At 35.9% G+C, this 67,833-nt stretch overlaps 14 protein-coding genes, 1 long non-coding RNA gene and 2 other non-coding genes across 17 annotated transcripts in view; 7 read left to right on the plus strand and 10 right to left on the minus strand.

The window, feature by feature from the left end:
- Positions 1 to 2,229: 2,229 nt before the first annotated feature.
- On the plus strand, positions 2,230 to 3,650 carry LOC103860039 (trihelix transcription factor ASIL2). The gene has a single exon (XM_018658076.2). It carries the CDS (start codon positions 2,443 to 2,445, stop codon positions 3,460 to 3,462), a length of 1,020 nt encoding a protein of 339 aa, XP_018513592.1. The 5' UTR covers positions 2,230 to 2,442; the 3' UTR covers positions 3,463 to 3,650.
- Positions 3,651 to 4,345: 695 nt separating this feature from the next.
- On the minus strand, positions 4,346 to 8,673 carry LOC103860041 (aldehyde dehydrogenase family 2 member C4). Its single transcript, XM_009137653.3, has 9 exons — positions 8,423 to 8,673; positions 7,196 to 7,338; positions 6,262 to 6,648; positions 5,755 to 5,844; positions 5,475 to 5,648; positions 5,262 to 5,399; positions 5,041 to 5,178; positions 4,864 to 4,925; positions 4,346 to 4,770 (listed from the first exon to the last, which is right to left on the minus strand). The coding sequence occupies exons 1-9, from the start codon at positions 8,520 to 8,522 to the stop codon at positions 4,497 to 4,499; spliced, it is 1,506 nt and encodes a 501-aa protein (XP_009135901.2). The 5' UTR covers positions 8,523 to 8,673; the 3' UTR covers positions 4,346 to 4,496.
- A 10,703-nt stretch (positions 8,674 to 19,376) lies between these two features.
- Positions 19,377 to 24,393, plus strand: LOC117132614. The gene is made up of 4 exons (XM_033287365.1): positions 19,377 to 21,237; positions 21,490 to 22,074; positions 22,242 to 22,645; positions 23,202 to 24,393. The coding sequence occupies exons 1-4, from the start codon at positions 20,392 to 20,394 to the stop codon at positions 23,923 to 23,925; spliced, it is 2,559 nt and encodes an 852-aa protein (XP_033143256.1). The 5' UTR covers positions 19,377 to 20,391; the 3' UTR covers positions 23,926 to 24,393.
- Positions 24,394 to 24,649: 256 nt separating this feature from the next.
- On the minus strand, positions 24,650 to 27,001 carry LOC103847935. The gene is made up of 2 exons (XM_033287366.1): positions 26,654 to 27,001; positions 24,650 to 26,560 (listed from the first exon to the last, which is right to left on the minus strand). The coding sequence occupies exons 1-2, from the start codon at positions 26,999 to 27,001 to the stop codon at positions 24,650 to 24,652; spliced, it is 2,259 nt and encodes a 752-aa protein (XP_033143257.1).
- Positions 27,002 to 28,515: 1,514 nt separating this feature from the next.
- On the plus strand, positions 28,516 to 30,592 carry LOC103860237 (putative defensin-like protein 257). Its single transcript, XM_018657133.2, has 2 exons — positions 28,516 to 30,163; positions 30,283 to 30,592. Exons 1-2 carry the CDS (start codon positions 30,046 to 30,048, stop codon positions 30,465 to 30,467), a joined length of 303 nt encoding a protein of 100 aa, XP_018512649.1. The 5' UTR covers positions 28,516 to 30,045; the 3' UTR covers positions 30,468 to 30,592.
- On the minus strand, positions 30,479 to 31,225 carry LOC103861087 (probable ubiquitin-conjugating enzyme E2 37). The gene has a single exon (XM_009138796.3). It carries the CDS (start codon positions 31,223 to 31,225, stop codon positions 30,635 to 30,637), a length of 591 nt encoding a protein of 196 aa, XP_009137044.1. The 3' UTR covers positions 30,479 to 30,634.
- LOC117132883 (putative defensin-like protein 257) lies at positions 31,220 to 32,206 on the plus strand. The gene is made up of 2 exons (XM_033288364.1): positions 31,220 to 31,553; positions 31,665 to 32,206. Exons 1-2 carry the CDS (start codon positions 31,436 to 31,438, stop codon positions 31,847 to 31,849), a joined length of 303 nt encoding a protein of 100 aa, XP_033144255.1. The 5' UTR covers positions 31,220 to 31,435; the 3' UTR covers positions 31,850 to 32,206.
- Positions 31,908 to 33,968, minus strand: LOC103860238 (probable ubiquitin-conjugating enzyme E2 37). The gene is made up of 6 exons (XM_009137826.3): positions 33,597 to 33,968; positions 33,435 to 33,504; positions 33,248 to 33,353; positions 33,048 to 33,146; positions 32,806 to 32,949; positions 31,908 to 32,738 (listed from the first exon to the last, which is right to left on the minus strand). The coding sequence occupies exons 1-6, from the start codon at positions 33,742 to 33,744 to the stop codon at positions 32,010 to 32,012; spliced, it is 1,296 nt and encodes a 431-aa protein (XP_009136074.1). The 5' UTR covers positions 33,745 to 33,968; the 3' UTR covers positions 31,908 to 32,009.
- Positions 33,969 to 34,013: 45 nt separating this feature from the next.
- On the minus strand, positions 34,014 to 42,720 carry LOC103860241 (structural maintenance of chromosomes protein 1). Its single transcript, XM_033288291.1, has 17 exons — positions 41,779 to 42,720; positions 41,471 to 41,704; positions 41,145 to 41,386; positions 40,564 to 40,830; positions 40,068 to 40,338; positions 39,583 to 39,707; positions 39,271 to 39,380; positions 39,076 to 39,183; positions 38,870 to 39,009; positions 38,709 to 38,798; positions 38,416 to 38,627; positions 37,831 to 38,000; positions 37,090 to 37,199; positions 36,661 to 37,004; positions 36,184 to 36,435; positions 35,801 to 36,028; positions 34,014 to 35,689 (listed from the first exon to the last, which is right to left on the minus strand). Exons 1-17 carry the CDS (start codon positions 42,466 to 42,468, stop codon positions 35,641 to 35,643), a joined length of 3,642 nt encoding a protein of 1,213 aa, XP_033144182.1. The 5' UTR covers positions 42,469 to 42,720; the 3' UTR covers positions 34,014 to 35,640.
- Positions 34,616 to 35,107, plus strand: LOC103861088. Its single transcript, XM_009138797.1, has one exon. The coding sequence runs from the start codon at positions 34,616 to 34,618 to the stop codon at positions 35,105 to 35,107; it is 492 nt and encodes a 163-aa protein (XP_009137045.1).
- A 1,959-nt stretch (positions 42,721 to 44,679) lies between the features above and the next one.
- On the plus strand, positions 44,680 to 46,279 carry LOC103860242 (heat stress transcription factor C-1). Its single transcript, XM_009137828.3, has one exon. The coding sequence runs from the start codon at positions 45,051 to 45,053 to the stop codon at positions 45,972 to 45,974; it is 924 nt and encodes a 307-aa protein (XP_009136076.1). The 5' UTR covers positions 44,680 to 45,050; the 3' UTR covers positions 45,975 to 46,279.
- A 9,256-nt stretch (positions 46,280 to 55,535) lies between these two features.
- LOC103860243 (PXMP2/4 family protein 2) lies at positions 55,536 to 57,376 on the minus strand. Its single transcript, XM_009137829.3, has 3 exons — positions 57,075 to 57,376; positions 56,175 to 56,284; positions 55,536 to 56,090 (listed from the first exon to the last, which is right to left on the minus strand). Exons 1-3 carry the CDS (start codon positions 57,225 to 57,227, stop codon positions 55,676 to 55,678), a joined length of 678 nt encoding a protein of 225 aa, XP_009136077.2. The 5' UTR covers positions 57,228 to 57,376; the 3' UTR covers positions 55,536 to 55,675.
- On the plus strand, positions 56,649 to 62,478 carry LOC117132889. The gene is made up of 3 exons (XR_004456617.1): positions 56,649 to 57,007; positions 61,970 to 61,976; positions 62,468 to 62,478. It is a non-coding gene; the product is annotated as an uncharacterized LOC117132889 (long non-coding RNA).
- LOC117133205 lies at positions 59,104 to 59,197 on the minus strand. Its single transcript, XR_004457040.1, has one exon. It is a non-coding gene; the product is annotated as a small nucleolar RNA snR60/Z15/Z230/Z193/J17 (small nucleolar RNA).
- LOC117133207 lies at positions 59,391 to 59,492 on the minus strand. The gene has a single exon (XR_004457042.1). It is a non-coding gene; the product is annotated as a small nucleolar RNA Z43 (small nucleolar RNA).
- Positions 62,479 to 63,909: 1,431 nt separating the features above from the next.
- LOC103860245 (protein CONTINUOUS VASCULAR RING 1) lies at positions 63,910 to 65,754 on the minus strand. Its single transcript, XM_009137832.3, has 7 exons — positions 65,448 to 65,754; positions 65,178 to 65,230; positions 64,996 to 65,105; positions 64,714 to 64,881; positions 64,548 to 64,645; positions 64,352 to 64,478; positions 63,910 to 64,260 (listed from the first exon to the last, which is right to left on the minus strand). Exons 1-7 carry the CDS (start codon positions 65,592 to 65,594, stop codon positions 64,157 to 64,159), a joined length of 807 nt encoding a protein of 268 aa, XP_009136080.1. The 5' UTR covers positions 65,595 to 65,754; the 3' UTR covers positions 63,910 to 64,156.
- A 243-nt stretch (positions 65,755 to 65,997) lies between these two features.
- Positions 65,998 to 67,833, minus strand: part of LOC103860246 (rho guanine nucleotide exchange factor 8) — a 6,590-nt gene continuing 4,754 nt past the window's right edge. The window contains exon 7 of the mRNA XM_009137833.3: positions 65,998 to 67,756. Within this exon, the coding sequence (XP_009136081.1) occupies positions 67,394 to 67,756 (363 nt within the window). The 3' untranslated portion in view covers positions 65,998 to 67,393. The remainder of the gene's footprint in view (positions 67,757 to 67,833) is intronic.

The raw sequence follows: 67,833 nt of genomic DNA on the forward strand, positions 1-67,833 counted from the left end.
TAACTAGGAAACAAACTGTGATTCTACATGTTAATGAGATTCAAAGGAAGTTATATAGTCCACAATGCCAATTCAAACATCAATTCTACTTATGGCATCCTGAAAGCAGGGATACGAACTCTTTTATCAAATCATTTTTTTCCTTGGGTAACTTATGTAATCTGGCATTGACAGAGCTAGTAAGAGTTAAGACTAATACTAATTCTTGTTATACAAAAAAAAAATACTAATCTTGTTTCTTATGGATTCATGTAATTAGAAATAAGTTAATTCCTAAAAGTGGTGTAACATATTTTTTAGATCTTTTTTTTGTTTTTAACTTTCGTTATTACAATATATATATATACACGTATATATATATATATATATATATATATATATATATCTTTCAACTAACTGGAAAGTTTCACTAACAATAAATTTATATATATACTGCGAGGGTATGAAACTAAATAAAAAAAATGAAACTACATTTTTTAGGTTTACAATCATTGAAATATTTTCTTTTTTAAGTTTACAATCATTGAGATATTTTCTTACATTCAAGCACGAAGCATCTAGTAGCTCAATAAACAAGTACTAAGGATAATCATGTCTAACTAGGAAACAAACTGTAATTCTACATGTTAATGAGATTCAAAGGAAGTTATATAGTCCACAATGCCAATTCAAACATCAATTCTACTTATGGCATCCTGAAAGCAGGGATACGAACTCATGTATCATATCTTTCTTTCCTTGGGTAACTTATGTAGTAGGGCATTGACAGAACTAGGAAGAGTTAGGTCATACTAATTCTTGTTTCTTATGGATTCATTATTCTTTTTTTTTGTAACACAAACTTTCGTTAATACTTAAACTCCAATGTCCAAGAAACCAATACAAAAGATTCATTCATCAAGGCTTGCTTAGCCGAAGGATCCGCCTTCTTATTGTTGCCACGCTGATTCATTATTCATATAATTAGAAACAAGCTGATTCCTAGCAGTGGGGGTAACTCTTTATCTTTAAGATCTTTTGTATTGGTCACGGCTCAAATTATGGCACTATAGATTTTTGATTCGTTATAATGTTATGCACAGGATCGCTTCAAATCAAGAGTTATTCAAGATCACAAATGAACCCCGAGTCAAATTGTACGAAAGTATGTATTATTTATTCAGTATGATGCAATAATCGTTGATAATAATACTTTGTCATTATTGTGATACTTAGTACTATCATCATTTCTACTAAGATTATACGAAGAGAAAATTAAAAACAGGACAAAGTAATAAGTGTACTTCCTTTTTTGATGCATAATAATTACACACCAGCATTGGAGCGTGGTCGACATTTTCATTGGCAATAAGCACAACTTTCATCTACTTATACTAAACCACAGAAACAAACATATATTTAATGAATAGTTATGGCATTTCTCTATTAGTGTATTTAATTAGTACTACTATCTTTGTTTTCTTCAAATTTGTTAGACCATTATTATAACTTGTGCAACTACAGAAATCATTACACTTCTTTACATTGAATTCGACACAATTAAACTAGTACTACTACATTTTCTTTGAATAAAATATCTCTGAAAATTAAACCCAACTAAAACAATATTGCACATCGCTTGATACAGAAGTTGATGAAGGGCTGAAAATTTAAACCGAACCAGTTCCCAAACCAAATTAAATCAAACCGAGTTTTTTTGGTTTTTGCGTCTAGTTCAGTTACTTAGGTTAGGTTGAACCCAAATTTTTTTTTTCTTATAAACCCAATATATACCAAATTATATCAAATTTAGCTAAAATATATAAAAATTCATGAACCAAATTAACCTAGATTCATAACAATTTAAAAAGATTTTAACTGAAGTTGAACCAGAAAAAAAAACCATCCATTAGTTTTGATAGCAATAAATACAAACTGACCCGAATGAACCGAAGTTAGAACATGATTAATGGGAGATTCTTAGGATGTGGGTTCTTCGTGGAATATAAGAAACCGTTTCTTAACTTTTAACTAGAAAAGCTAAGAACCGGTTTCTTCCCATTAAACATGCACTTAGCTCTAGACGCTAGTTAAGGCTCTTAATTTCTTCTTTTATAGTTATACAATTTGTTTAGTTAAAGAGTCTTTGTGCTGCTAAATATAAACTTAAACAATAGATAAGCCTTATTGGGCCTATTGAGTCTATCCAAAACATATGGCCCAATTAGACAAAACGCCACGACAAAACTCCGTCACTGGCTTCAACTCATCGGTGGTGTTTAGCTTCCCCCTCCGACGCGGCTGAATATGCAGATCTCTTTCCCCCCCTTAGACGGCCTTTAACAACCTCAAATTCCACCGATCCTCACTCCTCCCTCGAAGATCTTTCTCTTCCGGTGACTAAATCAGGTACCTTTCTTCCAAATTCGAAACCCTAGATCTCTCTCTCTATCGTCTTCTCAGATGGGTGACAGTGAAGACGAAACCGGATACCCAAAGAAGTTCTACCCTCTGAATCGTCAAACCCATCCCATGTACACCCGACCCATTCCCAAGCGCCACGCGTATTACCACGAAGAAGAAGACGAGGAGGAGGACCAAGAAGACGACGTAGGAGTAGGAGGAGTAGGAGGAGGAGGAGGATACAGTCATCGCGAGAGGTTTCAGAAGAGGCTTAAACCGACTAAACCGGTTCCCGGTTACGACTTCGGCTCCGGTCCGAGCGAGACGAAAGCCGAGCAAGAGGCGTTCGTGGTGCTGGAAGTGTGGGGAGACAGGTTCTTGCAGTTGGGTCGGAGGAGCTTGAGGAACGAGGACTGGAACGAGGTCGCGGAGAAAGTCAGCGAGGAGCTTCGGTCGGAGAGGTCGGAGACGCAGTGTCGGAGAATGGTCGATAACTTGAAGAGGAAGTATAAGAAGGAGAGGGTCAAGGTGGACAAGTTAGGGTTGGGTTCGAGCAAGTGGTCGTTTTTCAACAAGATGGATATGTTGCTCGGCGGTGGTGGTTCTTCTGCTAAACCGGAGTTCGGTTTAGCCTGTGGGGTTGATTCGGGGGAGTTTGTGTTTATGAACACGAAGGTTTATTTGGAGAAGAGTAATGGTTTTGATGAGATGATGGATAGTCCTGGTGATTCGGAGGAGGATGATGATGAGGAGGAGGAGGTTGAGTATGAGAGGAGGAGGAAGAAGGGGGACGATGCGGCGTCGTATAAGCTCTTGGCGGAGTCGGTTGAGAGGTTTGGCAAGGTTTATGAGAAGATGGAGAGGAGTAAGAAGGAGCAGATGAAGGAGTTGGAGAAGATGAGAGGTGAGTTTCAGAGGGATTTGGAGTTGCAGAAGAAACAGATTGTCGAGAGAGCTCAGTCTGAGATCGCTAGGCTACGTGAAGAAGAGGAGGAGAACGAGACTCATCATGATGATGATGGTGGTGAGAGTGAAGATGAGGGGATGGAGAATGATTCTGATGTCAATCTCAGTGATTGAATCATTTAATAACACTAGGTTTGTGTGTTTGTTTTATTAGATTCAAGAAAGATTTTGCATTTTGGGGAATTCAGAACTGGTAAGTGCTTTTGTAACTTGTGTTTGATGGTTACAAGTTTTATTGATATGGATTAGTAAGGATTATTGTAATAGCCATGACAAGTCTCTCAAATCCATGCATTGTTTTATTTCCTCGTCAAGACCATTTTTGGTCCGAGGATGAATGCTGCTTCAAGCCTCACCAAGGAGTAAGTCATTTGGAACAGGCAATTGATCATCATCATCTGCAACTGCAAGTGGATTCTAAAAGTATTGGGCCATTTGTTTCCTGATTTTGATTTGTATTTTTTATTCAATAAAAGTAACGGCCTGGGCATGCTTCTAGGAGAGAAATTTAAAGCAATTTCAAAAGATCTCAGGACATCGAGGCAGCTATGATGTGAATTCAGGCTGTTTAGTGGCTATTTCAGTAAGTATTGTTCGAGCTTCAGTATTCTCCACTCATATCTTGGTTATGGTACAAGATTAATAATTTAAAGTTAGGTACATGTCAAACCATATACCAAACCAAATTCGTATAGTTATCATTTACACATTTAATAGAATCTAACGGGAACGGGAGGTGCGGATGCTGGTGGAGTGAGGTACATAGACATTAGAAATGTAGATTTCCGAAATAGCTATAAGACTACTTGACATGCAATTGGACACTATAATCATTGTTAAACGGAGATCCAGCTACACGTACTGATAAAATTTGTTGCAAAAAAAAGAAAGAAGAAGCAATTGTTGACATCCTAATCCGAAGATCCTTACTGCTCGAATAAGATTTGATAAAGAGGAGTGTACACGTTTCAAGGAAAAATCACTTGTACGAGACAAATAATAAACCTCTTTTGTTAACTAGTGTTTCAAAAAATAACAAAACTCTTATTGATTTACTAAATGGACAAAAGAGAAAACGTACTGTAAAAAAAAGATCACACATGCTTTTATTAATGATTACGTTTGTATTTTAACTATGGACAATTTTGCTACATCCAAGGGGAGTTGTGAAGAGGCATAGCAATGGATTTGACTTGAAGATAGCTATCGAGAGCGTCCATGCCACTTTCACGACAATTACCACTCATCTTGTAGCCACCGTAAGGCGAGTCGAGGTCAAATGCGAAGTAGCAGTTAACCCAAATGACTCCAGCTTTGATTGATCTCGAAACCGTGTTGATCACGTCAACGTTTTGGCTCACTATTCCAGCTGCTAGACCGTATTTCGTGTTGTTTGCGCATTTGATTCCTTCCTCCATAGTCCTGTGGAAGCAAATATATATAGAGACGTTTAGTGTTCTATGGAATGTGATCAAGAATGAGAAGAGAAAATGGGGGAGTTTTCGTTTGCTTTACTTGAATTTCATCAAAGACATAACTGGTCCAAAGATTTCTTCTTTGTATATCTTCATATCGTCCTGTAACCAACAAAAATAAAAACCCATTATTTAAAACAAACTTGTTACTAGGGACTTACGCGACATTTCTGGTCCCGGTCCTAGTCCGAAGGATTCAAGAAATGTGTAATATTACCGTGACATCTGCGAATATAGTTGGTTCGATGTAGTATCCTTTGTCTCCAATAGCGTTCCCTCCAGTTAATAACGTAGCTCCTTCGTTTTTGCCATGCTCAATGTAAGAGAGAACCTTCTCATATTGTTTTTTATCCACCTGAAGACACCAAAAAATAATCAACTAATATAATCTACTTAAATTTACTCATAATCAAAGATCAATGAACTAGTCTATTTTACTTGAGGTCCTTGTCGAGAAGTGGAATCAAAAGGGTCACCAACGGGCCAGTCTTTAACCTTCTCCACCATTTTCGCTACGACCTTATCGTATATACCTTCTTGGACAAACACACGAGAGCTCGCCACGCAGATCTCACCCTGCACAATCCACCAAATATGTTTTACATAACAATATCACAATATTGGTTGATACTTGGCCTCTATGATATATACCTTGTTGTAGAAGCAACCTAGTAGCGCAAGTTCGGCGGCTTTGTTAACATCTGCATCATCGAAAATGAGAAGAGGCGATTTTCCGCCTAATTCAAGGGACACTTTTTTTAGATTGCTTGTGGCTGCGGCTTGCATTATCTTCCTCCCAACATCAGTTGATCCCGTGAAACTAACCTGAGCACAAAAAAACAAAAGACATGAATTCACATACAACTAACAAAAGCCCCATTACTTGATGAATCCACAAACTAATTATCTCATAAGACGATAGTTATTTTACTTTGTCAATGTCCATATGGGAGGCAATGGCAGCTCCAGCAGTTGATCCAAATCCAGTCACCACGTTGATCACGCCATCAGGAAATCCCGCCTGTGAATTTTCAACGAAATAAATACAATGTTTAGATAGTTAAGCTTTAATTTCTTCGATTGCCTACACGTTTGGCATTACTATGAACAAGCTATAGTTGTGTGTTTACTTTTAAAATGATACCAAAGCTTTTAGTGTTTTATGTGTATGGATTGTTTCTTTGTTTATGTTATATAGTATTAAGAGTAAACGTATACGTAACCACAATATACAAATTACAAACAAACAAACAAACAAAGCGATATTTTATATGATTTTAGAAAATGTTTGTTTTAAAAAATTATGTATAGAACAACCACGATATACAAACAAACAAAGAGATATTTCATATGATACTATTATTTAGAAAAAGTTTGTTTTTAAAAAATTATGTATAGAACATACTTAATAAATAAAAAATGAGATAGATAAACTTACTTCTTTCGAGAGATGAGCATAGAACAAAGCAGAGAGTGGTGTCTGCTCTGCTGGCTTGACCACCATGGTGCAACCAGCAGCTAAAGCCGGAGCCACTTTCATGGCAAACATAATGCTTGGAAAATTCCAAGGGATGATGTGGCCGACCACTCCAATAGGTTCTTTAAGTGTGTATCCGAACAAAGACGGACGTGTCATTCGAAGTGTCTCGCCGTGGATTTTATCCGCCGCACCCGCATAGTACCGGAAATGTCCGGCTGCAGCCGGAATGTCATTCATTTTTCCCACTTGGAACAATTTTCCGCCGTCAACCGCATCAAGAGCAGCCAATTCTTCAATATTCTGCTGTATTAAGTCTGTATATTTGTTGATAATCCTTGCCCTCTCCTGATCCGATTAAAATCACCGAAGCATACAATTATAAACGACCTTATCAAAATTAGTTTATTACACATAAAACTAAATTTGTATATATACATGGAAAATTAAAATATGATCATAATTAATATGAATCAATCTATTTATCATCATTTAGTTTTAGGTTGAAAATTCATCTAATTTAATAATACAAACAACCTTATCAAAACAAGATTGTTATAAAATATAAGTAAACTTAGATAGAGTTTTCTGAATATGGGTAAACGTTTTTCTTAATAACATGAAAATGACTTCGTGACACTAACAGCAAAAATAAGTCAAATCTGGACTCGTTCCCTATACTGAAAAAAATACACGAATCAGTATGGATATATACTAAGATACAACCCTAATAAATACATATTTATTAGTGACCCACTACGTATGGGACCACATCAATCAATAAATATATATCAATTATTTTTTATTTTATATATTATTTATCAATAATTTGCTAACCAAATTAAAAACGGGTAGGTACAATAAAAAACATGAGGTGAGAAAGATAGGAACGTACGAAGCCAGTCATTCGAGGCCAAGGACCATGATCGAAGGCGTGACGTGCAGCGTTAACGGCCAAGTCAACGTCTTCTTTGTCTCCTGCTGCTATTTTCGCGATCACTTCACCGTTCCTTGGGTCTATGGTTTCAAAGGTTTTACCTTTAAAATTTAAACACATTAAAACAAAAACTGAATGATCAAATATTATGTTTCAGAAAAAAATCAAATATTATGCCAAATTAAATCAACCAGCCGGTTCAATATTCAATCACGAGTTTTTACATCTTCGTTTTCATTGTTAAGAACAATACTTTAGCAATAATATCAGTAAAACAAAACTTCTAGAAAAGGTTGCACCAAAAAAACTTCTAGAAAAGGAAGAAAAATATCAGAGAAGAAAATTATAAATTTGTGGCTGAGAAGAGAAATAGTCAGGTGGGCCCATCAAGCACTGGTGTTTGATAGTATAACATGTTTCCAGTCAGGATAGCTTTTGATATAGGTTGTCAGAAGAAAAAATGTTTCTTCCAACAATTTAATAGTCATCCAAATTAGCCACTGGAAAACTTTTAGTTGTACATATTTTAGGGATTGGTCTAGGCTCATGATTCGCATCCAATGAAACCAAATCTTAAGGCCATGCGCATTAGAGGTTTAAAGGAGAGTATCATACGTTTTACGAGAAAAAATATATTAAAAAAAGCAAAAGCGATGAACTCGGTTCGTCTCGCCTCTTTTGCGTGATACCCTCTCTCCTAAAGTTCATCACTGTAGCGCGGGCTTCACGACACGTGGCGATCCGCGATTGGTCAAATTTTTTTTCTTTTTAAAAAAAAAAAATCAAAAAGAAAAAAGGAAAAAATTTAATAATAAAAAATTAAGAAGATGATGCTCTTGCTCTAAGGATACTGAAACAAGACATTGGTGTCATCCCAGAAATTGAAGTATTCAACATGCATATATTACCTGTTTCTCAAAATATCAAAAATATCTGTGTGTGGACTATACGTATCCTAAATCATAATTGTTTCAAGTTTCATATATTTAAGAACGATCAAAACATTTTCAATCTTTTTGGGGAGACATTATATTGTTAAATGCACAGAGAAGAATCTGAGGCAGGAATTTAGATAGTCAAAGCCAAAATCAGAAAATAGGAAGGATCTTGATACATATTTTATTCTGTTAATGTCAACGTTTTGGAGTTGTGAGATTAAGTAGATAAGTAGTGAAATTTAAAAACCTGAAGCAGCATCAAGGAACTGGCCGTTAATGAAAAGCTTGGTGAATTTGATCTCCGGTAACTTCGCCGTCGCGCCTCCGTTGCATTTACCGTTCTCCATCTTTCTCCTTTTTTTCTCTCTCTCTCTCTGTTCAGAGGACAATAGAAGGACAGAGAGGTTATGTACGTATTTATATCCAAGCCTCCCGATTCACACGTCAGCAAGGCAAGTGGTGTCTTTGATAGGTAGCTAGGAGCGTGCATGCACGTGAAGTAATTTTAGAACAGGGGATTTTAGTCTACTGGGGGGGGAGGGGGTACTAAATTTTTACTGAGCTATCGTCTTGTTGATGCAGGTAAATATTTGGGCATTATCTAGTGTTTTTTTTCAGCTGACATTATCTACTTACATTATTATTAAGAATACCAATGTAATTCTAATTAAGACTTATTTATTATTACAATCAATGTTTTTAAACTCGACCCGAACACTGAACCGGATAATTTTATGGGTCACCAGGTTATTAGATCGATCGCCGGTAAACCGAGATATACAGTAGTTACAAAGTTTAAAAAATACTTAACTTCAATTTCTTTATTTTAATTTTATTTGATATACAAAATATCAGAAAATAATTTAGATTAATTAACCATTTTGTAACAAATTAAGAGTTATGGCATTTAATAAAATATCAAGACTTAAAATTCATAAGTATTTAAAACGTAAATAATAAAATTATACTTTAAATCTAAAATAAACCAAAAGTAAAACATTAAATTGTAATAGATTGTTGATAACAAAAATAAACTACTATCAAATCACATGAACTATTTTATTTCTCTCTCTATCATTGTTAACTTCATTTTCTTCAAGTGACATAGTTAAATGTTCATTAAAATCTAAAAATCACAAATAAATAGTTTAATTAGTATTATATATGATAAAACTAAAAACTTAAATTCTTAATTAGAATACAAAACAGATTCTAATAACATAAATTAAAAAAAATATAAGAAAAAAAAGTAAAAGTTACCTACTAATTCAACCAATGGTTAAACCGATAGTCGGGTTCCGGATTTTAATGGTTTTATTGGTTTTTTTTAAAAATATTTTTTTCCTAAAATCGAAACCAAATTATATATCGGATCATCGGATTTACCGGTTAGATCGCCGATCTGGATCGGGTTTCAAAACACTTTTTACAACCATTAATGATTTTAGGGTTTTACCTCTCATTTGCGTTTAGCTGTTTAAAAAAATACTAGAACTATTTTAATTTTTTTAAGTTTCTTCCAATCATTTTTAAGACTCGTATACATAAACATATGTGGTATGAACAAAAAAAAAACTTAGGTGTTTCCATGGGAGTGTCTCCAGTCTACCCATAAGAATATAAAATAATTAATTTCCATAGATGCGTTAAAAAATTATGAATCTTTTTTTATTTTTTCAATCAAAATTGTCATTGACTTTGAATATACTATATACTGAGACTCACTACAGTTTTGTATATATTGGTGTAAATGTGAAAGAAATAAAAAGAAAATTCAAAAGTGACAGAAGAATAAAAGTAACCTACAATACAATAAAAAGACACTACAAAAAAAAACCATAACCGAACCAGAAAAAATAAATGCACCGTGCACGGATGAAACAACCATTCTCTAGTTTCATATATTATTTGGAAATGTATAACAGACAATGAAAGTAATAGTATAAACTATTGTGTGTCGATGGGTTTCTAAAACTGAATTGATAACAATACATATTATATGCCAACTATCAAGTGTATAGTTATTCAACATTAACCACGCGTTTATGATCTGATGGTCAAAACGTTCCGTGGATCTCCAAGGAACTCGAATTTGAATCCGCACCATACCAGATTTCCACAGTACGTGGCTATCAGGACTTTCACATTTTTTCTCCGTGAAATGGGTTATCATTTTTCTTTTTTTTTTAGTTATTTTCCTGCTTTCCTTAAGTTAAAATGAACTAAAATGCGCATCATTTTCCTGCTTTCCTTAAGTTAAAATGCTCATATAATTAACTCGCCAACATTTGAATGTCAAATGTCATGAATCATGATATATATAAAATTCGGAATTCAATATTATAGACGTGATGTTTGGTTGCACGTCTACATCGACGTAAATAGACATCAACTAATTTTTATAACTATTTTGAAAAGTTCAAGAAACGAGTTACATACTTACATTGTCTTTTCTTTGTCAAACTGTTATATTGTCGTTTCTTATGAACATTAAGAAGAAACAGGTGCTGGCTCGTCGACTTTGGGTGGTTGGAGCAAAAGAAACAGATGTATATATATATATATATATATGTATGTGACCTCAATAATTTTCAAACCAATCTTTAATTCATGTGTATGAAGTAGAAACAAAACAAATAGCTAATGTTATACACAACAGAGTTTGAGTTGGTGAGGGTTTAGCTCCGGTTGGCTCAGCTCTGGACTGGTTTAATAGTGTCATGGATCTTGGGGCAAAAAAAAAATTAATTTCTAAACTATTATTTTTTTAAAGAAAATCTGATAGATATATGTTTTTTTCAAAATACCAAAAGTATTTTTAAAAGTAAATCTATGGAAAAAAAAATACTTTCATATAAAAAAATACATGCATTTTTTAAAAAATCGGACCCTTATCTATTAAGAAATAGGAAGACAACAAATTGGACCCGGGACGGTTGCACCGCTCACCCCCCTATCTAAGCCGGCTCAGCTTTGTCTTAGTTATGGATTTACCTCACCCTTCAGATCGAAATGATGTCGGAGGTTGTGGCCTGCCTGTTTCCGGCTCTGCTTAAATAATCTCAGCAGCACAACGTTTGTTGCTAGAGTATGGTTAACGGCTCATGTTGGTTTGTGGTTTGTTAGTTAGGCCTCGGGTTCAGAGTGTGGCTTCGGATTTGTCTCCTCTGGAGGGGTTGTCTATATTTCGATCTTGTCCTCTCGTATGAGGATACAGTTAGATGGGTGTATACGGTCCCAGTGGGCTGCAAAATCTCTGGCGCAAAACACTGAACGACGGCATCATTGAATTACGGCTTCTCCTCGTACCGCCAGTGGTCTCTATTTTTGGCTTACTTTGGGCTCGAGCTCGGATTCTTCTCTCGGGTAAGCTCTGAGTTCTCTTTGGAAGCTGTAAGAGCCGTTGCAATCGCGGCAACCATCGTGTTTCTCATCTAGTACTTGCGGTTGGTAGGTCCGGCATCATCTCGTTTTTAAACCGCTTACTCGCTTGTGTTTGTGTTGTTCTCGATTTGTTTCTTTGTTGCTGCGTAGTTGTTACGGTGTTGTTTTTTTTTTTCCGCTACTTGTTCTCTATGTATATTCTGTCAAAATTCAAAATTGGTAATAAAATTTAACATTTTATCAAAAAAAATTTTTTTAAGTCGTAAAATACCGGTTTGGAAATCTACCGTTAAACTCAATATGTCCTCTCTCTCCTCCCTCTGGTTTCTCCGCCTTCTCTCCTTCTATTTGCAGTCGAGTTTCTCTGATGACCGGTGCATGGTGGTTTCGTTAACGCCAGTGCCTGTCCCAATCTGCTTAGTTTTCCTTCTAGTTTAGCATATGTTCGGCGTGTAGCGAGTAGAATCTATTTTGATGGAGATTTTGGTTGGAAAAACTTAGCTTTCTTTCTCAGATATGTGTTAGATTTCTGAAGTGAAAATATCGGATCGGTAGATCAACGGTTTGTTTCTCCATTCCTTTCTCTATCTTGTTATTGGTGGGATTTTGGGTGGGCTTGTTCACTTTTTTGGAAGCTGCTGTGGATTCTTTCCAGTTATGTAGTGAGCCAGTCATGTGGGATTGGTTTCTCTCAGTTCGGTTAGGCTTGGCTCCTTGTTTCTCTGTCAGATTTTGTTTTCAGTTGTCTTTATCTTTCTTTACTGTCATGTGTTTGTGTTTGTTGGGATCCCTTGTATGAGCTTAGTTTCTAGGGTTGGTTCTGTGTGATTGCTGGCTTGTGTACCGGATGTAATTTTTTCGGTGTAAAAACACTATCTTGTAATCCTTCGTGTTTTTTCTTAATAAAATCAGGTGAAAAAAAGAGTTGTAAAATATAAAGTATTAATATTACAGTTCTCTTAAGTTGATTATAAATTTATAACTATTGATCACTAATTTCGCGTGTCGGATTACAAAGGTGTTCGTTTATCAATAAAATAAGACTTCGTCAAAAGTAACTCATAAAGGAGCTAGTTAAACAAAAGACAAATCAGCAAAAAGAATAGGGTGGCTGTGGGGAGTCAACTATAGGCCTACAGTTTTTTTTCTCTATTAACACTATTATTGGTAGATATCTCATTATTTTAATTTAAAACTAAAAAACTAAAAATATGAAAGAGAAAGAATAAATGTCCATGATATATTCATATAGTTCAGAAATTATTTAGAAAATTTGTACTCCCTACACACCAAACCTCCCCTATTTGTACTTCATATTCTATTTTTCCTTAATTTTTTTTTCCCATCATTACCATTTTCCCTCCATTCTATGGTATCCCACATTTTTCAGTATATTGAGTTAATTTGCTCAATTATTTAACCATTTTAAAACTTATAAATGTTACTTTACTAACGAAATTTGAGTTATTGAAGAAATTGATACAAAAATTTCTAGATATATATTATGGAAGATTTTATAATCTTTTGGAAGGTGTTATACAAATTCATGAAAACTTTCTTAAATATAGATAACATAAATTTAGGATATTTAATTACACATTTAGAAAAGTTTTCTTGAGTTAATTTCTTAAAATTTTATTTTTATAAAGACATTACGCTTAATAGATTCCAAATGTTTGATATTTATTTATTTTATTTATTAGTAAATATCAATTGAAATAAAATTATAAATAAGAATATAAACTCTTTAATGAATGCTGTTTACCGATTTTTATCTTCAAGAGCTAGTTTTGGGACAAAATATTTTTGATGCTAGTTAATAGAATTACCCAAAGTTAATTATTTTGTTTGAAAACGTTTCTAAAAGATATTAATAAATTCTAAGACTATTTGTTCATTGTTAGTGCTTCTGTTTTTTAGTAACTAATCAAATATATAAATAGTATTATTATATTCTACGGATAGTAAACCCCTCCAGTTTAGACAAAAGACCAATTGTTTGTTTCTTTACTCTCTTTTTTCTTACAAAGCAAACGTGCAATTTGGATTATTGCTATATGTATTGTTTTAATTGTCTGCAACTCACATATGCACACATTTACCAAAATTTGTTGAAATTATGATAGTCACGTCACTAATAGAAAACATCAGAATAATATTTCAATCTATAATATTCCAGGTAAAGACTACAAGTCCAGGTAAACGGCGGTCATCTAATTCTGTTCGGTGTTGTAAGCTTACCTAGTTGGCAATGAAAATTCTAAATTAGCAGATTAAAAAGTTTAGTGTTCATTCGTCATGGGTGAATGCACTAAGCTAGAAGGGCAGTACCGGTCTAAAGTTTTCTACTGCCCCAAGCCAAATAAAAGCTATGCATTTATACACATCTGATCAAGATCACAAAATAATACAAAAATAACCTCAAATTTTCACTTAAGAAACGAATTAAAAAAATTGTATAAAAACAGTGATATTTAGAACACTTATTGTTGAAAATAACTCTTCTTGCTTTTTTTAAACAAAATTATCCATTTAATTGATACAATCAGGTTTTTCAACCGTATTTGTCTCCATCGATAACATAACCAGGCCATTTAACCTTTTTATGAAATGGTAGACCACAAATTTTTTTTTACCAGCTTCAATTTTGAAAAACTTCTTTCAAATATGGTGACCACTACCGAAATGATCAACAATATGCGATAAGAAATTTATGTGTTTTGATAACAATCCTCAATTTTTTTTAAAAAAAAACACTTCAATAGGTTCTCGAATTTTCACATGTATAATTCTCGAAGAATCTTTCGTTCAATAAAAAAATCATCAAGCTACCATGTTTTAGGGAAAAAAATACGATGAATATGTTATTCCTTTGAAATGATACCAGTTAACTTGATTTTTGTTGTCAAATTAATAATATGTGGATCCCATTTCAATTCATTTTTCCTCATATAAATTGAACTAAAGAAGAAATATTTTTCTCCTCTAATTTTGATATGGAACGTTTGTTCCTCTCTTTTCAATTTTTTTTTTCAATTCATTTCTTCAAATGATTTTTTTTCAACAATTTTTTTATTTGTTCCATTCAATAAATGGTCACTAATTAAAGCCATAGTGGCATTTTCCTTCTAATGATATGCTTTTGTTTCACTGGAAATCAGCTTAATCAACTGCAAGTTTCGTAGCCTTAGCCTTTGCTTCTTCAAAACATGTTTCCCGGTATTTTTGAAAATAGGAGACAAGCTCTTTTAGTAGTGAACCGCAACATCGATATCAATATTTTCTTTATCTTGATTACTATGTTGATAACAAAAATAAAATCATACAAACAATTATACCAAACAAGACACAAAGAATAAATTGGAATAAGAGAAAAACTGTTTTGTGGATATAGCCTTTAATTAGTGTTTTAACAATAATTTAAAATAAATTTTTAATATAATAAATTTTTAATAAATTTATAAATGTTCTTGAAAAGTCCAACAATTGTTATCCTAACAATAATGCCCAATAAGCAATATTTTAAAATATATTCTATAAGTTCTGTTTGTTTATAGATACTAATAAGATTTTTTTAAAAGAAAATATGATATATTAATTTGGATGTCCTAATCAATGGTTTGGGTGACTTGCCCTCCGAACCAGTCCTGTAAAAAAGAGAAGCATGGATTTTCATACGCCATCTTGGACTAGCCGTCTTTAATAACGGTGATGCCTTCACATCTTCACCTTCTAAGATAACGGTTGAGCTCAAATGCATAATTCGGGCTATAGAAAGTTTAGGAAATGTTCGTCTTTATAAAATGTATTTTATACTGTGTATTATCAATAGAAGCTATTCTAAAACCGCAAGAACGGCTAACGTTTAAAAACTAGCTGCATAAGATTCATAAAATGGGTTTTGAGTTTGAGGCGTGTGATTGGCACTTTTTGTAATCTAGGCTAATTTCATTGTGAAGTGGCCTGCGAACAATGCACCTAACAACGGTAGATTTTATGAAAATTTGGCACTCGGAGGTGAAATCGAGTGCTAATGAGCCTTCTTGTTGGAAATTATTTCTTTCTCGTTTTTATTTATAGTTTTTTTTTTTGAAAAATTTATTTATACTTTTTTTTTGCTTTTTCGAAGATTCTGTATTTTTTTCCACAGTATTGATTTTCTTGTCCAGACAAAACTCTATTCATTTTGACGACATTTGAATTTCAAAGATTTTTTGTATGGATTTATTTTTTATTATTATTTTTTTTTTTTTTTTTTTTTTAACAGGAGGTTCAAAGGTGACCCGTAATCCGCACGTGGTTTCCGTTTGCCCAAAGGCCCGTAATCCGCACATGGTTTCCGATTGCCAACCATCTAATCCCCCTGGCCCGGAACCAGCCGGCACTAATACCCATTACCCAAGGACCCAGCACCAACGCCGCGATAACTTTAAACTTGGGGAGGGCGTAAAGCATTCCGTGGCCACAGGGGGTATTCGAACCCGGGTCCGTATTGGTGTGTTAACTACCTCAAGACCACTAGCCCACCACCCTGTGGTTATATTTTTTTTATTTTTTATTATACCTAATTTTCATTGACATATATATCATAATCGTATTTATTACAACTTAAATACTTCAAATTGTACATAAAAGGTTTTTGTTGGACATATAAAATGATTCATGAAATATTTGTCACTTGTAAATTCTTAATATTTGATATTATGTTGAACAATTCTTGAGTTTATCTATTATTTTTTCCGCTATGGCGTCGACAATTTGGATATTTGATCCGGTTATACTATCATCATTCCATTGTTTTTTTTCTTAACCAAAGAATATTGGAGTTTGTTGTTTGTTTGTCAACGAATAGTTGCAGTTTGGAAAAGAAAGTAAGCGAGAGTGACGTACAGAAAGGTAAGAATGCATAAATATCAACGTTTTATTCGCAATCGAGATATGATCTAGGACAACATATGAATTGGAACTTAATTTTTGTTTTAAAACCAAGATACTAAAACACATAGGGGCATGGAACCGAAGTGTACAAAATATACTGGTGTACCCTACCAAAAAAGAAAAATACTGGTGTAGAAAATATACGGGGGACAAACACACTAATTTATCTAAAACTGAATTACAGAATTTGTAATGTTTCAGAAAAAGTAATAAAAAGAATCGTAATAATAATAAAATTATAGTTAGAAATACATCATAAACTGTGAAATACCAAAAGAAAAAGCGTCACAAGTCAGAACCATTTACAGCTTAAATTGAGGAAACCTTCTAGAAGGAAAATTGTATGTTGTGTTGTATTAGACAGTGTGTACAGCTTAAGGAGACGACACGTCGCACAACCAGGATCGTAGTCTATGCGTACTGCAAGGACTTAAAACCTTGCAAAGAGAAAATCAAACACAAACACATTGTTGGTGACGCCACAGTAAAGTAGCAGTCCAATATTTGTGTTTAGAAGACAACACAAATTTGTGGAGCACAAGTAAACAACACAACTCTTGTCTTGAGTCTGGCCCATCGATGCACCAATTAATCCATTTTTCAATTAAAACCTAACTACATTATTGTTTCTAGTGGGTGCTCCAAAAAGACATGAATCATTCACATTCTCACAACAACCTAGCGCTACTCGCTTTTCTGTGACTCCTTGGTTTAGGTCTAAGATCACCGGTACCGGCTTTACATATGTGCTGGAGGTGCTTTTGCACTAGGTCTTTCATTTTTTCAGTAATTTTCATTAAAGAACTAGGGCTTTGTTTTGTCAAAAAAAAAACATACATAATTAAGACCCTAATTTTGGATTTATAAAAATATAACAATAATATATTGAGAATTGTTTTTTGAGCACAAGGCCCATTAGCTGAATAAACCGGCCCTGAAGATCACTAAGAGGTATTGACAAATCTACAAACAATCGTCTCATACATCGCAAAAGAGTTCTTCAATTGTTGATCAGGATGTAGAAAACACTTTTTGGATGCAAATATTAAATGAAATAGAAAACACATGACTCGCTACTCGCTAGGTTAGAATTTATCAAGCCACCGATAGTCTTGCGTTATGGCTCTCCTCAGGTCCGGCCCAGTCTAGATTATTCCCTAAAGCAAAAAAAATATTTGGCGCCCCCTGTGGTTTGAACCAAGAACCCAACTCGATCAAGAAGCACAAAACCACTAGGATACATACATATTTTGAGATTTTTTATGCCCATAAATATGTAGACTAATTTGGCGCTTAAAGCTAATGCTTTCCCAGTTTTAGGTCAGGGCTGGTACTGGCTCTCCTACATTACAATTCTCTAATTTTTTTGTAATCTTATTTTGCTTATGATGTTGGATTAAGCTTGAAACAGTAACGCTATTGCAAAAACGTTTTTCCTCATCTTCTTCCGTTGCTATTCCTATGATACCCCAAACTTTATATACGGACTTTGAGCAAAATTTTCAATTTGATGGCCCATACAATGTAATTTGTTGAATTTATCATCGGACACTTGATTGGACTCTCCCTCTTTCGAATTTGTTGTTACAAGTTCGTCTCACATTGCTTGGGTTTGTTGTTTAATACACGGCCTCATGGACTTAAACGTTCATATCTCGAAAGATACTGTTCATATCTCGAATGGTAACATTCATATTTCGAAGGGTATTTTTGGTCTTCTTGCAGCTTTTTCGTCAATTTATGATACTAATTGTTGGAATTTGTCGAGCCCATGTTCAATTCCTTATAGCCCATGTTCAATTCCTTATTATCCGATTAGTACGATACTGTACATTTTGGCCATAAGAGGCTGGTCCGCACCCGCATGAATTTTCTTTTGGATTCATTTCCAAAAGGCTTCGTAATAATTATAGTTTAACATCTCTTTATATATTAGACACTTTTTATCTAAATTTCCAATGTGATATTTTCTTTGATATCCATATATAAATCTAAACATGGCAATGTGATGTTGGTTTGGCATTACTTTCTTTCTCTTCTCTTTGTATTTACAACTATATATGAAGACCCTTTAAAGAGTTTAACAAAAGAAAATCTACATACATATCCACCTTTTAATGAGATATATCTTCAACAGTTTAAAATTCCATCCCTTTTAAATTAGTTAAAAAAATTATGAAATTTCACTCGAATTTAGAATCTACTTAATTATCTTTTTATTATAAGCTTTCAGAAGGTTAACACTTATAAGGCCTATTTAGCCGGAAAACCAGTTAGATATATGTGTGTGTATTTTCTTAACTAGTATATTCACACAAAAAAAAAGCCACCAGAAAGTAGATATGCTCCATTGTAACATCATATGCTTTCATTTTTAGTTAAAAATAAGGGGTTTTTGCCAAAACTAACCCACAACTTGATTTTAATCCCAAACCTATACCCAAACTTGAATCAAATGCAAAACTAACCTAAAAGCCTAGTGAAATTACAGCTCAGCCCCTTGTGACCAAACAAAAAAACAGAAGCCATTTTTACGAATATAGCCCCAGTAAATCGTCTGAGTCGTCTGAATTGTTGGAAGTCGTCTAGACGACTGAAGTTTCAGTCGTCTGGTACCAGCTTATTTTAAAAATAATTTATAAATCTTGTAAAAAATATTTTGATGCGTGAAAAATAAAAATCAAGTAATTATAAACAGTTTTAAGTGATATAAATTAAGATATGATAAAATTGATTTGTTTTGAAGATAGATGAGTGGAAGTAGTGTATCATTATATTCTTTGGTTTAGGAGTTTGGCAAACATATGTTGTAGTATTGTATGTATTGTTAGGGTTAGATCTTGGAAAACTAAAATGTTTTTTTCAAAAATTAGTTTTCACCAATATGTGTTTATTTCTGTGTATAGTAAACACTTTTCAAGTTTGATTTGATTTTATGAAGTGTTTAATTAGATAAATAAGTTTAGGGGTTATGTTTAGGGTGTGGACGACTTATATTTCGGTCGTCTGTTGAATAATTTACACGGACGACGTATATTTCAGTCGTCCACATCGTACCGAACCTTTAATTTTACCAATGTACGTTTTAACCTAACCGGATCATTTACCGGACATATAAAAGCTATTTTTTTCACTGTTTCACAATTTTACGAAACCCTAGCGCCGTTTCTCTCCAACGGCGATTTCGAAGGCGATAAGACGAAAACCCTACCGTGGTCGTGTTCCGCCGTTATCTTCGCCGGTAATCTCTCCGATTACGACGAATCTCGTTTCTCCTTCATGCCGTAGAGTATTTTCGTAGTTTAAACTGACCGTCCGCTTCTTTTTTTCAGATCTGAAATCTCGTTTGCCAAACTCCGCCGCCGGTATGTTATTTCTCATGTATTAAGGCGTTTAGCCGCCGGAAAAACCCTAAATATTTTAGTATTGATTCTTCTTTTCCCTTCGATTTGCAGATCTGTAACGGCTTGGGGCCACATCTTCTCCGACCATATCTTCTCGGACAATATATTCTCCAACTGTAAGTCATTCGTCTTTTGTTTAAAAGATTTTGAGATTGTTGTAGTCTTTTGCTGAAAGATTACCCAGACGACTTCCAGGAAGTGAGAAGACTACTCAGACGACTTCCAGGAAGTGAGAAGACTACTTGGACGACTTCCAGGAAGTCTTCTACTATGTCTTACTCTCTGGACGACTTACATGTAAGTCGTCCAGAGAGTAAGACATAGTAGAAGACTTCCTGGAAGTCGTCCAAGTAGTCTTCTCACTTCCTGGAAGTCGTCTGAGTAGTCTTCTCACTTCCTGGAAGTCGTCTGGAAGTCTTCTATAGCATTTAGCATAGTGCGCAACCTATGTGTTTGAGATGGTTGTTTGTGATTATTTGCAGGCCTTTAAATGGATTTACCAGAATTCCCGCCGAGGATGTTTACATTAGGAGAAGAGCCTGATGCAATCAGGAGCATTTCGTATCATTCTGATGACACGAAGTTGTTTAAAGCTCTATGTGATTGTCTCACAGCTGACGAATATGAGGATCTGAAGGCGTCGAAGTTAGGAGTGTTCATCAAATTCAAGGAGCTTGACTTTGGTTGGACTTCAAGGCTGGTACATTTTATGCTCTCTTTCCAGCTAGACATCAAGAAGAAGTTTGAGCTCTGGAGTCTTGTCGTTTCACAACCTGTGAGGTTTTCACTGATAGAGTTTGAATACCTCACTGGGCTGAACTGCGATTACATCAAGGACCTGGAAAATCCAAGGTGTGAGGTTACGACGGAGATGGCTGCTTTCTGGGAGAAGATGGGTGTTGATATCGATACTGGGCCAAGTATTGATCAGATAACAGAAGCATTTTACAACTGCGACGAGTGGTCTCGGGATGATCGCATGCGGCTGGGATACCTTGCCATCTACGCAGGGTACATCGAAGGGAAAAAGTTCTCATCCGCTACATCAGCTAGTCTTGCAAGGCTAGTGATGGATTTAGAAAAATTTGAGAATTATCCATGGGGGAGAGTGGCGTTTAAGGTGCTGATGGATTCTCTGAAGGCAAAAGACTTGACGCAAACTGGTTACACTGTTGATGGGTTCATACAAGTGCTCCAAGTGTGGGCGTACTATGCTCTGCCAGAATTGGGTGCTAATTATGGGTCTCCCGTACCAAACAGACCGTCTCCACTGTTGCTGGCTTACAAGGGTGGCAAAAGACAACGCAAATTTTTTAAGGCTGCTATCAATAAACAGGTACTTAACTTCACTCCTAAGACTTCTCAGACGACTTAAAGTTAAGTCGTGTGGAAGTCATCCAACAAAAGACCACTCAGACGACTTACTTATAAGTCGTCTGAGTGGTCTTTTTGTTGGAAGACTTTCAGACGACTTAACTTTAAGTCGTCTGTGATCAAAATACTTCTCAGACGACTTAACTTTAAGTCGTCTGTGAACAAAATACTTCTCAGACGACTTAACTAAGTTTATATCTTTTATTTATTGCAGACTATCGTGAAGAACTTCGTTCAGAAGGATTTTGATGAAATGTTTCCAAAATGGGACGGAGACGTAGATGACCCTGCCGCGGATAACATAATTAAAGTCATGTTTAATGATCCTGGATGGGAGTGGACCATGGAATGCTGGCCAGTCACCGGTACTCGCAAGGTTGTGAAGATGGAAGTGATTCCAGTGAAGAATGAAGTGAGTCCCGTGAAGTCAGAGAGTGTTGTGAAGGAAGAAAGTAGCAGACCTCGGAAGAAAGCTCGTAAAGGGTCTTCTGTTTCTGCTGAGAAACCTGCGGCGGGTAGTGAAGGTCAGCAGATTGAAAAGACCTTGAAGGACATATCTGATGCCATTAATCTTGGCTTTGGGACGTGTCTTAAGGAGCTCAAGTTACTGGCGGATAGGATTGAAGCTGTGGAGAAGAAGGTGGGAATCACCAACAGAGGGGGTTCATCTGATGATCGTCAACTTACAACCACTTCAAATCCACCAAAACCTGTTGACGAACCCGGGGTTAGTACCAAAACCTCTCCCAAAATTGCAGAGAAGAGAGTCACTAGGCAATGTGTTAGGAAGAGTCAGGACTGATGTGATTTGTTTCTTGTGTGCTTTGATGAACATGTGTGCTTTGTTTCTAGTGTGCTTTGATGAACCACTGTATGCCTTGATTCTGAACATGTGTGCTTTGTTTCTAGTGTGAATTTGATCTTTTGTTAATAGTTTTTAAACACACTGTGAACTCGAAATTGCAGAGTGAAAGTGTGAATGGGGCGAAAGCAGGACAGAAGGAAGCCAAAGAACCGAGTCTTACTACAGAACCGAGTTCCTCGAGAGAGCTCTGTCTTGTGAGTCCTGCAGACGACTTACCGAGTGAAGATCCTAGCCTTCTTATATTGGACAAACAAGTTTCGACCGCTTCAGATTTACTCGTTGAAGAAGCTAGAAGGCAGACAAAGAAGGAGACTGCTTTGGTGAATCTCCGTAAAAAAAGTGTGCGAGAAAGGAAGCTTGCTCCCACACAGCAAACTCCTTTTAAGGGAAACAGCACTGCCAAACAGATCATTCCAAACAAACAGGTTGGCGGAGGCTATGATCCTTTTGCACCCATTGACAAGATGAAGTCGAAGGAGCTCACTGCATGGGTGCAAAAAGATCCGTAAGTTGCTGTTAAAAATATGCTTACTTATATTTGATTAAAAAAAGCTTCCATTTGATTATTTACATTTTGTGTTTGCAGTTCTTATAAACTGCCTCTGAAAAAAAAACCACGTAGATGTCGAAGTCGATTCTATCAGGTCCTCCGAACCCCCTTAGAATGGCTAACCGACCATGTAAGTCTTCTGCTATTTTCTTACTCTTATATAAGTCGTCTGGTAGTTATCTGGTACTTTTCTGATTTGTATAAGTCGTCTGTGAGTCGTCTGTGAGTTGTCTGTCAGTCGTCTATGAGTCGTCTATAAGTCGTCTGGTAGTTATCTTACGTAAGTCGTCTGTAAGTCGTCTCTAAGTCGTCTCTAAGTCGTCTGTGAGTCGTCTGGTAGTTATCTTACGTAAGTCGTCTGTAAGTCGTCTCTAAGTCGTCTCTAAGTCGTCTCTAAGTCATCTCTAAGTCGTCTGTGAGTCGTCTGGTAGTTATCTTACGTAAGTCGTCTGTATGTCGTCTCTAAGTCGTCTGTAAGTCGTCTCTAAGTCGTCTGTAAGTTTTTTTGACTTGTATTGTTTTATATGCAGCAAATGGATGCTTTTATTAATGTACTGAGGCAACGGTACCAAAACCATCCAGAACATTTCACGAGCGACAGAATGTGCTTTCTTGATCATATCTTTTCTCGGCAGTGGAGGGCCTCCTACCCTGATTTTAAGAGCGACGCTCCTGATGCCAACGGTTTAGGAAGAAGACTCCCTGGTGGGGCGTGGAATTATCATGCAGGCTTGATACCTTCTTTTTGCCAATCTAAGAAGGTTTGGGGGGTGGATGTGGATGATATCTATGCACCTGTGAACTTCAAGAACGAGCATTGGATTGCTATATGGATATCGATCCCTAAGAGGCACATCGTCGTCTGGGACAGCATTGTCTCTCATATTAGGCCTGCAGAACTCGATGAGGTAATGGAGCCTTTTGTCACAATGGTCCCTTATCTGCTTGTTGAGTGCGCGCTCTCTGACGAACAAAAGGTTCAATACACATTGGAGCCATACACATATGCGAGACAAACCGTTGGAGTACCTCAGTGCCGAGCTGGTGATTGTGGGGTTTTCACTCTGAAGTACATCGAATGTCATGCTCTTGGGATAGAATTTCCCACCGCGTTTGACAAAAAACACGGGAAGACCATCAGGGAGAAGATGGCGCTGGATATATTTCGAGAGCTTCCTAAGTGCCATGAATGGGAAAACCAAGACAATGATGAGAACCTGGCAACGTATGATTAGATATTGGATGTGTTATTGCGATTGTATTTGAACTTGATGCTTTTGTGTACTGTTGTTAGGTAGATTAGGGGATGTTAACAGGGTCAGGATAGGATGATGTTTTTTGTAACCTATCCTCACACCAAACTAGAATTCCGTAGGAAATTAGTTTGGTAGTGCAGTAACCTTTCGGAATATGTAATGTTTAACTTGTATTTTTTAAATTGCACTGTTGGAATTAGTTTCGGAATATGTAATGCTTAACATAGAAGGTCTACAAAGAAAAGTTCATAAAACATATAAATTCATAACATAGAGTCTACAGAGAAGTTCATAAAACATAGAAAATCATTGGACGACTTACTTAAAGGTCTTCTGGACGACTACAGAGAAGTTCATAAAACATAGAAAATCATTGGACGACTTACTTAAAGGTCTTCTGGACGACTACAGAGAAGTTCATAAAACATAGAAAATCATTGGACGACTTACTTAAAGGTCTTCTGGACGACTACAGAGAAGTTCATAAAACATAGAAAATCATTGGACGACTTACTTAAAGGTCTTCTGGACGACTACAGAGAAGTTCATAAAACATAGAAAATCATTGGACGACTAACCAGAAGGTCTTCTGGACGACTTACCAGAAGAAAATTCTAATTAAGACGTTGGACGACTAACCAGAAGGTCTTTTGGACGACTTACCAGAAGGTCTTCTGGACGACTTACTTAAAGGTCTTCCACGTCAGTTCTTACATTGTGGACGCTTATGGCCAGTTTCTTTGCAGACTGAGCACCTATAAACCCTGTGTTGCTTCCGGGGTTTGCGTCCTCTCATCCTGGATAGCTCCAACCAAGATTGCCATCTTGATTTCTTCTGTCTCCCCGGACCACGCTTTACTTCCGGAGGAAAGCATGTGCGTGCCTCAACAAGTTGTCCAACACAAGGATATATATTCTCTGAGTATCCTGCAAACAAAGTATCCTTTGAGTAGACCGGCCACACAAGTGTGGAGATATGCACACCAGCTGCTGTTCCAGCTGCTATAGCATGAGAGCAAGGTATTTTCTCGACTTGATAGACACCACAATCACACTTTTGAAGTTCCAGATCAACATTACAGTCCCTATTGCCACCTTTCACAAAGAACTTCCATCCATCAATTTGTTGGACTCTCAGAGTATACGCGTTCTCCTCTCGGACAGCAAGCAAGTGTTCAACACCCCGACTATGTTGAGTTGTAAGACTCAAAGCATCTCCTCTCCTTTTCCAGTACCACCTTCCTAGCTTCTCCCTTATGAACTCCAGCAGGAACTGAATAGGAAATCCTCTTGCTCGCTTCAGTGCGGAGTTAATTGATTCAGCGATATTGCTCGTTTTTAAGTTGTACCTGTCTCCCTGACAATGAACCCTAGACCATAGGGTCACATCGGCTTCCTCCAGATACTCAGCAAGATCCGGATTTGCACTCCGTATCTCATCCATGTACCGATCAAAATCGTAAAGTGTATGAGCATAAGCAGCACCTTTCACCAAGTACAAGAGATGCTTCCCTTTATACTTTTTGACAATATTCTCTTGAAGGTGATAATAACATATTCCTCGGGTTGCCCAAGGAAACACCTTTTCACACGCATTTATAATGGAGGCGTGCCTGTCGGAGACTATCACCAGAGGATACTCATCAGATACACAGCTCGCCAATTTTGTGAAAAACCATTCCCAAGATTCATCATTCTCACCATCTACGATCCCAAAAGCCAATGGATATATCTGAAAATTACCGTCTTGTGCGGCTGCAACCAACATAGTACCCCCATACTTCCCACTTAGGTGAGTCCCATCTACCACAATGACCCTTCTCTGATACTTAAATCCTCTGATTGAAGCTCCAAAAGCAAGAAATAGATACTTAAATCTATTCAGAGAATCAAGTTCTATAGCTGTGATAGAACCCGGATTTGCTGCCTTGATTTGCTCCAAATATGAAGGCAGTCGCTCATACCCGTCTTCCGCTGATCCTCTCACCATTTCTTGCGCATATAACAATGCTCTGTATGAAGTGGTGTAATCAAGTGTCATGCCAAACATGTTCTTCATTGCATCTTTGATATGCTGCGGATTCAACCCATCAATGATTCCAACTCGATCTATGAAAAGTCGACCAATGTACTTCGGAGTACAACGTTTCCGCTGAGCGATTCTGTCTGGGATGGAACATGTATGAGTTGCCAAATACTTGGTTACCCAAAACGTTTTAGTCCCATGTTTCACACTTGCTCGGACCTTCCATTGACAACCACTAACACGACATGTTGCCACAAACAGAGTTTTCGTTGACTTGAATATTCTGAAGGAGAACCTACGCCTCACCGCTGTCAACCGCAACTCTGAAAGCAGTGCATCCTTACTAGCAAAACTCTGGTTGACATAGATTCTGTCTGCAGATGATCCTTCTCCTTCACAACCATATGCCCCTTTGTAATCATCAAAACAGATTTCATCATCTTCTTCCTCATCCTCATCTTTAACCTTTCCATACTCACTATAATCCTCAGCATCAGCAACAACAGGGATGTCAGCATCCTCCTCCCCATCATGATCCTCAGCTTCATCCCCCTCTTCAGCTTCATGCCCCTCCTCAGCTTCATCCCCCTCCTCAGCTTCATCCCCCTCTTCATCTTCATCGCTCACATCAGCTTCATCCCCCTCCTCAGCTTCATCCCCCTCCTCAGCTTCATCCCCCACATGATCTTCATCCCTTTCCTCTGAAACCGTTCTCATCTTGCTAAAGCTTGATACACAAAGACGTACTTCATGCGTTTTAGTTATCTCGAGCAAGTTCCGAACTTGTCTATCACTTGTAACATGAATAGGAGGAAGGTCTGGAGCCATCTGTTGTAATGAGTAGGTTAGCTCCACAGACTCTGTGTTCATGTCCAGGTTATAATCTTCTTGAGCCATTGCAACAAGATCAGCATGTGTCGAACTTTCATTCAAAAATAACATTCTCGCTCCTTTGAAATGATCAACCACAAAATTCCAACATCCATCTTTCAACAACCATTCTCCATACACTGCATGTAACTGACGCATCATCTGAAAAAGTCAAAATATAACACATTAGCAAACTTAGAACAAAGAAAACGAAAGTTTATTAAAGACTGACGCGGACGACTTCAATCTAAGTTGTCTAGACGACTAAACTATATGTCGTCTGGTCAACGCAGAGGTTATTTTTGCAATTGACTTTGAAATCTGTTATTTCGGACGACTGAAAGTTAAGTCGTCTACTATTGTTTGGTTATAAAAAAAACTCCAAAAAAGCTAGACGACTTACATTTCAGTCGTCAGAGGTTAGTTTTGCATTTGACTGGATTATTTCAGAAGTTTGACTTTTTGGACGACTTACATTTCAGTCGTCTAGTGAAAATTAAAATAATAATATTTTTAAAAAAGTAGACGACTTACAGTTAAGTCGTCATAGGTTAGTTTTGCAATTGAAAAAAAAAACTTCAAGATTTAATTATATACAGACGACTTATAATTCAGTCGTCCACGAGACGACTGAAATGTAAGTCGTCCAGGATTTACGAGGTTTGACCAGAACCTCGGAAAAAAGTCCTGGACGACTTACAATTAAGTCGTCTGGTGGACGACTGAATTATAAGTCGTCTGTGTATAATTAAATCTTGAAGTTTTTTTTTTCAATTGCAAAACTAACCTATGACTACTTAATTGTAAGTCGTTTACTTTAAAAAAAATATTATTATTTTAATTTTCGCCAGACGACTGAAATGTAAGTCGTCTGGGGAAGTCAAACTTCTGAAATTATCCAGTCAAATGCAAAACTAACCTATGACGACTGAAATGTAAGTCGTCTAGGTTCTTTGGAATTTTGTTTGAAACCAAACAATAGTAGACGACTTAACTTTCAGTCATCTCAGGTTACAGATTTCAAAGTCAATTGCAAAAATAACCTCTGCGTTGACCAGACGACTTCCAGGTAAGTCGTCTACAGCCAGACGACTGAAAGGTAAGTCGTCTACAACGAGACGACTTCCCAAGTAAGTCGTCTGACGAACAGATCTGGAAAAAAACTCGATTTCATACCTTAAATTGGTGAGATAAGTTCCTTAGCATACATAAGGCTTCTCCAAGCACACAGAATCACAAACGAAAGTCACCCACCCATAATAGTTAGCTTCTATGACTTTATGAACCATAAAAATTTTAGAATCAAAATCTTGGGTTTTTTTAGCTCATTGTGGAGAGAAAGTGAGAGATATGTTGTGTTTAGTTCACAAAAATGGAAAAAGAAGAAGGGTAAATCGATTTTGGGAGCATTAAGAGCTTCAAATTGGTTGTTCATGGTGGTTGTGGTATTGATGACAATGGCAATCTTGTAATTACTTGAAGATGATGAGGGTGAGAGAGTAAAAATGTCATTTTCGAAAAGAAAAAAAAAAAAAAATTGATGGCATTTTCGTAAATTATATGAACTTGTGGGGTGAATGGGGCAAAACCAATTTTCAAAAAAAAGGGAGGTTAGTTTTGTGTTTGACTTTAAGTTGTAGGTCAATTTTGCAAAAATCCCTAAAAATAAACACTAATAGAAAATATAATATAGTACTAGATTTTGACCCGCGCTTGGAAAGCGCGAGTTTGTTTTCGAAATTAAATATATTTTTTAAATGAATTTTTATATAAGATAGTGTATTGGTTAGAGCATATTTTTTTGGAATCGCGAACCGAACAATATCAAACTGAAGAAACCGAAACCAAAATTGAATTGAATTTCATAAATAACCGAGTAGATCATATATCTCTGGAACCAAAAAATTGAAACTGAATCTAGAATCAAATGGGTACCTTAATTTTTAAAGCTCTGATAAAATCCAAAACTTCGTCATTAACCCGTGAACCAACATCGGTTGATCCCACAAAACCCCAGAAAAATCTTATAATATTTTAAATTTTTGATTTACTTCTCATATACTTAAAACTGAATAACCTATTTGATTTGTCATATAAAATAAATTCATTGTATTTATGTTATGCATTTTAATTTATAGATATTGACCACAAATCCACAATTTCTGTGAACTCTATTAAAAGTATTTTTGAAGAATTTTTATCAACTATAAATACTACAGTATTACCAATTAAAAAAATTAGTTAAGTTTTTATGAACCTTTGATGAAAATCAGTAAAGTTAATTATTTTAGACATTTAGTTGGTGCAAATCTTGAAATTATTAAGTAACACATCTATAGAAATCTGTTGATAGATCTCGTTAGCAAAAGATATTACACTATTTGTATATAGAATTATTTATTTAATATAGAGATTTCGAGGATCTTTTCAATTTTTTTAACAAAGCTCGATCAATGGCAATGGTAGATTGAACTGTTGTAACGTTGGGTACCAAGGAACACTATTGTTATTGTGATTCATTACACGTTTTGTTAAGATGTTATTTTAATAAAATAGAGCCATGGTATAATCAGTGGTGTATAACATGATTTGGTAAGTAATATATGAGATCATTTAAACTAAGTAATATATCGTTTAGTTAGATTATAATTATATTAAAGTAGGATTAAAAAATAATTACTTAATGAATAGGTCCAACAACATTGTTTAAGTAGATTTTTTAAGAATGATTCCCTTTTAATAGTATAGATTATTGCTTATATAAGATATACGATGGCATTTTTTGGTAAGATAATAGTCTCATTTAGTTAAATATAAAGATTTGTCCAAGGCCATACGATGGCATATTCTAAAAATATTCTTTACAGGTCCGATAAATAAACTCACATGCTGTTATAATAAACGCTGCTATCCTCTCGGTCGATAAGGTTTGTTATAATAAATAGGGTTAGACCAAAACATAACAAAAGGAAAGGGTCCACACAACCTTTATAAGTAGATTTATTAAGACTGCTTCTCTTTTAATAGAATAGATATTGTTTGAATTTTGACTAATATTGAGTAAATAGTAGTACTTGATTTTATCTAAAATTCGTGTTTCTGAAAAAAGTGAATTATCCAATTTGGTAACGTAATATTGATTCTGTAAATCTTGACCATTATCGATACCAAGACCAGACTTGCCCCACACACACTATAAATGTATGGAATACATATGGCTAAATACTATCGCAAACTTTGAAACTCTAAACCAACACGTGAAGATGAAGAACGTTTCTCTCAAGCTTCCCCTCTTGATTTTCATTTTGGTCATCACATCTAGTAAGTATTTCTTCTGCTTTTTAGAACAGTAGCGGTTGTGTTTCTTTTCACAAATGTAAATAGAGAAAACAAAACTTAACCGTCAAACCCCCATTTTATTTATGTGAATGATGGAGAAGATTTTGGAGCAGAAGCAAGAGAGTTAACTGAACTTGAAGTTATGGCCGGAAGTACAAGTGACGCTGCCATAGGCAAGACTCTGGATCCAACACATCCACCTTGCAAGAGGGACGCCGATTGTAGCTTCGAATGTCCCAAGGGAGGATTCTGCAACTATCCCTATGGGTTATGTGATTGTCTCTGATCAGTGATCACTATTCTAATCAAATTTCCATATAAAAAAATGTATCATCATCAATTCTTTAGACTTTACCACACTCATTTTGTATTTCAAGAGTAATAACAATAAATCATATGCTCGAGATTCAATATGCAAACTTGGTTCGATCCAAATAAAACAAAACAGTTATTTCAAGGTCGACCACACTTGAGGCCTCTCCTTGCCAATGACAATCTTGACTTCAAAGAGACTGTTGCTTCTTCCTCTTCTCCTCCACTTTCTTCACTGTTTAGAAAAACAATGGATTCAGGCATTGATGCTTCTTCTAAGACTGACTTCTCAAACTCTTCACCCCAACTTTTCGGATCTTGATTCTCATTCATTTCAGTTTTCGCAAGTACCTCTGCTTTGCTAACTTCATTCAACTGCGACTCTCCAAGGGGTCTCAAGGACAGTTTTCGGTTTAGTCCATTGTTGTTACTCTTTGAAGCTGAAGTTCGAAAACTTGAAGTGGCCAAGTCGTTATTAAGTGATGCTGCATTAACCGATGGCTTCTTTAAGCCCAGAGAAAGCTTCTTTCCAATTGAGTGTGGTTTCTTGTTTTCTTTGAAAGCAGCTGAAACTTCATGTGTGAGTTCTTCACCGCACAAGTCTTTCTTTTGAGATTGAGGAGGCAATGCATGAGAGAGTTTCTTCCTGCTCCCTCCGTTGTTACCAGATGAGGTTGCCTCACAGAAACCAATCACTGCTTTTATTTTCCCATTACCATCATTTGCTTTCATTTTTGGTTAAAAATAAACACTAATAGAAAATATAATATATTGTTTGAATTTTGACTAGTATTGCGTAAAAATAGTAGTACTTGATTTTATCTAAAATTCGTGTTTCTGAAAAAAAGTGATTTATCCAATTTGGTAACGGAATATTGATTCTGTAAATCTTGACCAGTATCGCTACCAAGACCAGACTTGCCCCACACACACTATAAATGTATGGAATACATATGGCTAAATACTATCGCAAACTTTGAAACTCTAAACCAACACGTGAAGATGAAGAACGTTTCTCTCAAGCTTCCACTCTTGATTTTCATTTTGGTCATCACATCTAGTAAGTATTTCTTTTGCTTTTAGGACATTAGCGTTTTGTTTCTTTTCACAAATATAAATAGAGAAAACTTAACTGTTGAAACCCATTTTATTTACGTGAATGATGGAGAAGATTTTGGAGCGGAGGCAAGAGAGTTAACTGAAGTTGAAGTTATGGCCGGAAGTTCAAGTGACACTACCATAGCCAATACTCTGGATCCAGCACATCCACCCTGCCAGAGGGACATCGATTGTACCTTGAAATGTCCCAAGGGAGGATTCTGCAACGATCCCCTTGGATTATGTGATTGTTCGTGATCATTATTCTAAATCTAATTTCCACTTTTAAAAGAAAAACGTATTGCCATAAATTCTCTAGGCTTTTAACACACTCATTTTGTATTTCAAGTAATAAATCCTATGCTTGATATTCAATATGCAATCTTGATTCGATCCAAATAAAACAAAACAGTTTTTTTCAAGGTTTACCACACTTGAGGCTTCCTCTCCTTGCCAGTGATAATCTTGACCTCGAAGAGACTGTTGCTTCATCCTCTTCTCCTCCACTTTCTTCGCTGTCTAGAACAACAATGGATTCAGGCATTGATCCTTCTTCCAAGGCAGACTTCTTCTCAAACTCTCCTCCCCAACTTCTCACATCTTGATTCTGATTCATTTCAGTTTGCGCAAGTACCTCTGCTTTGCTAACTTCATTCAACTGTGACTCTCCAAGAGGTCTCAAGGACAGCTTTCCCCTTAGTCTATTGTTGTCACTGTTTGCAGATCGAACACTTGAAGAGGCCAAGTTGTTAATAAGTGATGCTGCATTAACCAATGGCTTCTTTAACCCGAGAGAAAGCTTCTTTACAATTGAATGTGGCTTCTTGTTTTCTTTGCAAGAAGCTGGAACTTCATGTGTGAGTAGTTGTTCACCAGACAAGTCTTTCTTTTGAGATTGAGGAGGCAATGCTAGAGATAGTTTCTTCCTGCTCCCTCCGTTGTTACTGGATGTGTTTGCCTCGCAGAAACCAATCGCTGCTTTTCTTTTCCCATTACCATCCATTTGTTGATCAGTGTCACGACTCTCTTTATATGTCATGCTCAACGAAGATTCCACTGCTAACGTAGGCTTAATCCCATCAGGCTTTTCGTGATTTCGAGCTAAAACACTAATTCCACTTTCAGTAACCTTCTCAACTCCATGACTCTAACGAAACAAAAAAGGAAGCAAAGTTAACGCAAAATCAACATTTTGCTGATACGAATAAACAAACCTCGGGTGCGATAGGTGTTTCGTGAATTTGGAGGGTGGTGGTGCTTCCACCAACACCAGACTTGTTAACCTTGACAGCAAACTTCTCTGTCATCTCCCGGGCCTTATAATCGAAAGCTTGTCTATTGTATTTGTACTCCCTGCTCTGAGACAATCAAACAAGGCCAGCAAAATCAAAATCAAAATCAAAATCAACAATGTCATAGAAAAAATGAGTTTGTAACCAAACCATGTAAGACTTACAACTTCACACATCAAGCCATCATCAGGATTGGGTTCAGTAAGCAACAATCGAATGCTAGTCAGCACTGTAGAGATGTTCAATGATGGTTGCCAAGCACCCTAATCAGAAAGAAACAAACTAACTAACCATTACTATCAATCTATTCAAACATGAATGACTGCAACAAAAGGCAATGAAGGAGACTGTCACCTAGTAGTACCTTGGGAGGGAGATTCAAGATGTCGAGGCAAATGCGGCCACTGTTATCGATGTTAGGATGGTAGATCTGTGTAGCAAAAGACACAATCGGAGGCTGAAACGGATATCTGATAGATCCACACAAAAAAACCTTATCATCAGACTCAAAAAAAAAAAAAAAAAAAAAAAAAAATCATCGTACTAACAACCTCTCTGGAATCTGAATCTTCACGTCGAAGATTCCATTAGCGTAAACAGTATCTTCAGGTCCTTCCATCTCTGTGGAAAGAAGAAAACAAAAAAAAAGAGACAGGGTTAAAATCGATATTTGAAATGTAGAAAATCGGATATTGAGAAGAAGCGAAGCGAACGAGCATCGATTGAGGAGAAAGATGAGAGATCGCCGGAGCCAGAAGCGGCGGAGGAGAGGTGTGGAAACGAAGCGCCGTGAGGTGGATCGGAGAGGAGGAGCTTCAGCTCTTTCTGCATCCTCATGCTTAATCTCGCTGCCTGAGCCATTATTGAGTTAGTTGAATGCTTTGCTTCCTTTCGCTTCCGATTTTGAGAATCTTTAGGCAAAATGGGATTTTGGCACTGGCGTGGCGGGGAAGATTTTGGATTTTGGGGATTTGATGAAAAAAGATCTCTGATATGAACCGTTCGTTAGATGATAGATTCCATTTCACACGATTCAACGGCTCGGATCAGTTATATATTTTGATGAGAAAAAAAAATAACCCACGCCTTTTCGGACCAGAACCTTATTCTGGCGCCTTTGCATTTTCAACTTTTGTTATTTGCATTTTCTCATTAGATATATAATTTGTTCCATATGTATAATATTATTTTATCTTTTTTTTTATTTGCTAAAATTTGGTGCGATTATATTAAATGTGGCAAAAATTTGTTACAGACAATATTTTAGTAGTAGCATAAACCTATGCTAGGAATCAGTTTGAACGATTGTGAGAGGCCCGAGTTTCATGATCCGAAAGGCCCCACTGAAGAGTAGTAAGGATTATTCTTGTGGAAAGTTTTCCAAAACGCCATACCGGTGGGAGAGCTACTGGCGATCAGAAACGTTAATGTGGATATCCGATGCAAGCACTGCAACGCTCCAGAATCTATAAATCATATCTTCCTCCACTGCCCTTTTGCAAAAAAGGTCTGGGAAAACCTCCCGGTGACACCAACCGTGGATTTGAGTGGATTTATAGATTTATCGGAGGTATGGGTGAGGCTGTGTAGTAAAGTTTGTCTTCCTCCGACAGGTTTAGCGACGGGACCTTTGGCACCATGGATCTTGTGGCAAATTTGGATCTCTAGAAAGAGTCTCTGTTTTAATAATAAGCAGATATCAGAAAAGGAGACAATTACCAGGGCAGTTCAGATGGCAAAGGAATGGACGAATGTTCAAGAACAACCAGTAAAGCCACAGAAAAAGATTACAATTTGTACTCCCATCCCACTGAACTGTTCTCTGATGCGGTCCGATGCAGCGTGGAGAGCTGCCTCACAACTGGCTGGACTCGGCTGGACAATCAGAAGAGAAGGGGAGGAGGTGTCGAGTTTCTCAACAGACTCGTCGGTGAAATCAGCGCTAGTTGCCAAAGCCATGGCGATGAGACAAGCAGTTAAAGAAAGCTGGATACTGGGCCATAAGAGACTGAGATGCGAAGCTGACTCTGATCAACTAATCAAAGCATTCAATGGGAATGAAGTCCCCTTGGAGATCTATGGCATCGTTGCCGACATCCTAGACTACTCTTTTCGTTTTGAAGTTATTGCTTTTGTTTGGATTCCTAGGGAAAAAAACTCTATTGCTGATGGGTTAGCAAAACAGGGGCTTGTTATGGTTGAGGCTTTAATGGCCAACACCTAACTCTTGTTATAGTTATTAATATGAATGTGTTTCAAAAAAAAGAAGAAGTAGTAAGGATTCCTATGAAAACAAGCCCATTTAACTGAAATATCAATTCAGCCTGAGATATGGCAGTCGTAGAGTTCTGAGAAGACGAAGGTTTATTTGTCTTTTTAGAAAGGAGAAGGTGGCACTGATCAGTATAATTATATGCCAATTTGGATGATAAAGTTGCCTGAATTTCTGTTATTTTAGCTTATTTTAATTTGACTTTAACTAAACCCGTCCATAGCTTCGGTACACAGTTCAATATGAACTTCGCCTGTATCAAAACTACTCAGCTAGAAACATTCAACAGTAGGAACTTAAAACATGTACACACAAACTATCATCGTACTTTCCACAATAATCTAAGACACCAACCAGATTGATAAACTAGCATCCTCAGATCTTACAAAGCTTCTATCACGCATGAAACCCCCATATAAATCACCATACCGCTGGTACATATATGCCTTCGAACACAGCCCAGAAGTTGAGGGTTGCTGAACCAATTACGACTCTGCGTAGTTCCCAAGGTCAAAAGACATAGTACTCGAGCAACTGCAGCAAATGAATCATGAACGAGTTGTCAGATATCGGCTTAATTTTTTGGTAATTACACAGGGACAAGTAGATACAAGTTAAAAAAAAAAAAAAAAAAGATGTGATCACCTCTTATCGACGTCTCTGTAAACTCCAACCAGAGCTTCGGCCTTGTCATAGAAGCTGTCCTTGAGAGATATTACAATGCTCTGGAAGCCATGCCCATCCTCTGCATCCTGATTTTCACGTGCGGCTTGGCAGGATCTGCTACGCATAAACTGAGCGACTTTTGCAACGTTTAAATTATCCAGCGCAGCATCCACTTCATCCAGTATGAAAAAGGGCGAAGGTCTATAGCTGAAAAGATGGAAAACAATAAACCTGATCATCACCATTTTCAACGTTTTGGGTAAATAACAAAGTTAGTATGGCAACATCAAAGACTTTAACAAAACAAAAAAAAAACACTAATATTTTGAAAATTAAGGGTATAACTAGGTCGGTGGGGATACCTATGGATGGAGAAGAGTAATGCCAAAGCGGCAACTGTTTTCTCTCCTCCAGAGAGCTGTTCCATGTCACGGAAACGCTTGGTTGGGGGCATTGTTGTGTACTTTATACCCTGTAGAAACGGATCATCCTCATTCTCTAGGTTTAGATAAGCAGTCCCACCCAATGGATGAGTATTACTCTTGGTTAGCTGCTTGTAGATCTTGTCAATGATGCTAGAAATGTGGTTGAACGCTTCCATAAATAGCTCATACCTGCACCAACAGCGAAAACTCTAATTAATCGAATGTATGAATCAAGAAAAACTGAGATACACTTTGTGTGTGCATTCTATCCAGACAGCTGGTATCTCTATCAGGTAATTAGAATTTTCAGAATGTTACTTGTCTAGTTTTGGTTGCACCATAAAGTCGCTGCTATATGCTAGCGATATTCTTCAAAGTTGGAAAGATGATTTCACAAGAGAAATTTGGAGTTACCTCTTCTGCTTAACAGTATTGTAGGCATCCGCTACTTGTTTCTCCTCCTTCCTGGCAGCTTCAAACTCTTGGCTAACTTGTTTTTCTTTCTCTTGTATAGCCTCATACTGGTCAAGAGCTCTCAAGTTTGGAGCCGTCCTTTCAATCTCGGATGATTTAGATTCTATTTTCTGCCTGTATTCCGCATCCATTCTGTCACGAGCAGATGGTGGGAGATGAGCTCTATCCAACTCACTAAAGTCATACTGTGGCCCATCTGATAAAACAGGAAGGGCAATACGTTCAAGCTCACACTGCTCAGCTATTTCCTGCTTTTGCGAGATCAGCTGCTCTATTTGCGTTTCCTGATAGCAAAAGGTAGCTTTAGTGCACCTATACTCTCATACATACAAAATCTTTGGGTAAGGATTTGATGAGTCTCCATTGTACCTTAGAATTTATCTGACGATCGAGTTTGGTTATGCTTGTTGTCGCTTGAGAAGCCTGCTTTTTCCAATCCAAGATTTCTTTTTCATACTCTTCTGATTTTTGTTTGCACTCTGCAAGCAAGAGTATTAGATATATTCGCACCTTTATGAAAGGAAAAAACACTGCAGATTTGTGCTACGCAAAGAACATTAAACAGGGATGGTGATATTAAAGTATATGGTCGTGTAAGTTATGGTTATACCAGCAAAGGTAAAGAGGATAACAGGGGAAGAGAATCTACAATACTGAATCTTCGTATTAACCATTTGTCAGCCACTAGCATTTTAGCATCATATGATCGCTTTCCTTTAAGATGTACTGTAACCATACAATTAAGGCAAGAGCTCGAGCAGATAATGTACATATAAATTTGTTCAAACCCAACTCAGACCAATCTACAAACGTCAATTATCAGGTAATGAAACAATCAATTGGTTAAGGGGTGACGAAAGATCCATATAATTAAACAACCCCAAGAAAGCAGCATAAGAAATTTTCATATTTCAATGCATTATTACTCCAGGGTTCCAACATAAGGTAATCAATATGAAGCAAACTCATATACGGACAATGTAGATCATGTTGATGTGCGCTAGGAATGAAATCATCAAATTGACAATTCATAATGGCATTTATTATTGAAAAAAGCATAGAACTGAGGCCATCCATCAGATTTATGTAGAGGTAGAACTAAAATTGTACCTCCCATTTCCTTTTTCCAATTGTTGATTTCATTAGTAGCTTTTTCTGTTAGCTCCTTAAGTTCAGACTTCCTCTTCTGTATTTTCTCCAAATCAGATTCCAACGAACTGATAGAAGATTCTAGCTTTCGAATTCGTGAACCCACATCTCGGTTTTGCTCATATTCCACCCTGAAATCAATAAGAAAGTTATTTTAATAGACCAATAAGAAAAGTTTCGGTTTACTATGATTGTACAACTTGAGCTCCTTGAAAGCAGTACGTCAACTCAGTCAACTAGTTAGCGTATTGAGAGTTTGTAACCACCTAGGTTTTTACAGGCTACATATACTGACCCCAACACACTTGCCAATATAGACAACAGTGCCTTCTTTTTATGAGCCACGTGATAGTCAAAATGCAAGAACAGTATGCACAACAAAATGTTTCATTTTTAACCGGATATGGAAAAAGAACAGCTGAAACGTTGACGTGGGAATCAGGGATATCTATTAGCACAGCAGAAATCGATAGACAGTAAAACTGTATATGGGAAGTTAGAATAAATCTTTATATGTAACAAGAAACACAGAGCAAAGGAACATACTGGTATTTTAACTTAGCAAGCTGGTTACTCAGATTCAGCCTTTCTTCAGCCACTTCTTGAGCCTCCTTGAGCTGTTTTTGTACTTCATATTCACGTATGTTAGTAAGACCAACAGACTTGCTAAAACCCGTATAGATATGGTCCACAATCTCATTGATTCTTTTCTCCAACTTCCTGATGTCTGTATTTCTCTTATCAACCTCAGCTCTTGACTACAATACCAACGGGATTCAGCATATTATTGTCATCAGGTTTTAACTTTACTAGATATCAGAAAAAAGATATTAAATTACCTTAGAAAGTTCAACATTTATGCGCCTACTTTCTTCAGTTATATTCCGCTTCGCTTGCTCAAGATTTGGAAGTTTGTCTTTGATGCTTTTCTATAAAACGAAGCCACCAATTAGTAATTCCTGACAGTGTGAAGTAAGTTAGATATAGGATTGGTTGTTACCTTCTCAATTTCAGCATACTGAATCTTTTTTTCAAGTCCACTTATTTTACCCGATATTTCAGACTCCTTTATCTGCATATCTCGAATAGATCCAACCTTTTCCAATTCCAGTTCATATTCTTCTTTCTTTTTCATCAGTCCTGCACAACCGACTCTAAGAAATATTGAAAGGGAAGACGCTTTAAAGCAGTTGGTGACAAGCCAACCTTCAATTTTCTTGTCATCCCATTTGTTAGACTTTGCTTCCATTCCACCACTGGTACCACCAGTCATTGTTCCCGCCATTGTGAGTATTATGCCATCAACAGTAACAACTGGAAATAATATAAACCAGGGTATGTAGACGTCAGTGCACGCATATGAGAGTATGTTACATCTAAACAAGGAAACATGAACATAACCTTTAAATCTCTCTCCGGTCCAGCTAAGACGTTTGGCTTCATCAAGGTCGTCACAGACAAGAGTATTTCCAACAGCAAAGAGGACTGCCTTCTCTAACTCTGGATCGAACGTGAACTAGTTAAGGTCCAAATACATAAACCGGAAACCTGCTCACATCAACCTTCCTATGTTTGTCAATCGTTATTTAATACATCGAAACATTCTCATGCTAGCCACAACTATGCACGCAATGAAGCCAAAGAAGGAAAAATTTAAACAGGCAATCTTGAGTAAGCCAAAAGGAAAATCATTCACTTATTTGCAAAGGATATTGGATAACATCAAACGCCAGCTTTGCTGTGCCGTCCAAATTTCTCAATCTTTCAAGAACTGGCTTGACACGTACTGACTGAAGAGGAATAAATGTCATAGGAGGAAGCCTTTGCTCTTTCAAGTACTGCATGAACAAAGAAACTCATTTAATCCCATACCTAGAGTAGTGGCACAAAATGCTCTTCCACATGTACATCATATAACTTAGAAGCCAAGTAACACAGAATAGGGATTAGTTGCAGGAAGATTGCATCATATATAATATGTTACATACTCGTTGATAGCACATTTCCCTTATTTGGTAAATAATATGAACTGAAATCATCATATAAGAGGTCGTAGAGTTTAAAGCATCATTTATTTATTGGCATAGGCCAGAGGTGTATTACGGTAATGCCTATCAGCAGAGACGAGATAAAAACAATGAAAAAATATTAACAACTTGCATGGGGTTAGAACAACACAACAAGCATAACAGAAATACCTTGATGCAGTCCTTTCCTGTGTTTTCATCTTCTACAACAACTGCATCCATAAATCTCCCCATGGCAACAGTAACTGCAAGGTTGTACTTCTTCCGATTTGGTCGACACAGATCAGTCATTCGACCATGAACTCCTTGAAACAGACGCTTGAGAGACTCAACAGCCTGCGTTAGCCTGCTATCTCTCTCGTTTTCATATCTTTCAGCCGTTAGATCACTTAACTGGTCTTCTAATTCTGTGATTCTAGTCTTCAATTTCTCAGATGCATTCCTGTGCACGTAGAAGTGGGATAGAAACTATCAGATTTATAATAAAAGGACGGAGTATGCGGGTATGCAGAATGCATTCCGCCTAGGTCAAGAAGGGATTTTTAGTCAAAATAGGAAGTTTTAGAAAGATATATTTTTGATAAGTGAATATAACCAATCTCTCAGGCCATATTTCAAAAGATGAAGCAACTAAAAAGAATCTAGTGAATAGGACCATACTAATAACCTGGCATCTCGGTGCTTTTCTTGCAGTGTTGGCAACTGCTTTTTTAGATTAGTTGTTTCCTTCTTATATTCCGAAGATGAATCTTCAATCTCTTTTAGCCTGGACTTCATTCGCTCAATTTGTTCATCGAGATCATTCTCCCTATTTATCAGTTGCTGGTAATTTTCTTCCAGATTTCTCAATGCTTCGAGATCAGTATGATATTGCCTATCTAACACCTCTTTCTCATCTCTGAGCTTAATGGTTTTCATCCAAGCTTCTTGTTTTCTGAGATTGATAAACATGAAGGAAAATCAATAAGAAAACAAAGCGGTTTATAAGAACTCAAAAAAGATGGAAGAATATGCATGTAGATGGCGAATCCAGAAGAATAATACAAAAATCACAAGTAAACAACTATACTCATGTCAGTCTGTAATAAAACGCTCAACTATTTGTCTGCTTACCATTATTCCAAGCAAGAAGATCATAATAAATAGGAAATATGGAGAATGCAAGTTGGTGAATATTGAAAACCTCAGGAACGTTGGAAAATAGCAATGACTAGAAGAGAGGGAATATTGTTGTGTTTTTCAACTTACATTCGAAAGTATTCTTGCAGATGACTGTCAGGCATTGGGAGTTTTCCGCTGCTGCTATCTTGTCTCCTCTCGTTTAATTCGTTTATCTTCTCATTCAGATCCTTAATGCTTTTCTGCATCTGTTCAATCTCTTCGGAATGCTTCCCTTTTTCTTTCTTCCTCTTATCCACCTCCTTTCGACTGCTCTCGATTTTTGATTTTATGCGAGCTATCTCCTCCTTCAATCTCAGAAGCTCAGGTTGCTACAGACAGGAGGAACAAAATTTATAAGTAGAAAAAAAAAACTGTTAATTAAAGACGACTTCAAGGTAGTGCAGTGCACTCACGTATTTTCCAAGGTTGGAGCTTCTCTCAGCAATCTTCTTTTCACGTTGAGCAATTTCTTTCAAAAACTTTGCTTGTTCTATCTTTCTCTTACCAGCTTCATGCTCAAACTTCTCCAGCTTTGCCGCGACATCTTTACGATTGTTCTTTTCAGCATCAACATCTTCATTTGCCTTGTCGATATCATTCTCAATGTTATATAACTGCCACAGGAAGTATTCTCTCTTCAGAGCTTTCTGCAAGTGCAATGCATGAATGCACATTAAAAAGAAGGCAAGGAGTAGAGTTTCACAAATAAGGACACCATTACCAGTTCGTCTTGCAGCTTCAAATGCTTCTCAGCTTCTTCCTTGTGTGCTTTCTTCAGCTTCTTCTCAGCACCAATGGTTTTCTTCTTCTGATATATAAGAGCTGCTTTCTCTTCAGCGCTGGCCTTCTTCTCTTCTAACTCCTCGTACTCTTTCTTAAGCTCATCAGAGCCACAAATCTGCTCGACAAGTCCACTGAGTTCTTTCGAATTCTTGGAAGCAACAGACTCAACATCGCCCTGAAACACTAAGAAGTTACGAGCCTTAACAAGTATCCCTATAGATCGGAGCTTCCCATTGTACTCTTCCCAACTCACAACCCTATCGTCGATACGATACTTACTCCCACCAGAACTGGTAATAGTACGAGTGAAACGAAGAAGCTCCTCCACCCCTTCCTTGTCAAGGAGATACACAAGGCGAACAAACGCTTTCCTCCCTCCTCTCTGCTCCTTCTCTCGGTCATCGAAGGCGTAGATCAGATCCTTAAGCTGAGATCCACGAAGCTGACCAGTGCGGACTCCGAGGACGAAGCTTATCGCGTCCATTAGGTTGGATTTACCGGCACCGTTGGGGCCGATGATGGCCGTCAAGTCCTTGAACGGACCTACTAACTGGTGGCCCTTGTAAGACTTGAAATTCTCCATCTCCAGATGGACGATCCTTCCCGGAGGGGTTTGGATGGAAGGCATGGAAGAGTAAAATTAGGGCTTCTTCAAGGTTGGGGTTATTTCTCGGAGGAAAAATGGCGGGGATCGAAATAGTATATATATATATACTAAGATACTTGGGTAGCTTGTTAGATTATTTTGTACAGCAGTATCAAAAGATTTATATTTTTGAATTTTCATTTGCTAAAACAATACTCTATACGTCATGCTAACTAGGTAAAAATACATGTGTATTAATTTTTGCTTCGCAATCTATTTTCCTAAGTTTGCACGATGATATATTGAATATCATTGCTTTGATTGAATGATTGTAAATTTGTAATGTGGGAGTGTCGACAGCTGACAATTTTATTAATCATCAATTGTCATTTTTCAATTATGTGTTGGATGTTTAGATATATAGTAGTGAGAATTTAGTAAGAGTTTGAAATAAAACTTTCTCCCTCACCTATATATTAATTGTGAATCTTTTAAATTGTTATAACCTTAACTTTGTACTAATTAAAAAGAGACTCATTTTATGTGGCAGTTTATTAAGCTATCTAAAATCTGACGTGGCACACTTATGACGAGACTCATCTTATGTGGGTTTGATACTTGGTAGAGACATTCCCTATTTATGTTTTTTTGTTCACATATATATACACTGTACTTTTTGACATGTTATTTTGAAATTAAAATTTTTGTATGCTTTTCAAGATGATTGATTTTTAATTAAATTATCTTAGTAGTCATTGATCAGTCTAAGAAATTAGAGTAGTTATAACCAGTGATAAACTAAGAAATAGAAAGTGGAGCATCAACTCCTGACAAACATAAATGGGAAACGTGACATGAGGATTGGCTCATATTAGTCAAGGAAGACCACTTCTCTTATTAATGAAACTAGAAAATAGATAAGTCGTGAGACTCTTTCATGCGAGATACTTGCGGTTTGGTTAACGTCGTCTAGATGATCTCCTACTTGTCACCTAAGCACATGCCTGGCTTCTAGTATCCTATATCAATACCCCGGTGGCTAAAAGTACCTTGTTCTCAAGGTTCATATGAATTGAGGAAAACTCCACTTATATTGGTTTTCCTTCCCAATTGATTTTTCTAGTTGTGACGTTTTTCAACTCACTGCGACTTCCAAGACCAAGCTGTCTCCATGATTCGTTATTAACAATAATTTTTTTTTTCTGTTTTTTCTAATTTTTTTTAAGAAAAAAATATTTCTGCTTTTGATTGAAAAAGAAATATGAAATCTTTCTTTTTTTGAAAAACTGAAAAACAATGGAAGAATTACAGATATCAATCCATACAAAAGAAAGGATGTTGAACTTAATCAACAAACCCGAGTAGAAAATGGTGAAAAGAAAATTCTGATTTTTGATACCACAAAGTGGTCCGGATCAAAACAAAGAAAAAAAAACATTTGCTGGATAGATCTCGATGATCGTTGATTCTGAGAAATGACCGTTCGTCGATGATTCTTGATAATTGTTGATTAATGAAGAATGCCAATAACAAAGAAGGTAAAAAATATAAAATTTTTGATACCACAAAGTGGTCCGAATCAAAAACAAAACATGCCCTGATATCACTGATAGGTCCCTTGCCAAGAGATAACAATGTTGATCTAGAAACATGAACACAAGCTAGAGAACGCACAACAATACATGTGTTTCTTTTGGGTAGTTAAGACTCTCTTTTTAGGTTTTTCATTCGTATAAATAGCAAAGAGTACATGAAGCAAAGAAATAGAAAGTGGAGCATCAACTCCTAACAAACATGAATGAGAAACGTGACACGAGGATTGGCCTATAGTCAAGGAAGACCACTTCTCTTATTAATGAAACTAGAAAATATAAATAAGTCGTGAGACTCTTTCATGCGAGATACTTGCCGTTTGGTTAACGTCGTCTAGATGATCTCCTACTTGCCACCTAAGCCTGGCTTCTAGCTAGTATCCTATCATTAGAGGATGCGTCCCAAAGAAGCTACTCGTGTATGCATCCAAATACACTCACGAGTTCGAAGACAGTCTCGGCTTTGGTTGGAAGTACGACACCGAGCCTTCTCATGATTGGAGTACACTGATCGTCAACAAGAACGCTGAGCTGCAGCGCCTGACTGCTATCTATAAATGTCCATAGATGTTCCGTTGATGTCCAAAGATGGTTTGCATCTCTTTGTAAGAATCTAAGATTGTAAGAACATCTTTGAAAGTTTTTGGGTGGTCTGATTTCATCTGTTGTTTTTGTTTTGTAGATATGTATGTGTCAGAGCATCAATGTCTAAAGTCGTTGTTTCCTTCCAAATATCCAAATGAAGTATTGCCAATTGCCAAGTTAGTAACATGAAGCACCTGCATGGGTCCTACACTTGCCCGCGACACCGCAAAAGCAAAACACGAAACTCGCCACGTTATCACAAAAGCAAAGCCACGTCACACCATCTCACTGTCAACGACACTTACTACTATTATACTATACTATTTCCCGTTTCACATTGCCTATCTATTTTGATAAACCCACAAGCTGCCTCCTTAATTTCTTTACCAACAGCAACCATATAAACATAAAGCAGAAATAAAAGGAAAAAAAAAAGAGAGAAAAAAAATGGAGGAGGACAAAAACAATAACACTACGAGCACGAACACAAACGTGATCGCACCATTCGTTGCCAAAACATATCAGATGGTCAACGATCCTTCGACCGATTGGCTCATCACCTGGGGACCTGCCCACAACAGCTTCGTCGTCGCTGACCCTCTCGACTTCTCTCAACGCATCTTGCCTGCTTATTTCAAACACAACAACTTCAGCAGCTTCGTTCGTCAGCTCAACACCTACGGTTTCAGGAAAGTGGATCCTGACCGGTGGGAGTTCGCGAACGAGCATTTCCTCAGAGGTCAGAAGCACCTGCTCAAGAACATAGCGCGTAGGAAACACGCGCGTGGGATGATGGATGTGGAGGACGGCGAGATCGTGAAGGAGATCGAGCGGCTGAGAGACGAGCAGAGGGAGCTTGAGCTGGAGATTCAGAGGATGAACCAAAGGATCGAGGCGACGGAGAAGAGGCCGGAGCAGATGATGGCGTTTCTCTACAAGGTCGTTGATGATCCCGACCTCCTCCCGAGGATGATGCTCGAGAAGGAGCGATTGGTCTCCGACAAGAAGAAGCGTCGTGTCACGGTGAAGTCAGAGGAAGGGGCAGAGGAGGAGGAGAGGGTCTTTGGTGTGGTTTCACCGTCGCCTTCCCCGCCGGAGAATTCAATAGGATGGGTTGTTCCCATGCAGAGGCAGGGGACGTTTGGTAGTTACTACAACGAGACGGGTATGGTGGCGAACTCGATGAGGTCCACTTCGTCGAAGTCATCATCGTTGACGTCGACGTTGTCGTTGCCGGAGAGCGTAAACGGAGGATGTGGGAGTGTTCAGGGGGAGACAAGGGACAAAGAAGCGGCGACGTTTGGAGGAGTGGTGGAGTCAAATCCACAAACACCGCCTTATCCGTTTTCTTTATTTCGAGGTGGCTTTTAGATCTATTAGCTTCACATGAAATATGATCTTTGGTTCTTCTTTATGTTACTATTTGTTATCATTTTTCTTAAACTATTTGTAATGTATAACCAACCAATAATAAATAGGACAGATCGATAGTTGTTAGTTTCGTGAGTATCAGGACAGGGAGACTGTGTCAGTAGTCATATCGTTTTATAGAAAGTTGACAGTATTTTTGCAGATTATACTGTTAAAAAGTTCATATGTTGACATTGTTTTTCCTTATTGTCTTTTAAGCGGGTTTGTAATTCACAATTTGTAATAACAACAATTTTGATCTTCAATGCCCTTTTTCAAAAAACAAAAAAAAAACAATCTTGATCTTCTTGATTGATTTTGGTTTTGGAGTTTATGTATTAGAGCTATTTCTCTTTTTGTAATAACAACAAAATAGGCTTCACTTTCTCGGTTTCTTAGACTTTAAATTATTTTATGAAACTACTTTAAAGTTTAACTAGTAATTTAATATTTAAACTTTGTCCAAATGGCTTCCAATTTATAGTGAATACTTTTTGGTGGAGGCCTGCTTCACTTAATTTGTGATTAATACTTGTGAGTAAAAGTGTGCTTTCTTTTTTTTTTGAACACAACTTTCATTCATCTAACTTTCTTCAATACAAACATAAGAGGGAATTATCCATCCTCTTAAATCAAAAACATAAACTACAATAACAAACCAAATTAAGAAAGATAGGTCTTCAAAGAAAGATGACTGCGAATTCAAGACAAAGCTTGGATGCGTCGATAGAGCATTTCCGACAAAATCGGACAGCTGAAACTTAGTCACATAATGTGACGTTGAAGGCCAACCCTCACCTTCAAGATAACACATAGTAATCTTGGTGGTTGCATCTTCTGGCCCCGTACAGACCGCTACGCAAGATAACAAACCGGTGGTAAAATTGAAACCAATGCTCAGCAACGCCGAGGAAACATCTTCTTTCACAAGAAGAATGTATGGTAGAAAAGTACTCTCCTCCAGAGAAAAGAAAGAACGGAATAAATCCCGTCTCAATGAGTCCACAGATAATATCTTCTTAAAAAGATGATATACCATTATACGCAAGTTAAAGGTCCCGATGAATCCACCAGAAATCCTTATCAAAAAAGCCAATACCAATACCGCATTTGGAATTAAAAATAATACCGTAGGTTTCAGGTTTGGGTGGCTGGTTTGTGGGCTAGCAAATATTGTAGACTTTGTAGTGCAGGCCCAACTAAAAGACACTCTCAGCCCAACCCTAGACAACCGCTTGAGTGGGTATGACGGAAGTGAGAGGAGACACACGCCGGAGATGGATCTGCCGCCGCCAAAGGGAAGACGGTGCATTTCAGAGCATCGTGAGGCGGGACCTCCGGAGTAAACGGGTTCTTCAGCAAGACACAGTGGAAGAGCGGTACGTCGGGTCTCCTCGGAATCCCAGAGAAGAGGACCGTTAAAACATGTGTTTGTCGAGCTGGATCTGGTGAGATTGGTCCGGGAGGAGCTCGTCTTTAGCAAGAAGTGTGCTATCGGAACTGAAACCCTGCAGCACGGTGGAGTCCCAGCTACACAGGGTGAAAAAGTATCACGACCAACTTGATGCGGAAGAGACGGCGGAGCTGGTGGAAGACCATGTCGACGAGACATAGATCTAGAGATTCAAAGATGGTTGAAGCTGACAGGCATGATGGCGAAGTGAGAAGACCCCCAAACGACGGGTCTGGTGGTCAAAACACTGAAATGAAAACTCCGAAGACGGAGCAGAGCAGAACACGATAAGGAACAAGCAGAAGAGGGTGACGAGCACTGGACGGAGCAGAGGACCCGACGCCGGCGGCAAGGGGCCTCACCGGCGTCGAGGAAAATGGAGGCTGACGGCTCCTCGGTAATAGTGCCTGGGAGAGTTTGAAATTAGGGCGAACTCGAGTAAAAGTGTGCTTTCATTCTTTAAAACTGGTATAAAAACCTTCATAATGCAAGCAAATATTTTAGAAACCAGATAACCTTTTTCACTTTAAAAACCTTCATAATGAAATGCGACGAACACTTGTATTTTCTTTAAAACCTTTTTCACTTTAAAATTGCAATATAAGTTTGTGCCTACATTGATAAAAAAAAAAAGTTTGTGCCTACATTTTTTTGAAGTACGATAGCAGTACTATTAAATAGAAAACGGGAGAGTCAGGAGACTATCATATCTGTTTTCTTATATCCTCATAAAACTTTAGAACTAATTCAAAGTATGAAATCGTTCCAGTTAATTACTTTACTCTTATCAGTGATTCACAATTTTTCACCTTAAGAACCACAAATTCATCCAATACAAAGATGACATTTAATATTTTGTTGACGAACACGTGAGCTGTGATTTCAAATAAAATTATAGTTCTTGTTTCTCTGGTAGTTTGATTTACTTAGTGTATTTGTTTGAACAATTGTTTTCTTCGTATAAATTTTAGTTAGTAGATTATCGTCTTTATTTTTTTGTGTGGCAATTTTATTATAAACCTTGCTTTTATTTGAGTTACTAAACATTATGTAAAAGTGTCCATCACTTACTCATTTGACAAAATATTACTGTGGTACCCATAAAGCTATTTCTATAAAAAATAATTAGCTTCCAATAGCTAAAAGATCCATGATTAGTTAAAACTTTTAGTCATATTTATAAATACAATTCTGTAAATACATTGTTTTGCAGAGAATTCAAAATACATGAACGGATAATTCAAAATGGAATATTATAGTCTTATACTCCCCACCTGTTTAGAGCTGATTATTAAAAGCAGTAGAAACATTGCCCATGTACTTGCTGTAGTTGAGGCGACACCAATTAAGAAGTCGACGAAGCACTCACTCACATTCAAGCCAACACGACGATCCACTTTTACTGTCACCTAAAATGATTTATGCTAATGATGCATTGTAAAATTTTCAGAAAGTGACAGTTAGCCACGGGACTTTGGTCGGGCCAAAACGTTTCCAACGCTCATTGGGTTAGAGAGAGTCTTAAAATAAGGATTGATTTAACTAGACCGGCATGGACCACCTGATGTCTAACACATGGACGCGTGTCAACACCAGATAATGGTAAGATATTAAAATCTATTTATAAGATGTGCTGGTCCCACAACAGTTTTGTCGGCTCTACGCTACGCAAACATCAAGTACACTATAGCAATTTTTGTTGTTGTTCATGATAACTACGTTTGTCTTCTTTTTTTTTTTTCGTTTATTTGCCAAATAACCAAAAAAGAAATAAAAATTAGATTTTGGGAGAGATAGTAGAGAGAGATAGGAAGAGAAAGTAGGAGAAAGGAGGAAATTTTGGTTAGTTAGTGTATTTAAGTTTTTTTTCATGTATATAAAGTACAATAAAAAAAAACGTTTGTAAGGATTTGACATTTTGATAATTGTATAGTCTACAAATCAATTTGAATATTTACTTATTAGATCATTTCAGATGTTAAAAAAGATTATACGCAAAATATTAAAAAAAAGTTGTACATACACAATTTTTTTTTGTCTTTATGTTGATGTAGTTTAAAAATAATAATACTATATATTGTCTATTCTGAATAGTTTTATTTAAACTTTTTGCCAAATATTTCTCCACATCTTAACAGAAATAGGCAACATATCAATCTACGCCTAATAATTTTCTAGTGAATTCGAATATATTAATTGTTGATGGTTTAGTATCCATTAAAACTATTTGTTATTATGGTCCTTATGGATTGGGTAACCCCATTTAGTAATCATACTAGTATTTCGTCCAAATCAAATACGTCCGATTGAATATAAATGGAAATATATACCCCAAGAAAGAAAATATTTGAAAAAGAGGTGGTCTTAGTCTCTTAGGATCTGGCGAATTAAGGACCATACTTTGATGCTACAAATTGTTTATTCAACCCATATAAACTTTTATAATACACCTAACATGTGGTTAGCATTTTACCCACGTCCTACATAGTTTTTATGTATTACTTAATTGGTAGATGGTTTTGTATTAGGAGATGTTGTCCTGTTTTGATTGGACTAAAGGTTTTAATTCTTAACCAAACAATCTTTGCCCTTTGAAAGTGCTTTCCATTTAAAAAGTTATATTTTTTTATAATAAAATATATGTTGCGACACTTAGTGCCAATTCATTTGTTTATAGTAAAGTCTTATCAAGTCGATATCAAAAGGGAAAACATCAAACTAGGGTTCCGAATGGTAACAGCGAATTGAGCGTTGCGAGACAAGCGGTTTGACTGCAATGCAGTTCTGACAATTATAAAAACGTATAGATATATAGTATATGTAGAGATTTTTGTTACTGTTAACTGCGGTGCGATGCGGGACGAATGTTACTATTCGGAACTAGGCCGTCGACTGTTTGCAAGTTATATTTTTTTCTTTTGCTTTTAAATTATTTTCGAATAACAAGTCAAGTAAAATAAAATAAAAAGATTATCAACTACATCTACTGTAAATCACACATTAAGATAATACTAATATATCATTGACTATATGAATCATGTGATTAATATGATAACATCCATCAACTAACATGTGTTATATTGTTAACACCATAACTATATTTTTATTGTTCAAACATTGGACTGAATATTGAAATCCGGCAACCCCGTATTAAAGACCGATAGTTTCAAATTGAAAACCGTTCTAATCCAATTTAAATGATCCGATACAATTTAAACTGACATATTTTAATTAGTATATGTCAATTAAAAATGGTTCCACTTGGTTTTGTACATGGATCAGGTTGTTTTTAATGCTGGATTACTAGATTTTGATGTCCAATCTACTATGTTGTTAACAGAAAGATATGGTTACGGTTATACATGCTATCTTTATCTTTTGAAAATATAATTGAATTTTTAATCTAGAACATAGCATAAATTCGAAGCTATTTGTCTATGCAGACCACGTATGACGTTTGACTTCTTGAAGTCGTTGCCAACTTATCGGCCATCGTATTTGTTGTGCAAGGAAAATGTGAGATTGTAAAAAGGTTGACTAAGAGCTTGATTGGTTTTTCCGCTACCACCCGCAAACGCAGCTTTTGCGATTGGTAGCGGTTGACAGCGTTTCGAAACAATCATACAAACTGCTACAAATCGCTTCAAACCGCTCCAAACCTCTTAAAATTAAAAGCTGGTTCCAGCTAGCGTTTGCGGTTGCGGGCGGTTGTGGGAGGATAATTTTTTTTTCTTTTTTTTTTAAAAAACCATATAAGTACAAAAATAAAAATAAAAATAAAATTATAAAAATGGAATTATAAAAATACTAAAATATATCTATTATATTTTAATTAATATTATAAAATTTTAAAATAAAAATATTCTCTATAATTTAAAAAATTTAAAACTATTACTTTGAAAATATAATTTACATATTTATTATAATATTATGATTTTTGATATTTTTATAATTATATAAAATGTAGATATTGTTAATTTATTATTTGGTAGTTAACCAGTCATAAGTATCCCGCAAACGCACCAATTTCTAACCGAATAACCAGTCGTACAAATCTCTTAAAACCGTTAGAAACCGCAACCACCCGCACCCGCAAACGCCCGCAGCCGCAACTGCAACCGCTGCGTTTGAACCAGTCAGACCCTAAGGGTATGACTGGTTTTTCCGCTACCACCCGCAAACGCAGCTTTTGCGGTTAGTAGCGGTTGCTGGCGTTTTGCAACAATCGCTCAAACCGCTCTAAACCGCTCCAAATCGCTCTGAACCTCATAAATTCAAAAACTGGTTCCAGCTAGCGTTTGCGGTTGCGGGCGTTTGCGGGAGGATAAAAAAATTTATTTTTTTTCCAAAACAATATAAATACAAAAATAAAAAAATTCAATAAAAAAATTAAAGTGAAATTATAAAAATGCTAAAATATATCAATTAAATTTTAATTAATATTATAAAACTTTAAAATAAAAATATTTTCTATATTTTTAAAAAATTTAAACTATAACTTTCTAAATATAAATTTTATATTTATTATAATATTATTATTTTTGATATTTTTATAATTGTATAAAATGTAAATATTATTAATTTATTATTTAACAGTTGCTGCATTTGGTAGTTAACCAGTCATAAGTATCCCGCAAACGCACAAATTTCTAACCGCAGAACCAGTCGTACAAATCTCTTAAAACCGCTAGAAACCGCAACCACCCGCATCCGTAAACTCCCGCAACCGCAACCGCAACCGCTGCGGTTAAACCAGTCAGTCCCAAGTAAGTGAGAACGCATACTACTATGTTGGTTTAACACTATCTTCTCCAGTTCTGTGCAATTCGTTTTGAAAGCCACTTTGATTTGTCTAAAAATAATCATACATACATGTTGTCATATTAACTATATAGTTTGAGTATATGTTTATACACTAATATTTTTAGTGTATAATCTTTTGATGATCTATAACCAGGTTGCAAATGCAATCATTTTCCTATAAAAGAAACATCAAACGGTAAGATATTTTTTGGGAAAATAATTGAAGTAGTTAGAAAAAGTAATAAGTAATTGTAAAAGATGGTTGTCTATTAAAAGAGGACACCATTTTAAATCAATATGTGTTATTATTTCTTGTGGTTAGTAACTATAAAGATGGTATATGTATATTTTAAATCAAATTTACAAACAAATCCTATAAATAAATTAAATTCCAAATTATGTTTAAAATTATATTACATTAAACTTAATCTATTCTATTAAAATAGAGGTACACAATGGACATTACTTTTTATTCGTGTATGATTTTTAATTAAATTCCACCGAATTAAATATATTTCTAAGGTCTTCACTAAAGGTATTTTAACCATTACATGTAAATTAAATCATTTGAATAGAATAAACCTTCACATTTAAGATTATTCTAGTATTAAATCCCATTAATTAATTATACATATTTCTTTTAATACAACAAATCCTATAAAAATCTTTCAAGTTCTTACTGATATCAAGATATATCTCCTCAATCTGCTATTCTTTTTTTTTTAATCTCTTATTCTTGCTGATGGTAGAAAATGGATGACTACCTACGATTGGCACTATTGTGTAATTGAGGATAGTCGTTGACAACAATTAGAGCCGGGAAAATGATTGATGGACTTCGTCACTTTCGCGCCATAGAAACTGTTGTTGCTACTTTTGTTAAGGGTTTAAAGAGGTTTGATATGTGGCACAAGCACTGGGGACCTCTCACATGTTTCGTTTAATGGTGATAATGTGATTCTTGAAAAACAGTGAAATTTGTCTCCAACTTAAGCAAACACATGATTGTTTTCAGTTGAGTATGAAAAATGTTATACTCCTTAAGTGAGTATAAGAGCATGTTGAAGGTTTTGAGTAACATAGAGTTGAAGAGATGTGTGAGTGATCAAGAAGTCTAATAACATGGAGGTTGGAACACCTCACCTCTACTATACTTTATGATAATAGATTTTGGAGACTTTCAGTGAGCCGTAGGGTAGATCATACTGATCAAAGCTAACTAGTATAAGTTATATACTGCTATGTGCTTCACTTTTAATATCTTCTCAGCTTATATTTCTATTTGCTCTTCTGGCTTTCCATATTGTAAGACTGTGTTTGTATCATGTTTTTGTTGATTCTAATCGTGACTTTAATCTTGATGCACCAGTAAAAATTCACATTTTTCAAATTTAGGAAAACTTCATATAGAAGGAAAGTTAAATTTTTTGAGAAGATTTTTTTTTTGTCACCAGAATTTTCTGAGAAGTATAAATATGAGTTTTAAGAATGTAAATTATTCATTTATACAAGAAACAAACAAACTCTAAAATGCATATTTGCATTAAATGAATTTTCTCTCTAGTTTTTAACATGCTCCAAATTTACGTCGTACAGTTTCTCAAACATTTTTCAATTCCAGAAATCGATTATAATGCTCAAACGTCCATAATTGGTATTTTAGGTAAGCTCAAAGATAATTATGGATCCAAGAATAGAGGTTGAGTGTTTTGACGGATCTATGGAAGCTAGGAAACAATTTGCTAATTTCGAGATGAAATCACTATAATTTGAAATTTGAAATGTGAAGAAGCTTTTAGACGTTTGCTATTTTTGTTTAGGTGTCACTACGACTTGTGAACAGTCACAGAGAGAGCTGGTCCTATATATTTGAAGGCTACAAGCCAAAAAAAAAAAAATGCTGAAATAAAATGTGTGCAGATAGAGTCTGATGAACCCGTCGCTGGGGCCCGTCGTGGTTAAGACTGTAGTGTTTTGAGTAATTTTTCCGGGAGGCGGATGTTCTCACAGATCCGTCGCCACCGGTCTTTTGTCTTCGTGGCGGGGAAGCTTCGTCAGTTCCACCGTCATCGGCTCTAGTCTCCGGGGGTGAGGGTCCCTACAGCCTTGCGTCGCCAGATTTAGGCCCCTACTCTTTAGGATTTAGTTTTTATCTCAGTTGTCTGAAACTTTCTGTTTTTTGTATTTCGTTTCGGTTGAGTGTGTTTGTCGGACGAGAGTGAAGTGCTCCGGCGGAAAGGGTGATGGTGCATGCGATGCTTTCTTTTGGGGATTGCGGTTGGTGGATGAGATCTCGCTACGGCGATCGATTCACTCCAGTTTCTAGAGTTCCAAAGATGGTATGAGGTGAAGGTTTGACGGAACGATGAAGTTCCGGTATGGCTTGGGTGATCCGATGGTGGGATCTCCGGCGACGACGAGAAGCGGTGGTGACGCGAGGATCTCGCGACGCGTGTACCCTCGACGGCGAGGATTGCAACACATGTCCAAGCAGCAAAAAGACGGATTTGCGAGGCGGCCGTGCCCATTTCGTTTGGTCTCTAGGGTTTCTCTCAAGTTGGACTATATGTTTAGGCCCAATTGGGGAATTAGGTTTGCCCGTTTGGTTTGCTGGACGATAGCGTTGTACTGCGCTTGGCCCATCTCTTTTAATATTAAAATCTTTTAGACGGAAAAAAAAAGAATGTGATGAACCGAGCACCTCCAACAACTGCCATTAATCTCAAGACCACTTAGCTAAAGTTTTATTTGGTAATTTTGTAGCCGTTAAAATATTTATTACTGTGACGGCCGGAAACCTGTGCTTCTCTTGCTTGTGGCCGGGCCTGGTCACAGATCTCAGATCGTATGTTGTTATTTGTTTTGCTATTAATCACGCGACCAGGTCATATGTCGTAAGACACATATTGTTGTACGTTTTGTCGTTGCACTAGTCACAAATCACATTTTTAAGTCGTTGAGAAAAGTAACGACTAAAGAATTTTCTAAAAAAATTTCGATAAGGAAACGAACATTGGTATACAAAATGGATAATATCGATAAGGTTCAATAGTTTAGGGAAACAAAATTCGATTAACCAAACTCTTCATATAAATGATTGGAATCCAATGTTTCTAATAATTTCATAGAAATTCTAAATTATAATATAGCTTTTGTTATCCATATCTAGAAAAACATCTCACAAAAGAGAAGAAAATAGCAAAAACTGTAGTAACACAAGAATACCACTTGGAGGTGGCCTTAGCACATTTTCTATAGTTTTCTTATTTAGAACTCAAACCATTTATCTATTCACAAAGAAGAAATTCTTCAAAACGAAACAATATCTGATTGAAAATCGCCAATTACACTCAGTTTTGTCATTTCATTCAAAGTTTGTGACATGAAAAAAAAAACGAAAAATGAATCATACTCCACCTGTGCCACCTCGTTCTTTAAGAGTTAAAAATGGAGTAGTAAACCACTGCTTCCAAGCTGCATCCTTCTGTTGATCCACCCACGAGAGAAAAGCGCTGTCTATAAGGCAAAAGATGTTGACGTAAAGCAGCTGGTATTGCACGGGGACGTATCTGAAGTTTGCGATCTGAAGAAGCGGCCATGCTCCGCCTTCAAGAGCTAGAGCTGGAAGAAAGTCTCTCTTGAGCCCTTCTTTCACTTGAGACGTGTTCTTGCCTGTGGCGTATCCCATGTACGTGAAGAACACGAGTAGATCAATGGGGCCGAAGATAAGACCGTCCATTGCAACTTTGGCAGCCACAAAACGCGTTGACTTTGGTACGTATCGAAGCTTCAGTTTTATGAATTTATCAAGGCCTTCGTACCTGGTGATACCGCAAATATAACAGTGTCATGTTTATCAGTGTTGCTGGATATAGCTAAATGATAAGAAAGAGAAAGATTCAAACCAGAAGTGGCCAACAGGACCGACAAAACCAAGTCCAAACATGCTAGTGATAGCTACTCGCTTCCAGTTGAGCTTAAATTCTGAATCAGCGTCTGCATCTTTATTTGTGTCCTGTTTTATGGAAAAGATAGATTAGTGCTCCTCCACACAATACATAAACCAAGACTGCAAACAATATATTAGTAAAAATAACAACAGATCTCTTCCTTAGGCAACGTATATATATATATATGTCAACATCTTTGTTTGTTTCCTGTTATACCAAACATAGGTTAGTGCTTGACCATGGTTGATAAACAAAGTCTGGATACTTAGCCAAAAAAATCAGAGCAATATAGAACAAACCGTAAATATAAAATTGTCCTCTACCAACCTATATACCATAGACCTTGGAGACAAATGGGAATAGCAGGAGGTTGTGGTGAAAAGTACCAAATGATTCTGGTGGTTTATTGAATTCTAAGGGCTGTTTTGCAGCAAAAGACGTCTTAAAATTGAGAAAAAACATGTCACTATTCCATAGAAGCAAGCAATAATAGTCCACCCATCACAGTTGCTAATCCACAGATTGAACTTATGTTAACAATAGACGAAAAAGGTGAATGGGATGCAATGTTGAGATGGAAACAGCATGAAGAAGAGTGAAAAGAATAAAACACAATTAGTTATGTAATTATCCTTTTATTCACCATCTAAGACCTCTCTACTCAACTAATAATAGAATCCATAGAATCTCAGCAAACAAGTAAATGACAAAAGACTCCATCAATCTCTGAGGAAGAGATTCATTCATAAAATCAATACGCATTTCAAGAAACACCTAAACTCATTTCAGTAACAAAGAATGGGAGAGAATAATCTCCGTCCAATCAGAGGCAAAGGAGATCGAGAAATGACTAACGGTGAGACGGAGAAGAGGAGGTTTCGCAGTTGAATGAGTGATGTATTGAGCGGTGACGTCCCCGAATCCCCAAAGAAAGCCCGAGCTTATGACCTGAGTTTTCACCGGATGAACGCTCAGGCATCGCTGGTACCATCTCCACACCTTCAACATTATCGGATTGGTGACCGGAGAACCGCCGCGGGAGGAGGCGAATTTGGTTTTTTGTTTGGTTTATTAAGCTCGTCTTCTTCCTCCTAAACGTCTTCCTCTCTTCATTCTTTTTTGCTCGTGGCAACAACACTCGGAACCGAAACCTCTTTGTGGGCGTGAGAGAATAGTCATGCTTACTAAATGGGCTTCGGCCCATCAATGAAAACAAATCACTTAGAAATGAAGGCTAACATTCTTAGCTATTTCGTATCTAAATTTGAGTAAGATAAGAAGATGGTGGAGAGTCCTCAAAATAATGCACATACTTAGACCACCCCCACCCCCATCTAAAACTCTAAACTCTAAAATCTTTGTAGTGGTACATAATCATTTTTGAATTTCAGAACTATTCTCCTTGATGTGAATCCGATAACTCAAGTGGATAATTTCATCCAACAATACAAAATTTTCTTAATTTTTTGTATATTTTATGTTTGTCATGTGTTTCTCCTTATGAATCACATCTGATGGCATATTATAGCATTTCTTAAATTTTGTATATTTTCTGTTTGACTTAAAAAATTCAGCAAAATAATCAATGTGAAGATTTTTTTTCGTTCAAATTTTATTGTCTTTTAGGAGGTGTTATTGGTTTATATATTCTGATTGATTTAGAAATCTATGTAGTATTTATAAATCTAAGTAAAATATGCAAATTTTAAAAAAAATTCGGATTAGTATTTATAAATCCGGAGGTTTTCTCTCCGAATTGAATCTTTGTATTTTTAATAAAAAAATTTAAACAAATCCATTCAAATCTATTATAAAATCAAATTTATTAGTAAATCCGTACGATTGAATAATATTTGATTTGATATAGAATTTATGAATCATTAAACCAATAACAAATGATTTTAATACAGATTTAAAAATCATAGAACCAATAACACTAGATTTAGTTCGAACTTTCTAATCCATTAAAATATTAATTACTTGATTTGATAAAGAAAGGAAAAAAGGTTAACAAATTGAAACTTTAGCTCGTTGATTTGGTGGTTTAATTCGTTAGTATAGCCATATAGGTCGGAAACATAATATCTATCATCTACACTTTATTTCAGAAGAGGTATGATGAAAGATTATTTTGACAATGATAGGAGAAACATGAGAACTTGTTCAGTACGTAGAACCAATCCAAACTCACAGAACTAAAAAAACAAACTGGCCAAAATGAACTAATCTAAACTGAATACAAACCAAACTGAAGTTATTTAGTATGTCCGATGGGTGAAGTAGTTGAAGTTGTTTAGTTTGTCCAAACAAACGTAGAGGTGAATTTAGTCGAAGTTATTCAGTATGTCGGATGAGGTTAATTTCACTGTATTAGACCATATCCAATTTATTTCTATAATAGAAATCTTTAAAATAGAGAAAAAAAAAAAGAAAAATTGGACTTTTTCTATTTGAGCAAAAACTTCATTTTGTTTTTCTATTTTAGAAATCTATATGAGGAGAGACACACTTCCTTTACTTCTTTAACATAAGTTCACTTGAACCAACAACATACAATACCATCATCACAAGAACATTTAAGTATTCCTTCTCCAAATATAAACAAATATATACAGCTTTTATTGTCCAAATTTTAAAAAGCACTAATCAACGTCAGAATTAGGTTTTAAAGTACACATCAGATGTCAAGGAATCAAGATTCCCATTTTGTAGCCAACAAAAGACGACTCAAACTACCTGAACGAATAATAATAAAAACTGAACACAAAAGTACAATATGACGTTTACATACATGAGATTCAGTGCGTTTATGCGTGTGTATATAAGAAATCCTCAGTTTTTTTCTGATTGGACTGCAAATTGGAAATTGAAGTGAAACAGAGGAAAGGGTCATCAGATAGGAGCGAAAGACTATGCTGAATAGATGTAATCATGTAAGTTCATCTGAACTATGCGTTTTCAATCCTCACTTGACCCTTTCCCAAACAAATAAACATAATCGATCAAAACAGACCAAAACAAAATCGATTTTGACTTTTTAGTAAATAACAAACATATCGGCCTCATAGAGAAGATTAGATTTTATCAACAAGGATTAATTCAGACATATGCTTGTCAAAATAATTTAAATCATCGGCCAATAATAATTAAAGAAGAAACTGAGAAAATTAGGGACTCAGAATATGGGTGGTGATATAACAGAATGGTCGGCAAATAGGTTTTTTACAGCCTATGTTACGACGAACGAGACCTTAATATCAATCGTCACTGTCCACAAAACCAAGAAAACAATAGAGAGCAAAAGTAATAACAGGAAAAGATCGAAAACAAATCCTAAGAAAATTGATACTGCTTGTTTTGTTCGAACTTTCTTATGCTTTTTATACAGACAACAATTTGGGAGCTAGGGTTTTTAAGTAGCAAACAACGTGCTGTTCCTCAAAGTTTTCTTTAAACTACACGCTGTTTTTAATGTCTCTAATCGTGCCCCCAACAAAATTGTTATGCCTCCATGGGCCTTTTAATAGACCCATTGACCCGGTTTGGCTAATTTACCCAATTTCATTAATATCATTACAAATTATTACATTTTTTATAACATTATTATTTTATTATTCACTAATAACAATTAAACTAATAATTGAATTTGATCATTAAATTGATTTTTAGATAACTTTTCGTAACAAAGTATAGATAACTAAAGTATAAAGCCGATGAGCTCATCATAACTTGTCATTATTCATCATCAAATTGTATGGATTGAATTTGTAACTGAAATGAATTCAAAATTAGTATTTTTTTATTTGATAAAATCTGATTTTTATGTTCATCCCACCTGGTTAAACCTTATTTTATAATTTTAGGTAATTGGAGTTATTAATTTATTGGATGTACAAATCCCACTTGATTAGTACAAGAAAAAAAAAACTCTCTGCAAGTTCTTCAAATATTGTATGTATAATTCCAAAATTCATATATAAGAGAAAAATAAAATAATAAACTTATTAATCACCAAGACTAGATAAAATAAAATAAAAAGAAGGAAGAAACTGACAACAACCCTAAAGAGAAACAACTCGACCCCAACGAAGAAGCTTTTGATCTAGTAGCATCCCAAGCGTACACCAACGCAGACCAACGATAGATTCCGTCTTCTCTAGCTTCCCATTGTTCGCCACTTTGAACATCAAACACTTGGTGATGCTTGAAATCATGTCCTTGCCATAGATGACACCAGTTATCATTGTTTTCGTAAAGCCTCCTTAAATATTCTTCATAACGAAGTTTGTAAAGCAAATTGTAAGCTCCTCTGGGATGCACCCTATGGTATCCCATATCGTCTTTCGGGGATTTGCAATGGACTATGAGATCCTTTTGGTTAGGCAGGGAGTTTCTGATCCACACGTTTCCTGTGTCGGACAAGGCTGTGCTACTCATCATCATGATGACACTAAGGACAAAAACAAAACGGAGAAGCCATTGACGATTCATCGCGAATGCTTTTTGGTTTTTAACTAATGCTAGCCTTCTTGCCTGTGAGCTTTTTTTATTTTAAACGAAGATCAGGAAGATATATGGTTAGAGGCGACTCAAAAATATATATGCGAAAGGAAAAGAAAATAATTGACTGAATGGTCGAAGTTGTTCTTTAGCTCGTCATAATATATAAAGGGTACAAGTCATGCTCCTACTAGTTATAGGAAACACCAACGTACTAACAATATTATCTTAGTTTAGGATAATTAAATTTTCCTTGTTTTTAGTAGCAAGTTTAGAAACGTTTCACCGACATAATAATTTTACGATACATGCATTATAAATATAAAGATCATCATCATAATTAATTATTTTTATGTTCTTAATCATTTTTTTTCCATTTTTTTTTTGTTTTTTTTTGTTTTCTTAATCACTGATATCTATAAAACTATTAGAAGTCATTACATATCAAACATACAATAAAATAAAATAGCTAAGATAAACCTTCGTCTAAATTACTTTTGTAAACCACCACTATGTATGAAACTACAAAAAAACTCCAAAGTAAAAACTAAAATAAAACAAAGTAAGTAATAAACAAAAAGAATTGATGATAACTTAAAAGAAAAGGGAATTGAGATCATAATAATAATAATAATATATCTTTCGCTTAGTTGATAAATATATACACAAACTTATCTTACTATTTTAGTTTATTTCTTTATAAAAATAAATAAGTGATGGATCATCAGATAATATCAAACACCATTGATAATATCAAATAAAACATCATTATCCTACGTATTTCATAAAAAAATTTGGGAATTTTTATTATAATTAATTTATTAATTTAAGATCAATTATATAAAAAATAAATATAATAATTCATTAAGTATTGACCATTCTAACTTTTAACTTGAGAGCTCGAATACGAAAAATCACTTCACAAAACTTCAAAAATATAAAACTAAAATAAAAAAGCAAGTAAAATAAAACAAAAATAAAAATTGATGATAACTTAAAAGAAAAGGGAACTGAGATAATAATAATATATTTTTTGTTTAGTTCATAAATATATACACAAAACTTATTTTATTATTATAGTTTATTTCTTTATAAAAAGAAATAAGTGATGGATCATTAGATAATAGCAAACACCATAGATAATAATATCAAATAAAACATCATTATCATACGTATATTTCATTTTTATCTGCTGACAAATTTTATTATAATAATTCATTAATGGTATAAACAATACTAAAAGTTTTAAGTTTTAATGTGATAGTTCGAATGCGAAAGATTATTACACAAATAATAGTATAGATAGAAAAATCAAAAAAAAATATAAGAAGAGGGAGACCACCGAGAAATAGTTGTGCATCACACAGAGAAGCTTTCACATACTCAAAATACATCAGTGGCCGAACTCATATGCAAGAATTACTCTAGAAGTAAAAACCATAACACAAAATAAAGCATAGAATATTAAGAGATGTTCTCATATTTATATGCAAGAGAAGGCGACTAAACCTAGTCCCCAAAAAGATATTATCAAATCTTTCAAACTTGAAATATATCCTAAAACTCTACCAATTTTGTTAGAAATCTTCCACCATTGAGTTTTCCTTTCACCAAGATAAATCTTTGGCTGCTCAATTTCAGCTCAACTCCAGCTCTGGTCTTCAAATAACATCTGATCAGCTCTAACTTAACTCCAGCCCAGCTCCATGTCAACTGCAGCTCCACTCCAGCTCTAGTCTTTAAATCAGTATACTCAGTTCCAACTTGATCATTACATTCTTCTGTTAGAGATAAACTTGAAGATAAACATGAAGAATAACTTGGAGATCAAGTCATACTTATCCTATTCGAGTTATGTTTAGGATAAAGGGTTTTCCTAGTTAGATAAGGATATATATTACTATATAAGAAGATGGTGAGTTGTGCCATGAACTTGTGAGATTAAAGATTATTTGTGAGAGCTTAAGTTTTGAGGAATTTTCTTAAGCTAATAAAGTGTGAGTTATATAATCTTGAGTTTCATATACATACGTTTGGATAAGATCTTCAAACTCGTTGTAGCAGATCATAGATCATGTTACACTTCCGACTGTTACAAGCTGCTCGTCGGATGTTTGCATTTTCAATCTCTTCCTTTTAGCTTTGAATGTTTCTCGAGTAGAGATACACTTGCCAACCACAAAAAGAAATTACACGCATTGAAATCCAATTTTTTCAAACATACAGATTCAGGTGGAGAGATACAATAACAAAAGAACTGAAAATAAAAATAAAAAATCTTCTATTTCTCACCGCAGGACATAGGCGCTAGAAACAGACACAAAAAAAAAAAAGCAATCGTATATGTGTAAGAATTTGAGAAGATATAAAGCTAAAAAGAGGCAGACTGAAGATGCAAAGATCTGATGAAGATCTTGTACTAGTTGGAACTGCATCATGATCTGCTAAATCAAGTTTGAAAAATAGAAGGATTGAGCTATTGTTAAGTAGCTGACTTGGAGACTAGAGCTTAACTGAACGTTGTTAGGACGCTAAGGAGACATATTTACCTTGGAGAAGAAAAAGTCTTTGAAGGAAGATAACATAAAGACTTAGTAGATGGTATAAGAAATATTCACTTTAAAAAGATTTGAGACTAAGGTTATAAACCTACCTTGTATAAGTCGGAAACTATGCACCGTGTATAAAAGTATTCTTAGGAAAAGGATTTCATAGCTCTAGGTGACTGAAACACACATGGTTAAAGAATGAGGGTTTTATGATTTTGTATTCGAACTAACGTGTGAAGCTATAGTTTAAGTTACAAAATTTGTAAACTAAAAAAAAAAAGTCCCTATTAAATACATATCTTTGTAGAGGTATTTTTTGGTGTATTTTGTAAATTACAATTTTGACGCACTTCTTTCATTTACACTAATCCCAACCATAAACTAACTTGGAGGACTCACGGAGATCGACAAAAGCTCTAGCTTCCCATGCGTTTCCAGAGAAAACACCAAACACTTGTTCATGCTTGAAATTAGGTCCTTCTCATAGATAACTCCTGTAAATGCTGTTGTAATACATACGACCTTCGTAAAACAAACTGTAGTATCCTATGGTAATATCATGGCCCACGGATTTACAATGAACTTAAGATCGTTTTGGTTATGCAACAAGGTTTCTGATCGTCTATGAGATGCTTTCAAAGGAAAGTAAAATGGGATGGACCTAAATGAATATATCGGTACAGTTTACTTGAGAGTAAGAGAATCTAGTATATAGACACAAACAGTACTAACACAAATGGAGATAGTCTCGAGAACAAACCACTTCTAGCACACGATTGCTTTTCTAATGCTTTGAACTTCACATGTGAAATTAACCGAATCCAAAAGAAAAGACATGGAAAAATAAAGATTTGAGAATCTGTTTTCTTTTTGGCAAAGGACTAATCTTCAGCTTCTTTCAACTCTACTACTTCTACTTCTTTCTGGAGCCATTCTCATATCAAGTGTTGACAGAACTTGCGGCATTGACATTCCTCCTGACACTACGATCTCTGTAGATAGATAAACAATTCACACTCCAAAGATCAGAACATAACACTTATCAACATTTTTAATAATGAAATAAATTAATCTTCTCCTCACCTATGCCTTCCCTTACTGAGAGGTTTGGTCTGATCACATCCTTTGTATTTACAAGGAACACATCCCCAATGTAAAGGTGATTTGTAGGCACATAGACACAGCAAAGCTCCTCTTCATCCGTGTAAGTCTGCAATGATTTTAAACACATTTAGGTTTTGCCTTTTCAGGAAGAAGCAAAGAGTTTCTTGCACCAGACCTGTAGAACAACGGTCGATGTGATGAATCCAATCGCGTATTCACCAATACGTGGATGCCTTATAATGGCTACTTCTTTAAAAGCCTGAGTGTTTTGATCTGGAACATACTTAAGGGTGAGAAGAAGTTATATAAAATCAAGACTCCCACCAAAAACAGATGAATACCAGGTGAAATGGCAGTACTGATTTGCTTGGAGGCATTGTAGATGTGGCGAACAAACGGCATCCGCTTGATAAACCACTCTCCCAAATTGAGAACCGAAGTCCCTAACCATGACGACATGAACACTCCCACCAAGAAGATGAATGTAATAGACGTGATAAAGCCAAGCCCTGGAAAGCAAATTTAATTAAAAAAGCTGACATCAAACATCTGTCTTCAACTTATACAGCTACATGATTCTTCTAGATAAGATATACAAGGAGTAGGGAAGGGAAGCTTCTCACCAAAGATATCGATTCCGAGTTGAGCATATATAGGGGAGAAGAACCCATCAACGAAATGAATAAACCACCACGTCACATAGAAAGTGATCGCCATTGGAAGCAAGATAACACTGGAAAACGATAGAACTTTGTGAATCAGAACAATTACATTAAGCAAGAAAGAAAGAAGAGACGTTCCGTACCATCCAGTCATGAACTTCTTTGACGCCCAGCTTCTTATCAACTTGTAAAACGTCTAAAAGATCAAAACTTTCTCACTCAGTAAAAGCCATCAAAATTAGCTAAACAGAGCAATCTATAAAAAAAAAAGATCCTTTCCTCCAAAATCTACAATCTTGACAACGCAATTGAAGATTGGGCACTAATCCCAACAAAACCCAGATTGAAATTTCAACAATTGTCGCCATCGAAACCCTAAATCGGATAAAAAAGGGGATTAGATTAGTGGTAACCTCCTGAGAAGAAGAGGAAGAGGAAGAGGAGGAAGGAGAGGGTTTGGGAGTAGAATCGTGATCATCATCTTCGCCGGAGTGAGCAACTGGGATCAGAAGCTCCCGATCTCTGTTAGCCATCACGATCCCGGGTTTGGCGTCGCCCATACACAAGTGACGAAGAGAAGGAAATCGAGCAGCAAGCAATAGACAAGGAAGGAAGAAGAGATCAACAATGGAAGAAAGGGTCAAAGTTTTTACGATTAAGAAAACTTCCCAAAGCTGACTCTTTATTCGACGGTCAGAGAGAGAGAGTCAGAGAACAATAGGTTTAGGAAATTTTATTATTAATAATTCTTTTTTTGGTCAAAAAAATAAGTACAGCATAAACTTTGTTATAATATTGTAACTATGATATGTATCTATCTATATTCTATTAAAACTGAAGTACAAAATAATATTTACCTATTTAAAAATGATTTTTAATAGATTTTTATTTATATTTAACTAATTCTAACCATTTTTTTTCTAAATAATTCAACAGGATTTATTACAAAATATAAACAAAATTTATTTATTTTAAAATATTTTATTATACTTTTTTTTATTTTGACTATTTTATTAAATTTATTTCTCATAATAATTCGATAAAATTTATTTTAAACGTTAACTATAATAATTTGACTTTTTTGAATGAAATTGCTCAATTTGTCAAAAAAATTAAATGATTAACAAAAAAAAATTATTTGATTATAGAATCAGTCATACATAGATTTTGGGTACCCCGTTAAATACATATTATTTCTTTTGTATGCTTTTTGGGTTTTGAAATTAAGTTTCATTCGATTATTATAAAAAAATTATGTGGGTTTCGAATCGGATCTTTTCAGATTTTGATAGATTTAGTTTTGATGTATACAAACCTAAAAATATCCAAATAACTTACATATTATAAATATTATTAAATAATTTACAGAAAAATAAAAACTAAAATTCGTGTGGATACGCGGATCAAGCTCTAGTATGTATTTAATGATAAATGTCTCTACTTATAAAGTAATTTTATGTATACGTCCTTAATGATAAACTTTATAATAGCAACATGTGAATATACGTACCTAAATATTTTAGTTATTATCGGAAACCAAATTATTTAGCTCTCGATAATTTTGTTTAATTAATTATATTTGACTATCCGTTTAGATTTAAATAAATGGCATCATTGTTATAGTTTTATATGTTTGGATGAGGGTATCATCTCACATAATTGATTTATTGTTGAAGACAACCGCTATGTTGGGGAGCTGGGATGAAAACAGCGTGAAACTTCTTCTAATCATTAACAATCACATGGACAATGCGTTATCAACAACATGAAATTTCCAATCATTCACCATCACATGGATAATGTATAATCAAAACCGTGTCTTTTTGGATATTTTAGGATATTATACATTTTTAACAGCAAAAATTAGTACATTTTTTACGTCAGAGGGATTGCAAAAGTGTTTTGTCAAAAAAAAAAAAGGATTGCAAAAGTGACTTGTCTCCTAGTCTATAAGGTAGAAGCTCCGTCCTCAAAAAGTTAAAAAGCTTTAGTGGAAAATGGTAAAATCTTGATAAGAAAAGAGTGAGAAACACGAGCTCCAAACCTTGTAGGTGTACCTTTACACCATACGCTTCTTGTTTGCCATGTTATGTCCATGATTAATGTCCACAATTTTGTAAGTGAAGAACAACAAAGACATCATTTAAAGATTATGAAACAACATGTACACGATTGAGATATAGTTATCTTTTTCAAAATTTTAAACCCCTTAAGCTAGGGACTTCTCTTTCCGAGGAATGAAGCCAGAAGGAAGGGTGTGAGTGTGAACGTTGTACAGTTCATTTGCTACTATGCTTTCATTCCTTGTCCCTAGCTACACTCTTATGTCCTCTGTAAACGTATCACCGCGCATGGATTTTCATGATAAATTTCTATCTTTGGGGCTTCTAAAACCGTTAAAATTCTCTAGCTTCTCCAAGTAGGATAACTTTTTCGGCGTAACACTTGGAGGTGTGGTAGGTTTATCACTCCAACCCATGAAATCAAACAAGGTCTTGGAATGCTGCCGGTCAAGCTTCTCGGTTTCTTCTCCCGAGTTAGAAGACCCCGGTGACTCTGAATCCGTCTCCGTTCGCCCACCATCTGGTGTTTCTTCAGCCAATAAAGCCTGCTTTAGTGCCAAAGAATCTGTGTAAAGAACATCTTCTATTCTTGACATCACCGTGTAAGCCAAGCTCTCAAGTATCCTCGAGTAACTCTCCAACACCGCTTGTCCAATGTCCTGTATTCATTTAAGCAATTAATAGTTAAGACTATTATCTATTGTTTCCTATAACCATAAATATTAGAGAAATAACT

The sequence above is a fragment of the Brassica rapa genome, chromosome A03 (assembly GCF_000309985.2).
Source record: "Brassica rapa cultivar Chiifu-401-42 chromosome A03, CAAS_Brap_v3.01, whole genome shotgun sequence".
Classification (NCBI taxonomy): domain Eukaryota; kingdom Viridiplantae; phylum Streptophyta; class Magnoliopsida; order Brassicales; family Brassicaceae; genus Brassica; species Brassica rapa.

Bases quoted from the DNA above. Each gene is read 5' to 3' on its own strand.
- LOC103860041 (XM_009137653.3), bottom strand. From the start codon at position 8,522: ATGGAGAACGGTAAATGCAACGGAGGCGCGACGGCGAAGTTACCGGAG. The intron at 5,649-5,754 runs GTAAAATAACTA...TTTTGTGCTCAG, and splicing joins CCCATATGGACATTGACAAA to GTTAGTTTCACGGGATCAAC. The intron at 4,926-5,040 runs GTAATATTACAC...TGTTGGTTACAG, and splicing joins CTATATTCGCAGATGTCACG to GACGATATGAAGATATACAA.
- LOC103860242 (XM_009137828.3), top strand. From the start codon at position 45,051: ATGGAGGAGGACAAAAACAATAACACTACGAGCACGAACACAAACGTG.
- LOC103860237 (XM_018657133.2), top strand. From the start codon at position 30,046: ATGGAATACATATGGCTAAATACTATCGCAAACTTTGAAACTCTAAAC. The intron at 30,164-30,282 runs GTAAGTATTTCT...ATGATGGAGAAG, and splicing joins CATTTTGGTCATCACATCTA to ATTTTGGAGCAGAAGCAAGA.
- LOC103860243 (XM_009137829.3), bottom strand. From the start codon at position 57,227: ATGTTGAAGGTGTGGAGATGGTACCAGCGATGCCTGAGCGTTCATCCG. The intron at 56,285-57,074 runs GTTAGTCATTTC...TCCATAAAACAG, and splicing joins CTCCTCTTCTCCGTCTCACC to GACACAAATAAAGATGCAGA. The intron at 56,091-56,174 runs GTTTGAATCTTT...CGGTATCACCAG, and splicing joins GGTCCTGTTGGCCACTTCTG to GTACGAAGGCCTTGATAAAT.
- LOC103860241 (XM_033288291.1), bottom strand. From the start codon at position 42,468: ATGCCTTCCATCCAAACCCCTCCGGGAAGGATCGTCCATCTGGAGATG. The intron at 39,184-39,270 runs GTTATGTTCATG...TATTATTTCCAG, and splicing joins GACCGGAGAGAGATTTAAAG to TTGTTACTGTTGATGGCATA. The intron at 38,001-38,415 runs GTATGTTCCTTT...TATTGATTTCAG, and splicing joins CTTGCTAAGTTAAAATACCA to GGTGGAATATGAGCAAAACC.
- LOC103861087 (XM_009138796.3), bottom strand. From the start codon at position 31,225: ATGAAAGCAAATGATGGTAATGGGAAAATAAAAGCAGTGATTGGTTTC.
- LOC103860039 (XM_018658076.2), top strand. From the start codon at position 2,443: ATGGGTGACAGTGAAGACGAAACCGGATACCCAAAGAAGTTCTACCCT.
- LOC117132614 (XM_033287365.1), top strand. From the start codon at position 20,392: ATGGATTTACCAGAATTCCCGCCGAGGATGTTTACATTAGGAGAAGAG. The intron at 22,075-22,241 runs TGATGTGATTTG...TCGAAATTGCAG, and splicing joins GTGTTAGGAAGAGTCAGGAC to AGTGAAAGTGTGAATGGGGC. The intron at 22,646-23,201 runs GTAAGTTGCTGT...GTTTTTTTGACT, and splicing joins GCATGGGTGCAAAAAGATCC to TGTATTGTTTTATATGCAGC.
- LOC103860238 (XM_009137826.3), bottom strand. From the start codon at position 33,744: ATGGCTCAGGCAGCGAGATTAAGCATGAGGATGCAGAAAGAGCTGAAG. The intron at 33,505-33,596 runs GTTCGCTTCGCT...TTCTTTCCACAG, and splicing joins TTTCTCCTCAATCGATGCTC to AGATGGAAGGACCTGAAGAT. The intron at 32,950-33,047 runs GTAAGTCTTACA...TGATTGTCTCAG, and splicing joins ATGGCTTGATGTGTGAAGTT to AGCAGGGAGTACAAATACAA.
- LOC117132883 (XM_033288364.1), top strand. From the start codon at position 31,436: ATGGAATACATATGGCTAAATACTATCGCAAACTTTGAAACTCTAAAC. The intron at 31,554-31,664 runs GTAAGTATTTCT...ATGATGGAGAAG, and splicing joins CATTTTGGTCATCACATCTA to ATTTTGGAGCGGAGGCAAGA.
- LOC103861088 (XM_009138797.1), top strand. From the start codon at position 34,616: ATGGCAAAGGAATGGACGAATGTTCAAGAACAACCAGTAAAGCCACAG.
- LOC103860245 (XM_009137832.3), bottom strand. From the start codon at position 65,594: ATGGGCGACGCCAAACCCGGGATCGTGATGGCTAACAGAGATCGGGAG. The intron at 64,646-64,713 runs GTATTCATCTGT...AGTATGTTCCAG, and splicing joins CAGTACTGCCATTTCACCTG to ATCAAAACACTCAGGCTTTT. The intron at 64,261-64,351 runs GTGAGGAGAAGA...ATCTATCTACAG, and splicing joins CTCAGTAAGGGAAGGCATAG to AGATCGTAGTGTCAGGAGGA.
- LOC103847935 (XM_033287366.1), bottom strand. From the start codon at position 27,001: ATGCGTCAGTTACATGCAGTGTATGGAGAATGGTTGTTGAAAGATGGA. The intron at 26,561-26,653 runs GTGGGGGATGAA...GAAGCTGAGGAG, and splicing joins AGGAAAGGGATGAAGATCAT to GGGGATGAAGCTGAGGAGGG.